At 43.9% G+C, this 72,089-nt stretch overlaps 2 protein-coding genes across 2 annotated transcripts; both read right to left on the reverse strand.

Moving 5' to 3' along the window:
- Nucleotides 1–13,921: 13,921 nt before the first annotated feature.
- LOC123132089 (heat stress transcription factor A-5) lies at nucleotides 13,922–17,534 on the reverse strand. Its single transcript, XM_044551849.1, has 2 exons — nucleotides 17,127–17,534; nucleotides 13,922–15,196 (listed from the first exon to the last, which is right to left on the reverse strand). The coding sequence occupies exons 1-2, from the start codon at nucleotides 17,361–17,363 to the stop codon at nucleotides 14,057–14,059; spliced, it is 1,377 nt and encodes a 458-aa protein (XP_044407784.1). The 5' UTR covers nucleotides 17,364–17,534; the 3' UTR covers nucleotides 13,922–14,056.
- An 8,347-nt stretch (nucleotides 17,535–25,881) lies between these two features.
- Nucleotides 25,882–36,254, reverse strand: LOC123132090 (synaptotagmin-5). Its single transcript, XM_044551850.1, has 13 exons — nucleotides 35,956–36,254; nucleotides 34,286–34,390; nucleotides 34,074–34,124; nucleotides 33,835–33,955; nucleotides 32,001–32,122; nucleotides 31,522–31,623; nucleotides 31,370–31,444; nucleotides 31,213–31,292; nucleotides 30,981–31,131; nucleotides 30,685–30,915; nucleotides 27,648–27,920; nucleotides 27,464–27,577; nucleotides 25,882–26,225 (listed from the first exon to the last, which is right to left on the reverse strand). The coding sequence occupies exons 1-13, from the start codon at nucleotides 36,058–36,060 to the stop codon at nucleotides 26,067–26,069; spliced, it is 1,689 nt and encodes a 562-aa protein (XP_044407785.1). The 5' UTR covers nucleotides 36,061–36,254; the 3' UTR covers nucleotides 25,882–26,066.
- Nucleotides 36,255–72,089: the final 35,835 nt, after the last annotated feature.

Raw genomic sequence — 72,089 nt, forward strand, 5'->3', positions numbered from 1 at the left:
TTCATAGTTCGAAGGTTCACCGTTGTCTAACAACATGATTTCCAAGACAGGGTTGCCGTACCACTCTGGTGCGGAACGTGTCCTTGTGGACCTTCGAATTTCAGTAGGAGCTTGATCAGAAGTATCTTGATCATTATCATTAACTTCCTCTCTAGTCGGTGCTGGCACCTCAGGAACATTTTCTTGAGTTGCGCCATTTTCCGGTTCAAGAGGCAATACTTCATCAAGCTCTACTTTCCTCCCACTTACTTCTTTCGAGAGAAACTCTTTCTCCAGAAAGGACCCATTCTTGGCAACAAAGATCTTGCCTTCGGATCTGAGGTAGAAGGTGTACCCAATAGTTTCTTTTGGGTACCCTATGAAGACGCATTTTTCCGATTTGGGCTCGAGCTTTTCAGGTTGAAGTTTCTTGACATAAGCATCGCATCCCCAAACTTTTAGAAACGACAGCTTAGGTTTCTTCCCAAACCATAATTCATACGGTGTCGTCTCAACGGATTTCGACGGAGCCCTATTTAAAGTGAATGCGGCAGTCTCTAAAGCATAGCCCCAAAAAGAAAGCGGTAAATCGGTAAGAGACATCATAGATCGCACCATATCTAACAGAGTGCGATTACGACGTTCGGACACACCATTACGCTGAGGTGTTCCAGGCGGCGTGAGTTGTGAAACTATTCCACATTTTCTTAAGTGTGCCCCAAACTCGTGACTCAAGTATTCTCCTCCACGATCTGATCGTAGAAACTTGATTTTCCTGTCACGTTGATTTTCAACCTCACTCTGAAATTCCTTGAACTTTTCAAAGGTTTCAGACTTGTGTTTCATTAAGTAGATATACCCATACCTACTTAAATCATCAGTGAGGGTGAGAACATAACGATAGCCACCGCGAGCCTCAACACTCATCGGACCGCACACATCAGTATGTATGATTTCCAATAAGTCGGTTGCTCGCTCCATTGTTCCTGAGAACGGAGTCTTGGTCATTTTACCCATAAGGCATGGTTCGCACATGTCAAATGATTCATAATCAAGAGACTCTAAAAGTCCATCAGCATGGAGCTTCTTCATGCGTTTAACACCTATGTGACCAAGGCGGCAGTGCCACAAGTATGTGGGACTATCATTATCAACCTTACTTCTTTTGGTACTCACATTATGAATATGTGTAGCATCACGTTCGAGATTCATAAGGAATAAACCATTCACCATAGGAGCATGACCATAAAACATATCTCTCATAAAAATGGAACAACCATTATTCTCAGATTTAAAAGAGTAGCCATCTCGAATTAAACGAGATCCCGATACAATGTTCATGCTCAAAGCTGGCACTAAATAACACTTATTAAGGTTTAAAACTAATCCCGAAGGGAGATGCAGAGGTAGCGTGCCGACGGCGATCACATTGACCTTGGAACCATTCCCGACGCGCATCGTCACCTCGTCCTTTGCCAGTTTCCGCTTATTCCGCAGCCCCTGCTTTGAGTTACAAATGTGAGCAACTGCACCGGTATCAAATACCCAGGAGCTACTACGGGCACTAGTAAGGTACACATCAATTACATGTATATCACATATACCTTTTGTTTTGCCGGCCTTCTTATCCGCTAAGTACTTAGGGCAGTTCCGCTTCCAGTGACCGCTTCCCTTGCAATAAAAGCACTCAGTCTCGGGCTTGGGTCCATTCTTTGGCTTCTTCCCAGCAGCTTGCTTGCCGGGCGCGGCAACCTCCTTGCCGTCCTTCTTGAAGTTCTTTTTACCCTTGCCTTTCTTGAACTTAGTGGTTTTATTGACCATCAACACTTGATGTTCCTTTCTGACTTCTACCTCTGCTGATTTCAGCATAGCAAATACTTCAGGAATGGTCTTTTCCATCCCCTGCATATTGAAGTTCATCACAAAGCTCTTGTAGCTTGGTGGAAGCGACTGGAGGATTCTGTCAATGACCGCATCATCCGGGAGATTAACTCCCAGCTGAGTCAAGCGGTTATGCAACCCAGACATAGTGAGTATGTGCTCACTAACAGAACTGTTTTCCTCCATCTTACAGCTAAAGAATTTGTCGGAGACTTCATATCTCTCGACCCGGGCATGAGCTTGGAAAACCATTTTCAGCTCTTCGAACATCTCATATGCTCCATGTCTCTCAAAATGCTTTTGGAGCCCTGGCTCTAGGCTGTAAAGCATGCCGCACTGAACGAGGGAGTAGTCATCGAAACGTGCCTGCCAAGCGTTCATAACATCTTGTTCTGCAGGGAGAACGGGTGCGTCACCAAGCGGTGCTTGTAGGACATAATCTTTCTTGGCAGCTATGAGGATGATCCTCAGGTTCCGGACCCAGTCCGTATAGTTGCTGCCATCGTCTTTCAGCTTAGTTTTCTCTAGGAACGCGTTGAAGTTGAGGACTACGTTGGCCATTTGATCTACAAGACATATTGCAAAGATTTTAGACTAAGTTCATGATAATTAAGTTCAACTAATCAAATTATTAGTGAACTCCCACTTAGATTAGACATCCCTCCAGTCATCTAAGTATTACATGATCCGAGTTTAACTAGACCGTGTCCGATCATCACGTGAGACGGACTAGTCAACATCGGTGAACATCTTCATGTTGATCGTATCTTCTATACGACTCATGCTCGACCTTTCGGTCTTCTGTGTTCCGAGGCCATGTCTGTACATGCTAGGCTCGTCAAGTCAACCTAAGTGTTTGCATGTGTAAATCTGTCTTACACCCGTTGTATGTGAACGTCTGAATAAAACACCCGATCATCACGTGGTGTTTTGAAACAGCGAACTGTCGCAACGGTGCACAGTTAGGGGGAACACTTCTTGAATTTATTGTGAGGGATCATCTTATTTACTACCGTCGTTCTAAGTAAACAAGATGCAAAACATGATAAACATCACATGCAATCAAATAATAAACGTGACATGATATGGCCAATATCACATAGCTCCTTTGATCTCCATCTTGGGGCTCCATGATCATCTTGTCACCGGCTTGACACCATGATCTCCATCATCATGATCTCCATCATCGTGTCTCCATGAAGTTGCTCGCCAACTATTACTTCTACTACTATGGCTAACGCGTTTAGCAATAAAGTAAAGTAATTTACATGGCGTTTCTTGATGACACGCAGGTCATATAAAAGAATAAAGACAACTCCTATGGCTCCTGCCGGTTGTCATACTCATCGACATGCAAGTCGTGAATCCTATTACAATAGCATGAACATCTCATACATCACATATAGATCATTCATCATTCATCACAACTTTGGCCATATCATATCACAAACCACTTGCTGCAAAAACAAGTTAGACGTCCTCTAATTGTTGTTGCAAGTTTTACGTGGCTGAATTAGGGTTCTAGCAAGAACGTTTTCTTACCTACGTTAAAGCCACAACGTGATTTGTCAACTTCTATTTACCCTTCATAAGGACCCTGTTCATCGATTCCGCTCCAACTAAAGTAGGAGAGACAGACACCCGCCAGCCACCTTATGCAACTAGTGCATGTTAGTCGGTGGAACCGGTCTCACGTAAGCGTACGTGTAAGGTTGGTCCGGGCCGCTTCATCCCACAATACCGCTGAAGCAAGAAAGGACTAGTAACGGCAAGAAAGTTGACAAATCTACGCCCACAACAAATTGTGTTCTACTCGCGCAAGAAGAACTACGCATAGACCTAGCTCATGATGCCACTGTTGGGGAACGTTGCAGAAAACAAAAATTTTCCTACTCGTTTCACCAAGATCATCTAGGAGTTCATCTAGCAACGAGTGATTAGATGCATCTACATACCTTTGTAGATCGCGAGCGGAAGCGTTCAAAAGAACGGTGATGATGTAGTCGTACTCGACGTGATCCAAATCACCGATGACCAGCGCCGAACGGACGGCACCTCCGCGTTCAACACACGTACGGAACAGCCACGTCTCCTCCTTCTTGATCCAGCAAGGGAGGGAGGAGAGGTTGAGGGAGATGGCACCAGCAGCAGCACGACGGCGTGGTGTTGATGGAGCTGCAGTACTCCGGCAGAGCTTCGCTAAGCACTATGGAGGTTGAGGAGGTGTTGGGGAGGGAGAAGGAGGCAACCAAAGGCCAGGGCATTCAGGTATGAAGTCCCTCCTCTCCCCCACTATATATAGGGGTGCCAAGGGGGGGGTGCGCAGCCTAGGAGATCCAATCTCCTATGGCCGGCGGCCAAGGGGAGGTTTCCCTCCCCCCCAAGGCACCTAGGAGGTGCCTTACCCTCCTAGGACTCTTGTCCCCTTAAACCCTAGGCGCATGGGCCTATGTGGGGCTGGTGCCCTTGGCCCATTAGGCCAAGGCGCACCCCCTTACAGCCCATGTGGCCCCCCGGGGCAGGTGGACCCACCCGGTGGACCCCCGGGACCCTTCCGGTGGTCCCGGTACAATACCGATAACCCCGAAACTTGTCCCGATGCCCGAAACAGGACTTCCCATATATAAATCTTTACCTCCGGACCATTCCGGAACTCCTCGTGACGTCCGGGATCTCATCCGGGACTCCGAACAACATTCGGGTTACCGCATATACATATCCCTACAACCCTAGCGTAACCGAACCTTAAGTGTGTAGACCCTACGGGTTCGGGAGACAAGCAGACATGACCGAGACGACTCTTCGGTCAATAACCAACAGCGGGATCTGGATACCCATGTTGGCTCCCACATGCTCCACGATGATCTCATCGGATGAACCACGATGTCGAGGATTCAATCAACCCCGTACGCTATTCCCTTTGTCTATCGATATGTTACTTGCCCGAGATTCGATCGTCGGTATCCCAATACCTCGTTCAATCTCGTTACCGGCAAGTCACTTTACTCGTACCGTAATGCATGATCCCGTGACCAGACACTTGGTCACTCTGAGCTCATTATGATGATGCATTACCGAGTGGGCCCAGTGATACCTCTCCGTCATACGGAGTGACAAATCCCGGTCTTGATCCATGTCACCCAACAGACACTTTCGGAGATACCCGTAGTCTACCTTTATAGTCACCCAGTTACGTTGTGACGTTTGGCATACCCAAAGCACTCCTACAGTATCCGGGAGTTACACGATCTCATGGTCTAAGGAAAAGATACTTTGACATTGCAAAACTCTAGCAAACGAACTATACGATCTTGTGCTATGTTTAGGATTGGGTCTCGTCCATCACATCATTCTCCCAATGATGTGATCTCGTTATCAATGACATCCAGTGTCCATAGTCAGGAAACCATGACTATCTGTTGATCAACGAGCTAGTCAACTAGAGGCTCACTAGGGACATGTTGGTGTCTGTTATTCACACATGCATTACGATTTCCGGATAACACAATTATAGCATGAATAAAGACAATTATCATGAACAAGGAAATATAATAATAATGCTTTTATTATTGCCTCTAGGGCATATTTCCAACAGGCATGACCCAGGAAAGTGTGTCCGGCCAAATGGGATCGAGCGTGTTGGGCTATGTGGTGCACCCCTGCAGGGAAGTTAATCTATTTGAATAGCCGTGATCTTCGGTAACAGGACGACTTGGAGTTGTACCTTGACCTTATGACAACTAGAACCGGATACTTAATAAAACACACCCTTCCAAGTTCCACAGACAACCCGGTGATCGCTTTTCTACAGGGCGACGAGGAGAGGATCGCCGGGTAGGATTATGCTATACGATGCGACTGTAGATGCGCTTGGAGATGCTACCTGGATATGCTACTTGGAGATGCTACTTGGAGGACTTCAATCTACTCTCTTCTACATGCTGCAAGACGGAGGCTGCCAGAAGCGTAGTCTTCGACAGGATTAGCTATCCCCCTCTTATTCTGGCATTCTGCAGTTCAGTCCACTGATATGGCCTCCTTACACATATACCCATGCATATGTAGTGTAGTTCCTTGCTTGCGAGTACTTTGGATGAGTACTCACGGTTGCTTTCTCCCCCCTTTTTCCCCTTTCCTTTCTTTCTGGTTGTCGCAACCAGATGCTGGAGTCCAGGAGCCAGGAGCCAGCGTCGACGACGACTACTACATTGGAGGTGCCTACTACTACGTGCAGGCTGACGACGACGACCAGGAGTAGTTAGGAGGATCCCAGGCAGGAGGCCTGCGCCTCTTTCGATCTGTATCCCAGTTTGTGCTAGCCATCTTATGGCAACTTGTTTAACTTATGTCTGTACTCAGATATTGTTGCTTCCGCTGACTCGTCTATGATCGAGCACTTGTATTCGAGCCCTCGAGGCCCCTGGCTTGTATTATGATGCTTGTATGACTTATTTTATTTGTAGAGTTGTGTTGTGATATCTTCCCGTGAGTCCCTGATCTTGATCGTACACATTTGCGTGCATGATTAGTGTACGATTGAATCGGGGGCGTCACACCCCCTTGCCTTCCTGTTCCTCTCCCGTGTTGGTGTCCTATGTGCCACCCATGATGTTCTCTCCTGCATGGACATCCCAAAGACACTCTTAGGTGGCACATGTGCTGGTCCTATTGCTGCGTGTGATGTGCCTTGCTGCTAGGCGTTGATCCAGTTTGTAAGTTTTTTAGTCCAATCCAGTTTGTAAGGCTTTTTTTTAGCCCAATCCAGTTTGTAAGTAGTGCTACGTGAGAGATGATCTCCACTACTATTAAACAATCAAACAAAAACTTTCTTACGTGCACCCCGCGAAACGTCCACGGACACATCACCACCACACGATGAAGCCCACGTGACCCAATCTAACAACCATCATTAATTTATTAGAGATCTGGTGTGCGCCTAGCAGTTCACGTAGACTGACCGTACTCCACCAGATGATTCGGCAGACTAATTGAGGGACTTCAATCAGCTTTTAATGTCACGGCTGATTTGCTTCCAAAATCCATCATTCGGTTTCCAAATGAGCCTGATTTCTTCCCGGGTCCCCCCATAAATCCCGCAATTAATCCCACATCCACCGTCCCACCTGACTCTCACCCCCATGTTGACTGCCTCCGCGAGGCCGCCACAGCTCCATTGCCGAGCTAACCACGCCCCTCGCTGATCCGGTTCTCTCCTTCAGCGATCTTCCAGTTCCACTGCGGCCGTGAGATTCACCGCGCCGGTGTGGCATCCCTCTGGTGGTTGCGCCTGCCATTATCCATGGAACAAGCTCAGAACCCCCCTTGCCTTCCTGTTCCTCTCCCGTGTTGGTGTCCTATGTGCCACCCATGATGTTCTCTCCTGCATGGACATCCCAAAGACGCTCTTAGGTGGCACATGCGCTGGTCCTATTGCTGCGTGTGATGTGCCTTGCTGCTAGGCGTTGATCCAGTTTGTAAGTTTTTTAGTCCAATCCAGTTTGTAAGGCTTTTTTTTAGCCCAATCCAGTTTGTAAGTAGTGCTACGTGAGAGATGATCAGATGAGACGGGCCTGATAATCTTGTTGCTGCTGTTGTACTACATGTCCATCGGGAGCAAGGTTAGGAGAAAAGAAGAGAAAAGAAGCGGCGAAAGTGACACAGTCCAGTACAGATCTCGCATTGAATCCTCCCCTATAAGGGTAACATTCTCTCATTTGGATTGATTAATGTTGGAAATTCTGTTTTTCTTCTAATTTTAATCCTTCATTCAGGTATGCATCTAATCAGTTGTACTGCATCTAATGTACATATGCTGTGTGGCAAAAAGATGTTTGTAAACTCAAATACGTATGCTTCGGATGTGTCTAATATATGTTACATTAGCACCAAATTAGCGCTTCTCATTAACCATGCTCCCATGATATCTAACATATGCTTCTAATACAGAGATCTAATGTGATCGCGGACATTAGAATCTTACACCCATCTCGGCAAGCATGCAGATTTCTGAAATCTAATCAGTTGCAGTGTCAAACCATTGCTTCGTATTAGCCTTGCTTCCTACTTTTTTATTTATCACAACTTTTTTGCTTCACCCACTACCGACATGTGCTTTAGTCGCTGCCAGTGTTGCTTCCTGGAGTGAATTTTTGACACAACCATTGCCTGTGTGAGCACTTCATTGTTTCCCATTGATGATTTTACTATGCAGGTTTCTCTGCCTACAACCTGATGCATTGTAAAGATGTCGAGTACGCTACCACCAAGATGTGGTGGTCTTATTGATGACGGCGAGCTCGCGTGCATGTGAGATAGTCCAGTCAGCGTGCTTGCGACGCTAACTAGACGGGTGGAAAATAATGTTGTTGTGATAGCAATTTTTATTTCTTAATAATTTTTAAAAATGAGGACATATGTAATTACCAGTTGCATATTTTGCCCAGCCCTTCATTGTCACCATGGAAGCAAATTCTCGATATAATTGAAGCAATGGTTCATTGTCGTGGAAGCATATCCCATAACGGAAGCAACATGTGCTTACAACAGAACAAAAATTTCATTATATTCCAAGGAGATAGGAGTTTGCTTCCATCTGCCTATTCACAACACAAGCAGACACAAATTATTCGACACAAATGATGGTAACAATTTATATTATTATGGAAGCAAGTTGAGTCGATGATAGTATATTATAATTGAGTCGAATGTTGAGTTGGATAAATTTTTTCTTACATCGGGCTTGCTTGATTTGTATGGAGATACAGGGTTAATGCTCTGCCGAATATGCATGCAAGGCACTGTTTTGGATTGATTGGCATTTTATGGCAACCTTCAGATGTTGATGCAAAAGACAAGTGACATGTTACTGTTTTCATATGATCTATTTAATTAGCTTTTGTCCAATGTGGTCATGGCACAAGGCACAATTTTGCCAAATGTATTGCTTGATACAGGTAGGGAACATAAACACATCTACATGAGCTATTTCATTCTTTGCTTTGCTATTTTAATGCTTTGCTTTGCTAACTATTGCTATGTTAGTAACTTCCAATAGCATATGACATGAAATATTCATTGCATTTTATTTTATTTTGCACCCTGATCCACTCACCTAAGAAGGGGCAGTTATCCATGAGTAGAATCTTGGATTAACTTGTATCAATCTTGTTTTTGCAAGGATCGCAATGAAGCAAAGTAGAATCACAAGAGGGCACAAAAGTTGTGTTTTAGTAGAACGTGTCATAGTCTCATCTTCGATAGTAATATGCAATGATTTTTTTGTAAGTTTAATATTAGTAGCACGTTCCTTGTAATTGATCTACAGTGATGGCGGCAACACTAAGCTAGAACCCAATATTGACTCATTCAGCATGGGCATGCTGCTAGATATGCATGCATGTCAATGCTTGTTTTACATGGAGCTTCGTGATGTACATTGACCATGATGATCCTTTCATTTTTATTATCCAACTACTTATATTATTTTATCAGAACTTAAGGATTCACTGAAGCTTGTGGCTTTCGATTTTCTCATCGAAAACTACAAAGCTTCACTGAAGGGATGACACGACTTAAGTTCAAGTCATTGAGGGAGTGATAATTCTTACAGATCAAAGTAAACACCTATCGTATGTGGGTTTCAAAAATACAAAAGTCTGATAATAGACAAAAACACTCATCGTTCAACTTATTTGTATATTTTTATGAACTATATTATTAGTGACGCTTTGTGGTCAAGGATATAATTTTTTTTCTGTGGATGAATTGAGTTATTAAATTTCATTCCAGGCTTGAGCATGACAATGAGTAGAGGTGCACAATGTGTGTACAAGATTGTTACACTATCATCTTAGCCCAGTTTTGCACAATGTGTGTATACCATGTTGAACGCTACTTCCAGTTCTTCTATTTTGTTATCATATTACTTTTGTTAATGTATCTTTTTCTTATTAATTTCTACACTGAATGTATGAAAAGATTGTTGTGGTTACACAGTCATGGTAGCACCAGTTGTATCTATAGATTGTGATACATGGTGATGCATCTTTGTGAGGTTAATCGTGGGTTGAGAAGTCCATTTGCAAAACTATATCTGCAAAGGCATAATTTCATAGAAATTAAGATTTGAAATAATTGTTTCCTAAGTAAGATAACTGGGGAAATTTCTTTCTATGATTATACGTGCGTTGCACGTGCACGCTTACTAGTACTAGTAACAATAATGAGGTTTTCTAAGTTGTATCATTACATCCACTCCTCATTTTCTTCCCATTCTTTTTTATTCTTACGTTATTCCATGTGGTAATATTGCTTAATCACAAAAGCTGTTGGGGTTTTAGGTCGAGGTCGATGGTGCTCCCTCGTCCCTTCTCAGCGTTAATATCACTAAGCTAGCAAAGTTTTCTAATGTTTCTTTTTTTCTGGAAACATTTTCTAGCATTTTGTAAACTGAGTTTTTTTTACTTTCTTGGCGCTTTTGTTGGATTTTCCTCTCAGTTTTGACATCCACCTATAAACACGCGACCGTGGCTGCACATGCACAATTTTTTAAACTGTATATGCAAGACAGAATATTCACATATAGTAGTTTTTTATCCTATAATGTGGAGTCACTAGTAGAAAAAGGGGCTTTGGTTCGGCCAGAAAAGAGCATTAGTACCGGTTGCATTACGAACTGGGACTAATGCACCGTACAGGCATTACTCCCGGTTCAAATGGAACCTTTAGTCCGGATGGGTGCCACGAACCGGGACTAAAGTGTGCGATGCCCATTAGTACCGGTTCGTGGCAACCTTTAGTACCGGTTCGTGCCACGAACCGGTACTAATAGGGTTGAGGCATTAGTACCGGTTCGTGGCACCTACCGGTTCGTGCCACGAACCGGTACTAATGGTGCAATTTTCAAATCCTACCCCCCCCCCCAGTGTATTGCCTTTTCAGTTTTGTAAAAAGCAAAAGAAAATAATAAAAACTTCAAAAGTTAAAATCCTTCGAGATGTAGTTATGTTACTACATCTACTAGTTAGGAAAAATTAAAAACTTAAATTTGGACATGTTTTGCAAAAAGTGTAGGGAAAATGTAAAACGGCTATAACCTTTGCATACGATGTCAGAAAAAAAACGTATAATATATTAAAATGTTCAGCACGAAAATCCGCATCCGATTTTGACAGCCTAGGGCCTGTTTGCAAATTTGTAGAATTCTCAAATTCCAAAAGGAAAAAAAGTTATGCTCAAATTTCAGTTTTTTTAAAAAAAATCGTTAGATCTGGTCAAACTATGGTCAAACTACTTATTCAAGAAGTATTAGTGTTACTAAATAATTATTCAAGAATATTAGTGTTACTAAATAATTATTTCAATTTTTTTTAATTTTGGTCAAATCTGGTCAAACTGTGGTCAAACAATGGTCAAACTACTTATTCAAGAAATATTAGTGTTACTAAATAATTATTGTTTTTTAGAACAATAGTTTTAAACTCAAACAGTGAAATGTGTGACTTCATGCTCAAGCTAAACTCCTGAGGGTTAATAGGATTGACATCTTACTATTGTCAGCAAAACAATAAGTGCAGACTTGGAGATGAGGGAGAATAGAACCCGGAAGTTAAGCGTGCTCAGGCTGAGGGAGTGGGAGGATGGGTGACCGTCCATGAGGGGTGATTAGAGATTAGAGATTAAAATAATTCAGAAATTTGAAAATCGGGAAAAAAATTAAAAAAAATAAATAAAAAATTTTAAAAAAAATCCTTTAGTACCGGTTGGTGTTACCAACCGAGACTAAAGGTGGACCTCCAGGCAGCAGCCACGTGAAGGGTCTTTAGTAACGACCCTTTAGTCCCGGTTCCAGAACCGGAACTAAAGGCCCTTATGAACCGGGACAAAGGCCATTTTTCTCTAGTGAGTTGGTTCCCACCCAAATTGGTGCTAAGGATATGCCGCGCGTACAGGTGAGAAACGAAAAATGGTTGAGAGCATAAGCAATATCATTCTTCGAAAATTGTCGGAACTCGGTTCTAAAAAAGAAAACTTTGCTCTAATGGTTTTTTTCCTTAAGACCAATCTTTACGCCTGCATGTCAGTTTTTTTTTCCAGAAAAGACAGAATTTTATGTTTCTTTTCAGGCATCTTCCTCTCATAATTTGGGTCAGTTTGGGCCTTACACATAGTCAACTCTCTTTTAGCAACTTATTTTCTTAGCACCTCACTCCACAATGGTTAGCACCAACAAAAGTCGGTTTCCTAGCATAAAGTTTCGACCAACGTTGGCAATACCCTCAACCTCTATTGTGGTTAAGTAAAAAATATTCGCTGCACGCACTTTCTTCTCGTCCTCTCGTTTCCTTCCAGTGAGCATCATGCATCTCTAGCCTACTTCCATTCATAAGATATAAATGAAAATAGAGATGCCATTTGAATCACGGAACAATTTTTTTCCATTGAGACCAAAATAATGTTTCTTTTCCTTTGAAACATGGAGAATATGAATAACCCATGTATAGTAATAGGATTCTATCATGCAAACCAAAGCGCGATAGTCGTAACAATGCGCATATGAAGTTCGGGGCCCAAAAAACATGTCTAGCAGGGTCATCACACAACCCTTGGCCTTCAAAAATTATGGAGTGCACTCTAAATAGTAGCTCGTGGAGGGGTGGGGTGCAGATATGGACCGCACTCCATATCCAACTGTTCGCGTGAGAGACAACAATTGTTTGCATCCTGTATCTTCCTCTCCCTGGCGTAGTGCTCTAGTAGCCCGTGTTGAGTATATTGATTATTAGGAAGTATAGGATAGACTAGGATTCGGTCTTGTCTTGTCTTGTATTATAAGTTGGTCATTGTACTTCTATATATATGCTCACGAGGATCAAGCAATACAACGAAATATTCCACCAAATTCCTCTCTCCCTTCTAACAGCCCGTACCAATCCCACTCCTTTCCCATTGAGTGTACCTTTTCCCTGCCTCTTTTGCCGCCGGAGCGCGGCTATATAAACCGACAGGCTCCCCACCGCCGCCACTCAACCGTCTTCCCCTCAGCCCACTATCTTCACTTGCACCCACCTTGCTAGAGCCATATCGCCTAGCGTTACTTTGAGAGGTTCAGCAGAAGCGCCGAAGCGCCTCCCTGTCGCCCACCAACCTCGTATGTGTGACGAAAGCCACCATGGCACAAGTAGAAGCCGCGGTCAAGAAAGTTGTGGCTGCCATCCGCGTCCAAGAAGCCCAATGGTACGTAGACCGAGCTAAACATCAAGTGGAAGTATTTGAAGCCGCCCCTCTTGTGAGGTCACCTCCATACGAAGAAAGCCGTCAAAATAAAAATGATGTTTCAATTTCTCAATCTAGGTCTTTCAATTTTCTGTTCTTAAGTCAATTTCAATTTCGGTTATGTGGTGTTGATAGCAAGTTTTGCTGACGGAAATTGCAAGTGTGATGCTCAACAGAATGAGAATACAATGCAATTTTCTATTCCCTCCGTCCGGAAAAACTTGTCTAGGCTAAGCTTTTCTTAGTATCTCTCTGAGCAAGAGCTAAAGTAGCTCATAAGAATAGTGTTATTGTACCTACTAAAGAAATAAAACTCATTATCAAAGGTAAAGATATGAAAAGAGGAAGAAGTCGAGCTAGAAGAAAAATTCCCACAGCAACCATAGTTGCTACGTGTATAAGAGCCAAAAGATTGTCTCTCAAATGAATGTATCTAACACTAAATTGATGCTAGATAAATTCATTTGAGGGACACGTTTTTTTTTTTTTTTGAGGAAGGGAGTATATTATAAGAATGAACATAGACGCTGAAGAATGGGCCCGCTAAAAATGGAGTTCAGACTACAACGATTTTGTGTTGCACAACTTCCAAAAGAAATGATGCGCGCTCTGAAACGATTTTGAAGGCTGCAAATATATGGCGCATCGGCTAGAGTTGCTCTAAGGGTATCCCCAATTCTCATTTACTAACGCCGTCCCATAATGTAAGACGTTTTTGCAACCTGTTTTATCTTGCAAAAACGTCTTACATCGTCTGGGACGGAAGGAGTACTACTACTAGATGCCATGATATGTTAACCTGATATAAATATGTACACACGTCCCATGCGGTCCGTAATCACACACCCGTTAATTCACGCCTATCCTGATTACACAGCAGCTTCCTGTACGTATCACGAAATTGGTAGCTCTGGAAGTAAAATCAGAGTTTCAGCTGTTCCGTGACTTCTCTGTCATCCTTCCCCCCGCCTTCCGTTTGCTCCTTGTCCATGGAAGGATCCCTCGGGCCAGAGCTCGCGTCTCCCGGCCTCTCCGTCAAGAACTGTTCCCAGAAGTTGTCATTCGCCTTGACAGGAGCTGCCGGCTCGGCGGCCACCCACGTATCCTCTCGTGGAGTCGGCGCTTCCGCTGTGCCGGCATCGACTGATGCCTTCGGGTTACCGCCCATGGCGGTTGCGGTGGCCTCCGGTGGGTTGTCGCTTCCCTCGTTGATGGTGGTGCTCCCGTCTGCATTGGAGGCTTGGCCTCTGTCGACGTCCATCGAGCACGATGCTAGAGTTAGGCTCAGATGGCACGGCGACAGCCCTTCATCGTTCACAGCCGGTGCGAAGAACGAGCTCTTGGAGGGGCAGATGGACGTCCCGGTATCGGAGAGTTCCATGATCTGTGGTACCAGAGGAAGGCATCCCGTCCCCATTCCGTCATGAACTGGAGGATGCCTGCCATGCGGGCTACCGTTGTCTTCGTGCGAGCTTTGGGTGCTCAGGGTGACGAGGTTGCTCTCCGCCGCCGCAGAGCAGAGCCCCAACTTGAGCTTATCGGAGAAGTGCTGGTTCAGAAGGTTGCCCATTTCTTGCCTGGAAGTGGCGCTGTGGTCATCGCAGAAGCTAGCGGTTTCCGTGGCCTCGACGGCGTAGTCTAGCCCGGACAACCTTCTCTTCTTGTGCAAAGCATCTGCGAACATCGAGGATGCCTCTGCCATCTTGACAAGCTTACTGACAAAGTGAGGGTTCTTGCTGGCCTGCTGCAGGAAGGCGATCATCTTGCCCTGCCGCTGCTCCATGTCGACCGCTCGTCGCTCCAGGGCCTCAATCTGGAACATGGTTCCGGATTCCTGCTGCTTGGACTTCCAGAGCTCGGCCTGTAGGTTTGCTTTCTCTCGTGCAAGCCGGTCGATCTCGTCTTCGAAGAATGAACGCTCGTTATCAGGCAGCGCACCTGGTTGATGACTGTGGCTGTGGATAGGCTTCCGCCTGTAGATGTTCTTCAGCAGGTGCTTCTGCCCCTTGACAAAGTACTCGTTACCGAATTCCCATCGCTCTGGATCTATTTTACGGAATCCCTGCAACATTGATGGTTTTTCAAAGGGTCAGATAGTTTGATGAAACTTTGGACATGATCAAACATCAACAAGCAAAACATTGCACAAATCTCAAACACTACTTGCAAGACAACAAAATCTCTCTGGTAAATGTAACCCCAAAATACAACAAGCTGCAAACAGAGAAGATGATGAGGAATCGTTTTCTGCACTTCTGTTTGTGTTAAGAAAAGACCGTCTTTTGCTACAAACATTTGTAGGCCAGTCTAATAGAGCAGGAAATGGTAGTTCAAATGGCCAGTGTTTTACAACAACCAATATAATACCACCTCCGAGATCTCAGAGGTCTTAGCAAGAGGATAACAAAGCCGCCTCTAACGAAATCAGTAATAAGTTGGAGCCTACTCCCACTGTCTCACTGTGATTATCTTTGACCGTTGCTTGGTGGCTTTATCTATAGTCGGGCGAATGCCTTTTATCTAAAAAGTCTCTGTTTCACAACATTTATCCATGGAGTGGATCAGGAGTGTAGTTAGTGCAATGTTTTCATTCTCTACCCCTACTTTTTTTCCAAAACCTCCATTAATTAAGAAGATCGTTGCCCAGTTAATTATGGAAAATTGAGCTAGAACCGATTCAACAAGGGTGAAACCCACTCCCCAACATCACAAACACATTGGGGGCAAGCCCACTCTCGCCACCGGCATGCCGAACATCACAACAAATGCCAACCACACAAACACATAACATCCGCCTTCTATTCCTCCCATTCCAAATACAACAAATAATGGAAAGGGTGGGGTAGTGTGTGCGCCACTAACCATTTTGATCGTGCTATCCCACGACGTAGCACCGTGGCTCACCTCATCGTCCACCAAAGCGAAGGCTACGGCCTACGACTCTGTATCCCGCACGTACTCAGACGTGGCCACGCATACAACTCAAGCTAACTGAAAAACGGAGAAACAGCTAGACTACATGCACAGGATTATCTAACACCAGAGCATACACCGCCCGTGAGGACGGGAGAACCCTACCTTTTAGAGCTTTGGAAGGGGTTTAAGTTGTGGGTGTTAATTTAATAGTGGCCGGCTTGTGTGGTCATCTTTCATTAACTCCTCTTTGATTCAGTTCATGTGCATGGTGGGCTGCCACAGTTATGGTGAAACAGAGGGAGTGATAGCTATTGAACAAAAACAAATGCAGATCATATCGCACTGACTGTGACCAAGCTTGCTAAACAAGCAAAAACTACAGGAACAATGAACACTCTGAACAAATATTTCCAATCGGAGGGAATAGCTATTGTTATATACCAAAGATAGATACTCCTACCCGCAAAAAAAAAACATACCTACTCCATTGCACAATACAAAAATCCTAATATTTCAGACTCGATCAATATAAACACAGCGCATAATTTCAGTAGCAGCTGAACCAAGTTCCACCACAAACATCAGCATCGATCATGAATGTAACACCACAACCCGGACCTAGCAACCATGAAAACAGAATCAGGTCAATGCAATGCAACCTGAGCCTTAAACTCGAGCTAGCCAACCAAAGCAGCGAGCGTGCATCTATTTGTTCTAAAGAAAGAATGTAGTTATTCACAAGCATCCGACCAGCCCAGCGCACAAAATTATGAACATGTCAACAAATTTGGCACCATATCAAGTCCTAATTTTTGGCATTAAACTGCAATCAAGCCCAACTAAGAAAACCAGCATCCTAAAAGATATTAAGCAGTAGCAGTTCACCACAGCAGCGCAGAGATTTGGGCACCTACGCCACCCACCCAAGATCCAAATTTGACAACAACAAAAAGAGCAGCAGCTCAGCTCCACCTAACAAATCCCCCGCAGACGCGCAAATCTGAATCCCGAAATCCGCAGGGACTTGACCGAGATCGCATCGAGATTGAGGGGGAGAGGGGGGAGGCGTTACGTACGTAGGTGTTGAGCTGGCGGATGAAGCTGGAGAAATTGCTGTGCTTGAAGTAGGCGGGCAGCAGCCGCGCGGCGAACTCGGGCGAGTTCCAGACCACGAAGCTCGTGTCCGACGCGTCGCTCCACGACACCACCGCGTCCGTCGCCGGGTCGTCCACCATCTCGTACGTCTTGAGCAGGAACGGCGCCGGCCCGCCGCCCCCGCCGCCGCGGGCGCCGACCGCGCCTGAGCCTTCCATGGGATGGGAGTGCCGCCTCGCGGGCTTGCGGTGCTGCTCGCCTACTCGGGTTGGTGGGAGGGGCAGAGATGGCCGGGAAAGGGGAGTCGTCGTGGTCGCTGCGGGTGGATCGGGGTTTGGTTTGCTTTGGTCTTTCCTCTTTCTTTTTCTTTTTCTTTTGGTGTGGCTAGATATGAACATACTCCTCCCGGTCCTAGAATGTTCTTCGAGTCATCCATCTTCTTTGGTAAGGGAAGTACAGATGAGAATAATGAGCATCTCAAGGAGATTATTGGGATCCAGTCAGAGGCTTTGAGTGAAAAATACTTGGGTTTACCAACTGTGATGGGAAGTTTTAAAGAAGAGACTTTTAAATATGTCCGGGAAAGTGCTAAGGGAAAGGTTACTGGATACAAAGGGCAGTGTATGTCCAAGAAGGCTCGTGAGGTGCTGGTCAAGTCGGTGCTTCAATCTATCCCTACGTTCATTATGAGCTGCTTCCAACGCACTAAGAAATTGTGCGGGAACCTGACATCTATTTCTTCAAACTTTTGATGGGTGAAGCAAATGGTGAAAAAAAGGTGCATTGGATAGCCTGGAAGAAAATGTGCATGAGCAAACAGGATGGCGGAATGGGCTTCCGGGACATGGAGGCTTTCAATCAAGCGTTGCTTGCAAAGCAAGCTTGGAGGATTCTGCAAGACTCGTCCTTCCTCTGTGCTAGGGTTCTCAAGTCCAAGTACTTCACAAATGGATCAATACTTAATGCAACTTGCCCGAGTAGTGGGTCATATACCATTAGTGCAGAACCGGGCAATAGCACCGGTTCGTAAGGGGCTTTAGTGCCGGTTCGGTAACCGGCACTAAATTGTAGGCACTAAAGCCCCCCCCCCCCTTAGTATCGGTTCAGCACGAACCGGTGCTAAAGGGCAAACACGTGGCACGAGCCAGCTCCGTGGGCGCGTAGGACATTAGTACCGGTTGGTAACACCAACCGGTACTAAATGTTTTGGTGTGTTTTGGTTTTATTTTTTATTTTTACTTTAATTTTATGTTTTCAATTTAATTTAGTGATTGTTTTACATTATAATGAGTTGTTAAATCATTAGGTGATTAGTTTGACTGGATGCGTGTGGATCCTAGCTAAGTCATCAAGTATATGTCATATCCATATTATATATACTTGATCACCTACTTAAGTGATCGAGGTAATATGGATATAGCATATACTTGATCACTTAGCTAGAATCCATCCAGTTGAAACTAATATGCAATTTCTTTCATAAATGATATAATAACTCATCATCATCATCATCATCATATTAATTAATATAAAAACTCTTGCATCATATATATCATCACCAACGGTTTTCATAGCAAAGATATCATCGAGTTCAACATGGTAATGATATTATAAGCGTTCATAACACCACAAAAGCAAATCATTCTTTGAGATTAAGTTCAAGACGAAGAACACGGACATGAGAGGACAAGTACTAAGAGCATGAACTAGCTAATTAATCACTCCTGCTGCTCTCTCTCAGGTAAATAGCATAGAACATGTATAGCTTTGCTGATTCATCATATTGGAGCATGTAGATGAACATGTCTCCTAATCGTGGGTTGCGCTTCTGATTGCTGCCCACTAGTACTTCTCTGTGATCGTTCACAATTTTGCTTCAGTCTTTTACTATTAAGCATTCCTCGCTATTAGAAATCCTCAATGCACTAAAGTGCATTGTAGGATATCTTGGCCGTAAGCTAACAATATTCATGGTACCTTTAGTCTCGATCCAATCAGGCACAACATTCATCGAGAGTACCTGTTGAAGAACATCGTATAGTAACATACTTAGCAATGAAGTTTAGCTTAAAAAAATAATGTATGCAAAAGATGCACTGAGGAAAAATAGTAGAAATCTTACCATCTTTCCTAAATATATGTGACCGTAGTTCAGTACGAATACTATTGGTCGCACGTTTTGAGTACTAACATTTCTAAGTGCAGGAAAGAAATTTATCTTGACAGCATCAAGATCCTCAAGCCATGAAACATAATGACTTGTCTCCTCGCAGTTTAGTTCAGCCCCGGGACAGTGGACGGTCCTGTCTACCAAGCGCCGGACATGTTTGCTTGATTGGAAGTAAGCTGTCAATATAAATTGAGATCTATTAATTATTTAACTGGTTCAAATAATCTCATATCAAAGACATAAATATGGTTGAGAAACTCACATAATGGTAGAACTGGAGGCGTCTGCACATCGACCCAGATGTCTCTATTACCTTCAATATTATCTTCCGAACGAATATCAAAAGTGATAACCATATCAGGCTCAAATGCATAAGCCTTGCATAGTGCTTGCCAAGTTTTGCATTCAAAATAGGTGTATGTGTCTGCATTGTATAATTTGACGTTGAAGGTATAACCATGCTCGGTCTTCAAGTAAACTCTTTTTACCTCCATAGTTTCGTTAGGACTGAAACATATTTTATTCAAGACAAAAATTCTTGCATGGCAGGGGATACGCTAGTAGAATAGTGAAAAATTAAAATTAAAAGGTGAAGCAAATAAAGCATAAGTCATGCTTAATTACGAAAAAAGACTTGTCGTTGTGACTTACTGTATCCACTTCGAAGTTTTCATCCAGCTTGATGCTGAAGCGTCTATCATCAACTAGAAAATTTCTGCCGCACAGGCCGCGCTGGTCTTCGCAGTATTCGCACATAATGAAATCGTGTTCGTCGTCAGACGACATTCCTATGTTCATAGGTGAAACATTAAGCACTTATTAGTTCTGTTAATTCAACTAGTTCAACTAAGCACTTACGAAGAATATACCTAATTAATTGAACTAATTCAACTAATTAATTCAACTAAACTAGTTCTGTTAATTAGATAATGAAATCTCATATAACTAAATTAAATATATATCTAACATATAATTTATATCTAATATCTAACATATATGTTCATATATAGGTGAAACATTAAACACTTACTAGTTCTATTAATTCAACTAAATAAACTAGTTCTATTAATTCAACTAAGCATTTACTAAAAATAAACTAATTCTATTAATTTCTTACTAAAATAAAGTAGGTAGTTCTATATAGTAATATTTTGATTAGATCATCAAATCTCATATACCTAAATTTTCTTACTAAAAATAAACTTGTTCTATTAATTTTCATACTAAAAATAAACTAGTTATATTAATTCAACTAGTTCAAATCTTATATATATGCCTAATTAATATCTAGCTATACTAATTCAACTAGTTCAACTTGTTCTAATTCATGTAGAATACATTTTACATTAATATTTAACATCTTTTCCATATAATTCATCTAACATTATTATCTACGTAATTTATCTAACATTAATCTAAACAACAGAAAATAGAATAAGTAAAAACAATGTGTGTGTGTGTATGTGTGTGTGTGTGTGTGTGTCTGTGTGTGTATGTGTGTGGTGTGTGTGTGTCTCTCTCTCTCTCTGTGTGTGTGTGTACGACCGGGGGGCGGCGGCGTACGGGCGGCGGCGGGCGACGACGGGGCCGGGGACGGGCGCGGCGGGCGAGAGGCGGCGGCGGCGACATACGGGCGCGGCGGGGGCGACGGGCCGGGCGGTGACGGCGACGACGGGTGGCGGGGGCGACAGCGGTGACGGCGACGACGGGTGGCGTGGGCGACGGCGGTGACGGCGACGACGGACTGCGGGGGCAGCAAGGACGGCGCGTGATGGGGCGACGGGCGCGGCGAAGAAGTTTGGATCGAGAAGAACTACTGGTGGGTAAAACTGATTTTTTCGTAGGTTCCATATATATAGGATGGGTCTTTAGTGCCGGTTGAAGCCACCAACCGGTACTAAAGGCCTATTTTCGCCAGGCCAAGGGGCGGGAAACGGCCCCTTTAGTACCGGTTCGTGCCACGAACCGGTACTAAAGACCCTCCCCCCTTTAGTACCGGTTGGAGCCACCAACCGGTACTAAAGGTTGTGCGCTGCCACCGGCGGTGCACAATGTTTAGTCCCACCTCGCCGAGCGAAGGGCAGCCGCACTGGTTTATAAACCCAGCCGCGGCTGCTCCTTTGAGATTCTCTATATAGCAGGCTTTTGGGCCTAATTAACTAGGGCGCGCTGCCCTATGAGCCTGCTGGCCCTTCTGGCCTGCATTTGCACACCCTAGGTCTGGCAGGCCCACTGGGCAGCGCGCCAACAAATTTTTTATATAGTTTTTTCTTTTCTGCATTATTTATTTTCTTTTATTTATTTTTGAGTAGTTTTTTATATAGTTTTTTTCTTTTCTGCATTATTTGTTTTCTTTTATTGATTTTTGAGTAATTTTTTTGTATAGTTTTTTATTTTCTGCATTATTTCTTTTCTTCTATTTATTGTCTTCTGGAAATTGGATGCTGCATACTGAACACAAAAGAAGTCCGGAGTTCAAATAAGTTTAAAAAACATTGAAATGACCGTGTAACAGATGAATTTTTCTTTCTGCATTATTTATTTTCTTCTATTTATTTTTGAGTAGTTTTTTATATAGTTTTTTTTCTTTTCTGCATTATTTATTTTCTTCTATTTATTTTTGAGTAATTTTTTGTATAGTTTTTTTATTTTCTGCATTATTTATTTTCTTTTATTTATTGTCTTCTGGAAATTGAATGCTGCATACTGAACACAAAAGAAGTCCGGAGTTCAAATAAGTTTAAAAAACATTGAAGTGGCCGTGTAACAGATGAGTTCTCGTCCGAAACCCTGATACTCCGAAAGAGTTTGTCCAGTTTGTACACGAAGTGCGTCCAGTTTTTGCCATGACCCTCTCTACTCTTTAGCGCATGCTATGCGGATGATATGATGATACCATGCCAAGTTTCAACATTTTCAGAATTCATTTTGTAGTGATTTTCAATTTCACGGTCATTTAGCTCTCTAAACAATTAGGTAAATGACCGAAAAACAACAAATGATGTCAGAACATGTTGGAAATTGATGATGTCGCTTTGAATGCTGCATACTGAACACAAAAGAAGTCCGGAGTTCAAATAAGTTATTAAAAATAAAAAAAAAGGTGCAATGCTGGTTAATTTGCTTCAAGCCATTCGGAATAGTGTAGACTGCACTGCACATAGCTCAGTGCAATCTATACTATTCCGCAAGGCTTGAAGCTAATCAACATGCAGGTGAGAATTGCAACTCTTCGTCATTGTCTGTGCACTCACGGCTTATAAACCGCTCATATTGCCTCTCTCTTGGCGAGGTGGGACTAAAAATCAGCTTACAAAGAAACTCTAGTACCGGTTCATGGCATGAACCGGTACTAAAGGTCTTCGTGGGGGCCCCAGCCTGACCATAGCCTGACACAGCCTCATTAGTACCGGTTTGTGGCATGAACCGGTACTAAAGGTTGCCCACGAACCGGTACTAATGATGCCCGCCCGCCTAGCCGTTCGAACCGACACTAATGGTCACATTAGTGCCGGCTCAAATTCAAACCGACACTAATGTGCTTTACATTTGACCCTTTTTCTACTAGTGTACATTCCAAAGTATTCTGCATGGTAGGGACTTGTTGCTGGAAGGACTGACTTGGAGAGTGGGCGACGGTACACGAATCCACATCCATCACGACAGCTGGATACCACGCAAAGGAAGCCTGAGGCCACTGGGCCAGGTATACGTACATGGTGTAACGCGCGTGTGTGACCTGCTAAATGATACGAGTGACACATGGGACAGGGACAAGCTTGAGGGCATGTTCACGCCGGATGATATACAGGACATTCTCCAAATTTCCGTGGATGGACATGGATCAGAAGACTTCATGGCATGGAATTTTACCAAGAGTGGACAGTTCTCGGTCAAATCTGCCTACCATCTATGCATGGAAAAGAAACATGCAAGAGCAGGACAATCGGACTCTTCATCGTCAGTGGCGACTCGTCGGGGTTGGCTTGCGCTGTGGGGAACCAATGCCCTGGTAAAGAGCTGATTCACACTTGGAGATTGATCAAAAATGATTTGGCCGTTGGTGTCGAGCTGCGCCGGCGACATATCAAGGATGGTGTCTTTTGCCCAGCGTGTGGCAGAGAAGAGACGCTGCATCATCGTTTTTGGTCCTGCTACCACTCGACTTTGTTTTGGAAGGAGATGGCTCGGTATTGGGGGCGTGGGTGGCGATCCCACCTATATCGATGAGCACCCAGAGCTCACTCGCGTCGTGGATGCTACAATGGCTGACGGAGGCGGCGGAGGATGAAAAGGTCATGCTGATTCGGGGTCTCTATGCGTTGTGGTTAGCAAGGAACGACACACGCGACGGAAAAAAGATTGAGAACCCAGAGCAGATTGCAAGAAGAGTGGCCACACTAATGGAGGAGTGAAAGACTATTCATGGTTGCCTCCCCACCAAGGGTGGATGAAGGTCAATGTCGACAGAGCTAAGGCTCGAACAGGACTGGGTGGAGGCGGGGGGGAGGGGGGGTGATATTCAAAGATGAAGCTGGGGCGTTCAGAGGGGCAACATCGGATTTCTTTCCGAATGTCTTCGAGCCGTTAGTTGCCGAGCTCCTAGCGTGTAGGAGAGCGATTCTGCTCGCACTACAACGAGATATTCACAGGCTGCACCTGAGACAGATTGCCAGGCACTAGTTGGGATGATCAAGGAGCGGGAGTGGAACCTGTCATATGTAGGACAAGTGGTGGAGGGGGTGAAGGGCCTGATCGCTATGTTGAATGAGTTCAAGATTACCTGGGTACGTAGGACAGCAAATGGGGCTGCCCATATGCTGACGCGTGTAGGGGTTAGTAGTAGAGTTTCAGTTTTTTGGGATTCAGTCCCCCCTGATTGCATCCTTAGCATTGTATCAGACGAGATTGCTATTTTAGTATAATAAAGTGAAGGTCTGGACTTAAAAAAAAAGAATGTTCTTCGAGTTAACATAGATTGAAAAACGTTCCTGTATCATACGACGGAGGGAGGATAAGAACAAAGAAAGAAAAAAATTAAAATTTTACATGGGTCTTTACATAAATCTCACAAATAAAGCATCAACTTAGATGGAGACTTGATTAAATTCGACTGAGATTTAGCAATCCCATTTATTTATTTACCTTTTATAATTATTTACAAATGTAATACATTATGATTGAGCGCGGATTTCTTGCTCCTGGGCTAACAAATTCTGAAAATCAAAATTTAAAATTTTAAAATGATCTGAAACAAAATACACACCTACATACGGATGTAATACTATGTTATTTTTCACGATGAAATACACACACGAATTTATTTTTTTCTATTGCTCGCATATGAAGGTATTAGGTCATGAAACTTTGCACACTAGTAGAAAACATACCTATGTACATGTGTGCTTTTATAAGATTTTTCTAAACTTCAAATCCAGACTTATTTTTTTTTTCAAAACCTAGGTTCCAAGCCGGTAGAACACAAAAGTAATTTTAGATATCCTCGCGGTAGCAACGGCGCACACTTAGGCATATCTTGATTAAGAAAAAACAAAGACATAGAACAATAAAAGTATTGTTTAAGTGTATTTTTGCCAATAAAAGAATACATGTAAAAATTGCTTATCAAGATAATACAACTCATGTGTACGCAATAATGAATTAGCATATAATTTGGGAATAGCTACCAATTGTGTGCATGCGAGTTTTACACGTCACATCTATATCTATTGTAGAAAATATGAGGAGAACATATGCAACGGAATAAACAACATAAAAAGAATACCACGCACTATAGTAATACACAAGTGGAGTTGGAAGAATATGAAGGGAATTAAAACTTCAAAGAGGGTGTAAATGAAAAAAATATAGGACATGAATTTTCTCTCTCCCATGTGCGGTTTTTTAAACATGTTTTTGTATATTTTTTACGTTTTCTTGTTTATTCTTTTTTCCATTTAAAAAACAAATTCCATGAACTTTCTTTCAAATTCTATGAACTTTTCCAAATTTGTGATTTTTTTAGTTTCATGTTTTTTAAAAATTCCATAAATTTTTAAAATTCACAAACTTTTTTTCCAAATTCCGTTATCACTTCTGAAGTTCATGAATACTTTTAAATTCACGAACTCTTTTCCAAATTTATAAAAAAATTGTGAACTCTTTCACAAATTGACTAACATTTTTTTAACTCCTTAACTTCTTCCAAATCTATCTTTCAATTTCCATATTTTTTTAAAAAAATCGAAAACTTTTTTCCAAATTCCGTAATCATTTCTCAAGTTCATGGATATTTTAAATTTACGAACTCTTTTTCACATTCATATTTTTTTTAATCTGTGAACTCTTTCTCAAATTTACGAACATTTCTTTAGTTCCTTATTTTTCTCCAAATCTATCAAACAAAAAACATAACGAACGAGCAGCAAGTGAACGAACAAGAAGAAATAACAACCCAAGTAACCAAGCAAACTTCCTTTTTCGGCGACCCGCGCGAGCAGCAGCTCCGCAGGCCAGAGAGTTGCACGCGAGCATCAGCACCGTTGAGTTTTTTTTCCCCTCGCTTCTGGACGAAAACGTGACTTTTTATATAGATCCGGACATATGTAGAACGATATTTATGACTAATCACAAAGTGGTCTCTATACACGGTTACAACTTACAAGACCCAAGCGGATCCGTGTATTGAAAGGCTAATATACAGGCATCGTAGAGGAAGAAGGCAGTCTTATCGTGTGAAGCTATGCAGGTTTCACTGGTCCCTGTCACGATCACGGTAGATTGGCTGTGCCGTCCACTTGAAGTGCAGGTTCAGCTTTCCAGATTTAGCACCTTGCAGCACATATGTATCTTGGAACTCGCCTTCGAGTATCGCCCTGGTAAGTGTCAAGATGCATCTCCCTATGTAATCCTGCAATTTCAACGGATAAGGAGTTGGTCTGAAAAAACAGAACCATAGATCTGATCAACAGGTTCGAGCTTATTGATAACGAGTTTAGTCTGAGAAAACAGAACCACAGATCCGATCAACAGCTTTGAGCTTATAGGGCACAAAATTAGCTCAAAACCACACATGGATTTTTAGTGCAGTACTCGGGCCAAAACTTCCCACATCTTATTGCTACTACTGGAGGGTAAAGTTTTGAGCTAGTTAGTTGGACCAAGACTTTTTTTTTTCTGAAAAACACAGTATAAACGCAGGCACTCACAAATATGAACACATGCTCCCCCACCCTACCCCTATGAGCACCTTCGAGAGACTGAGCCGGTGCATGTTTCAAAACCTTAATCATACGCCATTCTATGTGAGCTTTTCAGGGGATGAAGGAATGGAAGTACACCTTGAAAGATGAGAGATAGACCTTTTGGAAGGAGATATCACACAGAAAGCCAGATTAGATACATTGTTGCGGTGTTGCCCCTCCCCCCAAACAAGTTACGAGTAACCCCCTGATTAATTATTTCTCGCGCTTTATCCCCTCATCACTGGTAGCACAGATCATGTGCATCAAATACCAATCCGTTGTAGCACGGTATTCTCGTTACTACGGATTTTTTCGCATTTTTCTGGGATCCACAAAGATCATTTCTGAAAAGGATGCAGCTACACTCCCATGATTTGATGGTTGACGCACAAAAATCTCACCTGTTGTGGCAAACACATTGCAAAACCACACAAAAAGTTGTATGAGTAAATTAAGGAGATGCTGGTGTACAACCCCACCACCTGGCTCAAATCAAATTGTGGTGGCTTTCTTAATTCTTTCTTAATACTCCCTCCGTCCCAAAGCAAGTGTCTCAACTTCAGTATAACTTTGTACTAAAGTTAGTACAAAGTCGAGACACTTATTTTCGGATGGAGAGAGTATTTAAAAAGAAACATAGTCCCTTCATTTTATATCCGCACTTTTTTATCCAATGACCAGCATGAAAAACCCGTCATACAATCAGCGTTATGAAAACACATATATTCATATGCCCAGTCAAAAATTAAACGCATATTTTAGTATGTTACACAGACAAAACCTATCTGATATAACTATGGAAAGGCAGTAGTAACACAAGCAGGACAATCTCAAAGCCAAACGGAAACAATATAAGGAGAAAATAAGTGTACACGAGCTACACAAGATAAAGACAGAAACACACCTTTCCAAATGTATCATGGTCCCATACTTCCACAATGAGCAAATCATGCAGGGCATCTTCTACTACAAAATCAAATGTCTGATTCCATATTGGATTTAACGTCTCAGTCACAACCTGCAAATACATTGGAATCATATGTGGGAAAAAAATAAGAACAGCACTGCAGATGGAGATAAGAGAGTACCCTAGTCTTCTTTTTGGTTTCCCCCTTCTTCAGGTACAGGACGACAAACGGGTCAGCCTTCCCCATCACATCCATTGCTGGTATGTCCTCTGCAGATATAACAGTTACTGAAAGGACTCCTCTCGTAATAACATTTTTCCTCTGGTTGACATCATATCCATTAGATTCCGTCTTGAGGACCTTTTCCAAAGAAGTTAACTGGATCTGACCAGCAAAAGGATTGGAAACCCCTTCTTGTTTCTCAAAAGGGTAGTACAGGAGCTCTAGGTGGACCTGAAGAGTGAACAAATCTTTAGCCTCTCCACAAGAAACCCAACAGAGATATTTTCATGATGATATAATTACAGAAAATGAAGAGTGAACATATCTTTAGCCTCTCCACAACAAATCTTTATCACCACAGTTTAGGGGATTATGTCCCGGTATATGATACTCCCTCCGTTCACAAATATATATGTTTTGGATATTTCAATATGGACTACATACGGGCTGAAATGAATGAACAAACACACTAAGACGTGTCCATATGCATCCGATTCAGAAAGAAGTTAGACCATCTTATATTTGTGAACGGAGGGAGTACTTTGTTGTCAATATTGATTGGCCAAGAGAAGCAAAGCCAAGATGCGTGATGATTAGTACTCCTCTTTGATTGTTAACTTGGTAGGTGAGAACAACGTCTGACAATTACTAGTAAATTAGTTTCTTTATTAAAAGAATACCAATGGTATTGCCGTGAAAATGAAGCTCTGATGCCTCTACTCTAAGAATCAGTGTATTCAGAAGGAAATTATGGATAACATTGCAACTATAAATACCCATCATACTAATCAGCAGTCACCTTTCCTGCCAGTTTAGGCATTAAGGAAATAAAGTTGACAAAAATTGTAAGTGTATATCTATACTCCTATATTATATATACCAATATAATATTAAATCAATCACATGTACATAGTTTTTATCATTTATGCCACTGGTTAAGTCTCACTACTCAGTTTTGCCACTAAGAATTTCAACTGCTCAAAAATGCCATCGCTTCATTAGGTGCATGCTAAAAAAATGCCACTGGACACCTTTACTGTCAGCTCAAATCTCGTTTGCCATGTTATAATGACCAGAATACCTATAGACCAACATGTCAGCTCTCCCTCTATCTCACTACAATAAAGTATGGGTCCCACTTGATCCCAACAGCGTTCTTATTTCCCTCTAAAATTATTCGCTTACTTACTCCTGACAAGTGGGGTCCACACTTATCATTGTGAGATAGAGAGAGCTGACATGTGGGTATAGGGGAATTTTTGTCATATAACATGGTCAACGAGTTTGACCTCACAATAACGATGTCTAATGGCATTTTTGAGCAAACATCTAATGAAATGATGGCATTTTTTAGATATCTAATGGCATTTTGAGCAAGCATCTCACGTAACGATGGCACTTTTTAGCAGTTGTAATTTCTAATGGCAAAACAGAGTAGTGGGACACAACTAGTGGCATAAATGATAAAAACCCATTTTAAAAATATTTATACCGACAAATAAGCTGAAATATAATATTTTTCTTAGATACAAAATTGTGATAAATTGTTGATGTAAGTTTCTCTATCCTTCTGGTACTGCCCACAAATAGGAAAACTGCGAAATATGTATTTGTGGCGACTTGGTTCATTGACAATCTCGATAACTTGCTAGACAAATCTAATACACTCTGAATTTGTAGATTTGACTGAATTATAGTGTCAATGTCGCTGAATATCGGCGACATAATACATTTTCCTAAAATGACGATCTCAACACACACACACACACACACACACACACACACACACACATGCACATACCACACACTGCCATCGCTACACATACACATTGACGAAGTGTATACTGAACACAAACATTGTGATGCTTGAAAATTTAAGTCATTACTAACACTTCATTGATAGGCATATCAATCTAGGTTTAACATCTTCCATGTCACCGACACGTATTGTTCTTTTGACAAAAATGATGTACTCCCTCTGTCCCAAATATAAGAACGTTTTTCACACTACAGTAATGTCAAAAACGTTCTTATATTATGGGACGGAGGGAGTACTTTTCAATGATAAGCAACGTACTCACGTGTGTGTAAGTGTAATGATTTACTTGTAATCGTAAAAGAAGTAACAAACATTGACAACCCAAATATATCCTAAATAACATATTTATAGGCTTTATGAAGTCTTAACAGCTCAGTTCCACTCATAGCTAGAAGACTCTAGAAAACACTGCGTAAAGGTTAGGAAAAATATGACTTACGGACCAAGTTATCTAGAATGTAGTAGAAGTATGTGGAGGGAGACAAAATTGGATTTAATTCTGTTAACTTCCTGGCAGAGCCATGAGTTGGTCGCGAGATCTTATGGATTTCACCTCTAGCCTACCCCAACTTGTTTGGGACTAAAGGCTTTGTTGTTGTTGTTGTTGTAACTTCCTGGCAGAAAATTTGAATCGAACCAAGGACATAAGAGAAGGGAGAGATAGCAGATTAGGCTGACAGTGCCACGCTGTCGTCAGTTCAGGCAGTGGTGTCGTCAGACAAGAAGACCAAATTTACCAGGCAGCAAGGCCTGCTTGGAAAGCGGGCAGAGACAGTGGATAAGGATGACCCGACCCAGTGTTCCCAGTGTCAGGCATGATATGACCGGAGGCCATCTTCGTCGTCCAGCTAACTGGTGGGGAAGGGCAAACAGTGGATGCTTGGAGTAACATTCAGAAAATGCTAGGAAGATGGGTTCACAGGACTTGGTTATATCAACACCTCACTTAAATCGCTTTCTTAATTTTTATCAAAATAAAAAATAAATGAACAGCAAAAGTGGCAGGATATGTTCCTTACAATCTTACACTGAGAATCGTAGTACTAATCAGCCACACATTCATAATGGTAAAAAAGAAAATAACAGGAAACCATGACAGCAATGTTATGGTTTCACCACATATTATAACTCCGTATATGGAGTAGAAAAGTTATGCTGAAAAGTGTAACAACTGACCTGACCACGAGGTTTCTTATCACGCTGAATTTCCAGGTCTTTCACAAGTTCCAACCAAACATCCTTGACCTTTCCAGGCGTAACATCCGATAAGTCTACTCGAGCGCAGCCAATAATCTCTGACGGCTGGAGCCCTTCGTCGTCGTAAATTTTCACAGTCAGGTGCTGGGTAGATGAGTCCTCCACCACAAATTCATAGTGTTCATTCCAGATGGGGTTCAAATCATTGTTCTGCAGCACAATATATGTAAGGATATATCTTCTTTGATTTGACCAGATGAGCACAACTCACTTACTATTGTTTTGCTTTTCTTCGTTTTTGCACTCAGTGGACGTATGTATAGCACAGCAAAAGGGTCAGACTTCCCAACGAGGTCCTTGTTCTTCAAATCCCTAGCTTCCACAAGTTTTACTTCTAATAATCCAACAGGTTTTAGCTCCAGATCACTGAAAATAGCAGGCCTATTATCACTACTATGGAAACAGGCATGTAAGTTATACTCCCAAATTATCAAAGCAGTTAATTACCTATAATCTCCTGGCACAATGGGGACAATTATGCGATTAGGCCATGTCAGTGTGTCCTCGATGGTATCACGTATTGTTCCCTGAATTGTTTCCTGAGCTGAGATGTGCAAAACAGTATGTATAATGTAGTTTAGTTGATAATGTACGGTTACCAAACCTCAATTGCATCAGAAATTCCAGGAATTGCTGTCATTTCGCCACCAACAACTTTGAGGGTAAAATCCACCTTGCTCTACAATCAAATCAATGATATCATGCAACCTGTGATTTTTTTCCTCAAGATCACAAGATTGGATAGAACAGATATACCTTCTCTCTCAAAGAAACGCAAACAGCTCCAAAGCATGGGAGTTCGGCTACCAGAGGCTTAAAGAGTAGCCGTAGTGTGCCTGTGAATCCAATATTTTTCACCTAGAGATGAAAGGACTTAGAGAATGATAATTAGTACTCGATATAAGGTTATACCATGGTGCAATAAAAACTAATAAGAAAACAAGGTTAATGTGTAGCATTACACAAAGTAAAGCTTCAGTGATGAAACTTGTAAACTGAGACAGTGTTCTTTCTTTTCCCTCCCAAAAACTGAACCAATAGTACTACGCGCATGCACTTCTAATTGAAGGAAACTGAATCTTCAAACTGCAATTGGTAGGACTAAATACAATCGGTCCTTGCTTTTTTCTTGACAAACAATAAGGGTACTCCATAGTAAGATAAGATCATGTTTTGGTACTGCATGGTACTAAAAAAATCTGTGTTAATTTCCATTTGCAACATTTGTAAGTTACCTGTACAGGAAGTGAAATTCCCAGAGTTGTTTGAATGTCAAGTACTATATTGGGATTACCATCCCACTGCATATCAAGCTCCATAGTAATACCAGCACTGTCGCTATCCAGAATTTGAACTCCTGAAAAGTTTTGCTAGAATGATCAACAAAAACCAAGGATGTTTATTTGTAGGAGAACATCAACCATTGTATCATAATTTCGATAAGATGCAGCAAATCATCGTAAACCTAAGCTGAAGCATGAGATGTCTTCTTATTTGATTATATGAAATGATTTGAGATATGCAGAATACTTCAGGGCTTTTTTTTTTCAAATAAAGAAGTATCCACGACGTACGATGCAGTAGCAAAACAGGGCATTCTGGCCTGGGCATGTGTAAAAGCTGAGCACAGAGCTTTGGTTCATGGAGCATGAAAAGATTTATTGCTAAAACAGGAGTGCAAACAAAGATTATGATTCTCTTACCGGGTTTGTTTGGAGAAACAAAGCCATGCAACAATTATGACAAGAGTGAACATGTTAAAATTGTTTGACAGAGCTACAAAAATTATCAATCAAATCATCTCATCACTATCCAACTAAATGCCTGGTCATAACTGGTGACACAATCACTCTACATATCTAACCCCAGCAAATCATCCCCTCTTGTTTCAACTCCAGCTCCATCTTATCATTTTTTAACAAGATAATGTGCCACTCTACTTATTCCTCCCTCCTCCAACATTAGACGGGCACCAATTGTCATAAAGGCACCCCCAGTGTGATATGTACAAATTATGATGAGCTTGACACAGATATACTAAATGCATCCTCCTTTTTTTGAAATGAGGCAAAAGACTTGCCATTTTCATTAATTAAGAAGAGAGTAAGAGTTGCCCGGTTAACTCGCAGAAAACCGAGCTAAATCCGTTACAACCCAATCCATATTACAAAGAACATGGCACCACCGGCCGACCTGGCCACCAACGTGAACACCACAAAGCAACGTACTTTTTAGAGATGCCATCCTTATGACACAGTTGAGTTTTCCAACTGTCATCATAGATAGTATTTGTTATAATGCAAGCATTAGTTAAAATCACATGCGACCTAAGTCGTCATTTACCCAGCAATTGGAAGCTCTACAGAACCTGTCATATCAGTTCAAAGACTAAGTGCCTATTAAAGAGAATTATTTGAAGTATGCCCGAGTCTAGGAGCATAGATTATATAAATACAAGGAGCGAACAACTACCACCTGCAGCCGAACAAGAGCACAAGGGGTTGGGGGTGGGGGTGGCATAGGAAGCCAAATGACAATGTGTTGCTTCATCCTTCCATTGAAAATGAGAATTAAGTCCTGGCCGCTTTCTTACTAGCAGCATTGTCCAAAAAAATTAAACCAAATTGAACTACATATTTCACTTATGGCTACTGTATCAAAAGAACATAGCCAAATCAAACAAAATGTTAGCAAAACAATAAATAAAATGATTTCTGGCTGGCAATTGATGTCCTCTTCCAGCTTCTTTAAGTAGACAGTGAACCGTTCTCTGTGTAAGTCGTTTGACAACCTCTAGGCATACTTTACTCTCTTGTAAGTGTGGCACTCAAATTTACATGGTGAAAAGGGCATGCGTGTGAGAACTAATTATGTCTCTTAAGAGAAAAAATCTACTATGCATGGGGATAAATAAGGTGACGGACTTTACTCCTTAATTCTTGTGCGCAAAAGTAAAGGCTTGTCTACGCAAACTATACCATACTATACCGGTATATTATACTGTCCGATACAAAAAGAATGACCATTTATCCATCAACAAATTATCAAGATTTTATAACAATGTCCTACCTGTAAACTGAGGAGCAACAGTACCAAGTGTCAACTTTGAGAAATGGATGGAGGCCAAAATGAATGACTTGTACTGCTCGAATACAGGCTCCACAGAAGATTTTATCAGTTCCGATGCAGCCTACAATAACCAGACTTGCCATCCTAAGTAAACTTCCAATATCCAGAAGACGCAGTAGGAAAACTCAGTATCTTGTATCAGAACTATAGTAGATACTTAAATGAAGCTGGAATAGCACCTCATTGACAAATGGCCAGATTTTCACCAATTCTTGATTCAGCCATTTAAGCTGTAGAAGTTAAATAAAATAAGGTATCAGTACAACATTAGATAAGGCCAAGGTCATTCAATCATTTAAGCTATGAAAAACAGAAAACTAAGGTATCAGCACAACATTGGGAAACACCAAGGTCAAAGCTTAATAGAATGTTAAGAGAGAGAAAGGCTCAACTTCTGCTTTTGGTTGAAAGATACCCACGATGGATAGGCCTCAGTAGGAATAAGTGTCTTCAGATCTTGAACAGACAATTTTGAGAAAGATGAAACTGTAGCAGCCTGCAGACAGGTAAAATTATGGTGAGAATTGACCAGTCCACAAACAAGTGTTGCTGTAGGAAGATATTCTTGTCAGCAAATAATAGTTGCTAGGTTCTCAAGATAATTTTTTCACAGCTCACCAAAATTTAAAAGTGGGAGTGGTGGAACTAAGGGGGTGTTTGTTTCCAGGGACTTTTTTGTGTAGAGACTAGAAAAAGTCCCTTTAGAGACTTTTTTACCAAACGGGAGGGACTTTTTAGGGACTAAACTAGGCATTTGGGACTAAATGAAGAAGACTCTCAAGGAGAGTCTTTTTGGGACTTTTTGGGACTTTTCCAACAATGTCCCTCCATGCACCCATTGGCCCGCCACCCCATGGTGTTGTTTGAGTGTTATTTTTATATATACTAGGGGCAACATGGTCATTTAATAACCTCTAGCAAGGGACTAGGGACTTTTTAGTCTCTGGAAACAAACAGGGAGGGACTTTTTAGGGACTAGGGACTTTTTAGTTGGGACTAGAAAAAGTCCTAGGACTAGAGAACCAAACACCACCTAAGAGTTGCACAGGGTAGTCAGTAAACCAAAGCATTAATTACTTTTAAAAAAAGGTGTTTTCACTTTTTGGAATGCTCATCTCAATGTAAGGACGTATTCAAAGTGCACAATTCACACAGGGCACCTAGCGGCGGACAAGCAATACCGCCTTGTGCAAGCCGAGATGAAGCACCTAGCGGCTAAGGTGTGGCATGTGGACGCTGCCACCATGGGACCCCATCATCGTGTTCAGTCTTGCGCACGGCACCGCCCCGAGTTACTTGTGCATGCGCATCATGCTGCTGACGACTGCTGGCAGATGCCCTGTACCCCACCAGGCCACCACCTCTCCCAACGTGCTGCCCGGCGCGTCGGAGGGCACTGCTGCGGTCGCCGACAACGGCTACAACCTGCGCGTCGGCCATCACGGAGCTTGTGCGGCTCGCAGCGGAGCGCACAGAGGCTGACAGGGGCCAGGGAGCCGAGGCACGAAGAGGCCAGCAGACCCGGGGCGGAGCTGTACGTTTGGCCAGCAGCACAGAGGGCACAGGGCTGCTGCTCGTGTCGCCTAGTCGTCGAGCGGAGCAGCCTTACGGCCGGCCTCCGGCAAGGACCAGAGCCAACTCGCCGGAGGCTTCCATGCCCGCGCCCTCCCCCTGCTGCTAGACGCGCGCCAACTGCTCGTCAAAATGCCCAGCTGAGTTAGACTGAATGCAGCTAATGGCGAAGCCGCAGCCGTAAATATACCCGAACTGGAAACAACAAGCGTGATCAGGATCAAAGCCTAGTAGCAATTATGGCCCGTATAAATGAACCACCCATGCCTCCACAATTAATCCGCACCGCCCAACATGAATACTAGCAATTGATTTCCAATCAGCAGCGTCCTAACCCAACATTTCCTAATTTCGAGCACCTGCAGAGGCACAGATTGACGGACAAACCCAGCGGCCAACCGAATCGCGTCGGAATCGGATCACCGCAATCGCGCGCGAGGGAACGAGAAATTGGAAACGCGAGGAGGGGGCGGGGTTCGTGGCGCGTACCAGCTGGCGGCGCTGCTCGGCGCGGGAATTCTCGATGCGCGCGAACGCCATGACGACGCCGACGCCGAGCACCAGCCCCAGCAGGGCGCCGAAGAGGAACGCCATGGCCCGCCGCCCTGGCGCGCGATCGAGGTCGAGCTGCGCGCGTGTGGTGGGCGGTGGCGCACGGGCCGGATTGCTCGGTGGATGCGGAGAAGGTGCGTGCGCGGAGCAGTGCCGCTCCCTCCCCTTTCCGCCCTGAATTATGTTCCCCTTTCTAGTGGACAACACCTATTCGTTTCTGCTCTGGGATGTGCTTTGCGTAGGGCGTCGACCACGGTGCGGGGCACGTGCCACGCAGATAGATTGGCAGCGGGTAGTGTGTGGAGATTTGTGTTGCGTTTAATATTCTGGCCTGGATTTGGTTCCTTGCTTGGGGATGGGGACAGAATGGACCAGATGCCTCTCCGTGTGCTTCCTATGGCTTCCGCCGTTCCACCGGAGGCCACGTGCTCCGCCGGAGGGCCACGTGGTGGAGATCACCGGCAAGCTTCTGAGAGATTCAACGATCCCTCTGTTCATTTTTATAAAACCTTCAAGACGTTTTATACAAGGTGCAAAATAGCTCATTTTCAGTTATCTGAAACGATTTATAAAAATGAACGAAGGGAGTAGTTTATATCTGTCGTGATACATGGAATAAATAAATATTTCATTCCATGATATTATATCTTCTCTAGTGAAAATGTTATCTGGCGGCCGTTTTCCATTAAAAAAATCCCAGCGAACCCTCTCATTGTCACAGGATCAAGATATGATGATGACAGTTTTTAGACACAAAACACATTTAAATTAGGCCCGTTCCTTAAAAAACTATAATATATAGAGAGAAAATATATAAGGTTGGTATCAAAAGAAGAAACAGGCACATATATCTCTGAAATCATGTTATCAAGATGACTAGTAGAAATATAAACTGAGAAATATAATAATACAATATGGACAAATGTTTCCTATCACCAGTGGTAGTCAGCGTAACATGAGTTTGGTATGTTGTATGTAATACTCCCTCTATCCATCTATACAGAGTCTAATGCGTTTTTCGAGGCTAACTTTGACCACATATTAGAGCAATAATACATGACATGCAAGATACACGAAGCATACCGTCAAATTCATACGTGAAGGGGGCTTCCAATGATATAACTTTCACACTATACAACTCATATAGTATTAATCTTATCAATAGTTAAAAGCAATCTCGAAAAACACATTAGGCCCTATATATGTGGATGGAGGGAGTATCTATCAAAATCGAGAGTATGTACGTGTAATATGTAGTATATAAGAATAGTTGAATAGTATATATATATATATATCCTATTTTTAGGTAGTATGCACTGTTATTTTATATACTGTTTTATACATACAAATATGAAGGTATTTTCAAAATATACAAAAAAACTATGGACTTACATGCAATTTTTTCATATAGCTTACTTTGAAATATCTTAGATATGGTATATGAACATATTTAAATGATAAAATATTATATAGGACATGTGCGGTAACTATCCATGGGTGGTAGGATGTATTTTCTCAATACAATATTATTGTCTTTAGGGCATATTTCCAACAATGGGTTGGTGGAAACATTTCCTACTGCAGTCTTGACCTTGACATCGCTGATAGTGTCATGGGAATCCTCTTCTAGTGTGATGGTCTTGTCAATGAATGTCTTCACAAAGTTCTGCATCTTGAGGTTAAGTCTTGACGAAGATCTGCATACCACCACGCTGTCGCGAGGCAAAGTGGAGTATGAACTCCTTCTAGGTGTTGTAGTCAGCAAAGGTGCTGCCAACCTCAAGCTGCTTGGGAGCATATAGGTGACAACTTTTTCCATTGAGAGAGGTTTTATTCATCTTCGATCTTGATGAAGATCTGCATGCCACTTTAGAAGGGGCATGGGTGTGTGTTGTTGGTAAGTAGCCAGCGTTTCCTCGCCCAGAAGGCTGTCGTGGCCCATGCTTGATGAGTGAGGGAGTCGTGGCTTAGGGGGTCCTCAGGTGTCCGGACTACTGGATGTGGGCCGGACTGATGGGCCGTGGAGACACAAAGCAGAAGGCTTACCCCCGCGTTCGAGTAGGACTCTCCTTTGCGTGGGTAGCAAGATTGGTGTCCGGATATGTAATCTCCTTCTTCCACGAACCGACTTTGTACACCCCTAGGCCCCTCCGTGTGTATATAAACTGGAGGGTTTAGTCCGTAGAGAGGATCAGAATTCATACAGGCTAGACATCTAGGGTTTAGCCACTTCGATCTCGAGGTAGATCAACTCTTGTAACCCCTATACTCATCAAATACAATCAAGCAGGACGTAGGGTTTTACCTCCATAAAGAGGGCCCGAACATGGGTAAACATTGTGTTCCCCTTGTCCCCTATTACCTTCGATCCTCAGACACATAGTTCGGGACCCCCTACCCGAGATCGACCGATTTTGACACCGACATTGGTGCTTTCATTGAGAGTTCCTTTGTGTTGTCGATAGAAGGATCGATGGCTCGCCTTGGCATTAATGATGACATTACTTCTGGAAGGACCCTAGCTCCAGGACAGGTCCTCCAGCTCGGTAGTTTTACCATGGGCATTCACCCAACCGTTAAGCCAACAGCGGCCCCCACAATCGCCAAACATCATCTTCGTATTGACCCGGCAGAGGTCTCGTCCTTGAACGAGCTGCTAGATCGCATCACCGCCCTGGGGGTCGCAACAGACTATGATCGGATTGGGCTCAAATCCGATCAGAGGGAGATCAACCCCCTACCGATCACCCACTTGGTAGCGGTCGTGGAGGAGCGAGCCGAGAACGCTTCTTCCCCTAAATTAAGGACCAGCTATGTTCGAATTTCCGAGCCCTGCGAGCCGGATACCCATCCTCGGGAAGAGACTTCATGTCCTCCAAACATAGGACCAGACATTAAGCTCAGAAATCGTCAAGACCTTCCTGGTCCTGAACCGGTGACCTCGGAGATCCTTCAAGCTCCGGATCCAATTATGGGTCGGGATTTGGATTTTGTTCCACCCACCCACCACGATCAATATTCCCCAAGCAATTCAGGCCCTCCAGACATATGTGACCTAATGTACATATGGCAATAGCCTAAGGAAACGGTCCATCACTTCTGGGCCAGATTCCTCCTTATAAAAAACAAGATTAAAGATTGCTGCGACGGCGACGCGGTTTCAGTTTTTTGCCGCAACTGTACGGACGAGGGAACTCTCAATACCCTCAACCGCCGCCGCATTCAGCACTTTGCAGACCTGACGCACATAGTATAGAAGTACTGCGCGATGGAGAGCGCCTGGAAGGCCCAGACAGCCCGATGGGAACCTCCTGCCTTTAAGCAGCCCACCGGATGGGCAAAACGGATGCATGCTTACGAGGCATCCGATCATACGCCAAGTGACAATAAAAACAAGCCCTTCATGGGATATAAAACCGTCCTTGACAAACTGCTCGACAAGCCCTGTCAGATACATACGACGCCGAGCACCGAACCAACACATAGCCTTCGAGCATGTTGGGTACTCCGGCAAGTGGCTAAGAGCGGCGAGGCTATCCTCACCAACACTACTCCATTGAAGCATTCTTCGGAGGATGATGATGTCAATGTCTTGATGGTCTTTGAGACCTTTCCTTCAAATAATTGGCGTAAACGGGCTCTCCGCGACCTCGCCGAAGTCAATCAAGTAACTGCAATGAACCCTTGGAGCCATACGGCCATAACTTTCACCGCCGACGACGAACCAAGGGCCCGATCAGTCCAAGCACCATCCGCCTTGGTCTTAAATGCAAGTGTGGACGTCTTTCGACTCACCAAGGTGCTCATGGACGACGGAAGCGGACTTAACCTTATATACGAAGATATGCTCAACAAAATGCAAATGGACAAGAGTCGCATCGAGCAAAGCATTACCACCTTTCGAGGTATTATCCCCGGTCGAGAAGCACGATGCTCGGGGAAAATTAAACTTGACATAGTATTCGGTACGCCTAATAACTATAGGTCCGAAGAGTTGCTCTTCCACGTAGCCCCTTTCAATAGTGGATACCACACCCTTCTGGGGCGGGATTCCTTCGCACGCTTTCAAGCCATACCCCACTATGGGTACATGAAGCTCAAGATGCCAGGGCCCAACGGAGTAATCACTATCACTAGCGATCCGGATATATCACTCCGCGCCGGAAACAAAACCGCATCCTTGGCCCTCGAGGCACTATCCGAAGCCCTCACGGCCGAAGCGTTAACCATCCCGCGTTCCACAGTGGACAACGACGATGTAATCCTTGATAAAAGGTCCAAATCCACCTCCTTCAAACCAGCAGATGAAATAGTCAAATTTCAAGTGCACCCGACAGATCCTAACAAGACATCATCCATTGGAGCACAGCTGGATCCGACGGTCGACGTCACCTTACGAGCGTTCCTTCGCGAAAATTGGGACATCTTCGCCTGGCACCCTTCGGATATGCCAGGAATCCCACGCAGACTAGCCGAACATAGCCTCAACATAATAAAGGGGTTCAAACCAGTCAAGCAAACGCTACCGCGATTTTCCGAACCCAAACGACAAGCTATAGGGGAGGAGCTAGCCAAACTACTTGAAGCAGGGTTCATCAAAGAGATCAAGCACCCGGACTGGCTCGCAAACCTGGTTATGGTGCCAAAGAAGGATAAATCCTTGCGCCTTTGTGTCGATTTCAAAGACCTCAATAAGGATTGCCCTAAGGACCCCTTCCCGCTGCCCCGTATTGACCAAATCATTGACTCAACTGCCGGACACGGTTCATTATGTTTCCTTGGCGCCTACTCCGGTTACCATCAGATTAAGATGAAGGAGTCTGATCATGCCGCAACATCATTTATTGAAGGAAATATGCCCTAGAGGCAATAATAAAGTTATTATTTATTTCCTTATTTCATGATAAATGTTTATTATTCATGCTAGAATTGTATTAACCAGAAACATAATACATGTGTGAATACATAGACAAGCATAGTGTCACTAGTATGCCTCTACTTGACTAGCTCGTTAATCAAAGATGGTTAAGTTTCCTAACCATAGACATGAGTTGTCATTTGATTAACGGGATCACATCATTAGGAGAATGATGTGATTGACTTGACCCATTCCGTTAGCTTAGCACTTGATCGTTTAGTATGTTGCTATTGCTTTCTTCATGACTTATACATGTTCCTATGACTATGAGATTATGCAACTCCCGTTTACCGGAGGAACACTTTGTGTGCTATCAAACGTCACAAAATAACTGGGTGATTATAAAGGTGCTCTACAGGTGTCTCCAAAGGTACTTGTTGAGTTGGCGTATTTCGAGATTAAGATTTGTCATTTCGATCGTCGGAGAGGTATCTCTGGGCCCACTCGGTAATACACATCACTATAAGCCTTGCAAGCATTGTAACTAATGAGTTAGTTGCGGGCTGATGTATTACAGAACGAGTAAAGAGACTTGCCGGTAACGAGATTGAACTATGTATTGAGATACCGACGATCGAATCTCGGGCAAGTAACATACCGATGATAAAGGGAACAACATATGTTTGTTATGCGGTTTGACCGATAAAGATCTTCGTAGAATATGTAGGAGCGAATATGAGCATCCAGGTTCCGCTATTGGTTATTGACCGAAGGCGTGTCTCGATCATGTCTACATAGTTCTCGAACCCGTAGGGTCCGCACGCTTAACGTTCGGTGGCGATTTGTATTATGAGTTTATATGTTTTGATGTACCGAAGGTAGTTCGGAGTCCCGTATGAGATCGGGGACATGATGAGGAGTATCGAAATGGTCGAGGCGTAAAGATCGATATATTGGACGACTATATTCGGACATCGGAAAGGTTCCGAGTGATTCAGGTATTTTTCGGAGTACCAGAGAGTTACGGGAATTTGCCGGGGAGTATATGGGCCTTATTGGGCTTTAGGGGAAAGAGAGAGGAGAGGCTGCGCGCCCCCAATGTTTAGTCCGAATTGGACTAGGGAGAGGGGTGGCGCCCCGTCCTTCCTTCTCTTCTCTTTTCCTTTTCCTTCTCTCCTACTCCTACTACTTGGAAGGGCTCCTAGTTCTACTAGGAAAGGGGGAATCCTACTCCCGGTGGGAGTAGGACTCTCCTAGGGCGCGCCATAGAGAGGGCCGGCCTCCCCCTCCTCCACTCCTTTATATACGGGGAGGGGGCACCCCTTGGAGACACAACAATTGATCATTGATCTCTTAGCCGTGTGCGGTGCCCCCCTCCACCACAATCCACCTCGATCATATCGTAGCGGTGCTTAGGCGAAGCCCTGCGTCGGTAGCATCATCATCACCGTCACCACGCCGTCGTGCTGACGAAACTCTCCTGTGAAGCTTTGCTGGATCGGAGCTCACGGGACGTCATCGAGTTGAACCTGTGCAGAACTCGGAGGTGCCATGCGTTCGGTACTTGGGTCAGTCGGATGGTGAAGACGTACGACTACATCAACCGCGTTGTGCTAACACTTCCGCTTTCGGTCTACGAGGGTACGTGGACACACTCTCCCTCTCGTTGCTATGCATCACCATGATCCAGCGTGTGCGTAGGAAATTTTTGAAATTACTACATTCCCCAACAGTGGCATCTGAGCCAGGTTTATGCGTAGATGTTATATGCACGAGTAGAACACAAGTGAGTTGTGGGCGATACAAGTCATACTGCTTACCAGCATGTCATACTTTGGTTCGGCAGTATTGTTGGATGAAGCGGCCTAGACCGACATTACGCTTACGCTTACGCGAGACTGGTTCTACCGACGTGCTTTGCACACAGGTGGCTGGCGGGTGTCAGTTTCTCCAACTTTAGTTAAACTGAGTGTGGCTACGCCCGGTCCTTGTGAAGGTTAAAACAACACTAACTTGACTAACTATCGTTGTGGTTTTGATGCGTAGGTAAGAACGGTTCCTGCTCAGCCCGTAGCAGTCACGTAAAACTTGCAACAACAAAGTAGAGGACGTCTAACTTGTTTTTGCAGGGCATGTTATGATGTGATATGGTCAAGACGTGATCAAATATAAATTGTTGTATGAGATGATCATGTTTTGTTATGGTTATCGGCTACTAGCAGGAGCCTTATGGTTGTCTCTTTATTTGCATAAGATGCAAGTGCTATGTAATTGCTTTACTTTATCGCTATGCGATAGGAATAGTTGCAAAAGCAATAGCTGGTGTGACGACATGTTGATAAAAGATCAAGATGATGGAGATCATAGTGTCATGCTGATACAATGGAGATCATGACAATACTTTGGAGATGGAGATCAAAAGCACAAGATGATGATGGCCATATCATGTCACATATTATGATTGCATGTGATGTTTATCTTTTATACATCTTATTTTGCCTAGTTCGGCGGTAGCTTTATAAGATGATTCCTTACTAAATTTCAAGGTAAAAGTGTTCTCCCTGAGAATGCACCGTTGCCAAAGTTTGTCATGCCGAGACACCACGTGATGATCGGGTGTGATAAGCTCAATGTTCATCTACAACGGGTGTAAGACAGTTTTACACACGTAGAATACTCGAGTTAAACTTGATGAGCCTAGCATATGCAGATATGGCCTCGGAACACTGAGACCGAAAGGTCGAGCGTGAATCATATAGTAGATATGATCAACATAGTGATGTTCACCATTGAAAACTACTCCATCTCACGTGATGATCGGACATGGTTTAGTTGATTTGGATCACATGATCACTTAGATGATTAGAGGGATGTCTATCTAAGTGGGAGTTCTTAAGTAATATGATTAATTGAACTTTAATTTATCATGTACTTAGTCCTGGTAGTATTAGCATATATATGTTGTAGATCAATAGCTCGTGTTTAGCTCCCCTGTTTTATTTTTGATATGTTCCTAGAGAAAAATAAGTTGAAAGATGTTAGTAGCAAAGATGCGGACTAGCTCCGTGATCTGAGGATTATCCTCATTGCTCCATAGAAGTATTATGTCCTTCATGCACCGCTAGATGATAGAACTATTGCAGGAGCAGATGCAGACGTTTTGAATGTTTTGACAAAAACTCGGTATGATAACTACTTGATAGTTTAGTGCACCATGCTTTACGGCTTAGAACCGGGACTTCAAAAATGTTTTGAACGCCACGGAGCATATAAGATGTTCCAAGAGTTGAAATTGGTATTTCATACTCATGCCCGTGTCGAGAGGTATGAGACCTCTGACATTACTTTGCCTACAAGATGGAGGAGAATAGCTCAACCAGTAAGCATGTGCTTAGATTGTCTGAGTACTACAATCACTTGAATCAAGTGGGAGTTAATCTTCCAGATAAGATAGTGATTGACAGAGTTCTCTAGTCACTATCACCAAGTTGCTAGAACTTCGTGATGAACTATAATATGCAAGGGATAACGGAAATGATTCCCAAGCTCTTCGTGATGCTGAAATCGATGAAGGTATAAATCAAGAAAAGCATCAAGTGTTGATGGTTAACAAGACCACTAGTTTCAAGAAAAGGGCAAAGGGAAGAAGGGGAAGTTCAAGAAGAACGGCAAGCAAGTTGCTACTCAAGTGAAGAAGCCCAAGTTTGGACCTAAGCCTGAGACTAAGTGCTTTTACTGCAAAGGGACTAGTCACGGGAAGCGGAACTGCCCCAAGTATTTGGCGGATAAGAAGGATGGCAAAGTGAACAAAGGTATATTGGATATACATGTTATTGACGTGTACTTTACTAGTGTTTATAGCAACCCCTCGGTATTTGATACTAGTTCAGTTGCTAAGAATAGTAACTTGAAACAGGAGTTGCAGAATGAACAGAGACTAGTTAAGGGTGAAGTAACGATGTGTGTTGGAAGTAGTTCTAAGAATGATATGATCATCATCGCACACTCCCTATACTTTCAGGATTAATGTTGAACCTAAATAAGTGTTATTTGGTGTTTGCGTTGAGCATGAATATGATTTGATCATGTTTATTGCAATATGGTTATTCATTTAAGTTAGAGAATAATTGTTATTCTGTTTACATGAATAAAACCTTCTATGGTTATACACCCAATGAAAATGGTTTGTTGAATCTCGATCATAGTGATACACATATTCATAATATTGAAGCCAAAAGATGCAAAGTTAATAATGATAGTGCAACTTATTTGTGGCACTGTCGTTTAGGTCATATTGGTGTAAAGCGCATGAAGAAAATCCATGCTGATGGGCTTTTGGAATCACTTGATTATGAATCAGTTGATGCTTGCGAACCATGCCTCATGGGCAAAGATGACTAAGACTCCGTTCTCCAGAACAATGGAGTGAGCGACTGAACTATTGGATATAATACATACTAATGTATGAGGTCCGATGAGTGTTGAGGCTCACGGTGGGTATCGTTATTTTCAGACCTTCACAGATGATTTGAGCAGATATGGGTATATCTACTTGAAGAAACATAAGTCTAAAACATTTGAAAAGTTCAAAGAATTTCAGAGTGAAGTGGAAATCATCGTAACAATAAAATAAAGTTTCTACGATCTGATCGCAGAGGCGAATATTTGAGTTACGAGTTTGGTCTTCAATTAAAACAATGTGGAATAGTTTCACAAACTCATGTCACCTAGAACACCACAGCGTAATGGTGTGTCCGAATATCATAACCATACTTTATTTGATATAGTGCAATATATGATGTCTCTTACCGATTTACCACTATCATTTTGGGGTTATGCATTAGAGACAACTGCATTCACATTAAAAAGGGCACCATCTAAATCCGTTGAGACGACACCGTATGAACTGTGGTTTAGCAAGAAACCTAAGTTGTCGTTTCTTAAAGTTTGGGGTTGCAATGCTTATGTGAAAAAGTTTCATCTTGATAAGCTCAAACAGTTGGGGATATTACTACCAGTATGACCCGCCCAGGAGGGGCCGGGTCAGCCCTAATGGCGGGTTACATAAGAAGCCCAATAAACATTCAAGATGATAGTTTACTAAACGTATAGAAGGCCCAAAGGCCTGGGGCCAGCTTAAGGCCTGATATTGTAAACCGTCGTATGTAAGGAAAGACTTGTAAAGAAAGGCATGTAAAGGAAGTCACCGAGACGGACACGATTATGAGCCGGCCGGGACTCTGTAGGCCACCGGGCGTCAGCCCGTGTATATAAGGGGATGACCCGGTGGCGGTTTAGGAAAAAAAACCAAGTCGAGAACCAAGTCGGCGAGTTGAGCCCCTTGGAGATCGAAACTTCAGCAATACCAATTCCAACTAGACGTAGGCTTTTACCTTCATCGTAAGGGGCCGAACTAGTATAAAAACTCTCTCGTGTGTCCTTTGTCCCGATTAACCCCTTTAAGCTTCCTAGTGCGATGGCCCTACGACTAAGTCCTTGCTCTAGGACATCTGCCGTGTCAACTCCATGACAGTTGGAGCCCACCGTGGGGCCAGCGCATGGTGGATTTGAGTTCTTGAAGGGAAACTTCGAAGGGCTCAAGGGATACGCTGTGGGCCGGATGACCAAGAGTCGTTGCGGCAAACTCTACATCAACGACAAAGGCTGGGGCCCCGAGGCCGGCTCGATCGAGTACGGGTATCGGGTCCCCTTCGGCGGAATTCACGTCTTCATCGGTCGGATCGGCGAGTCAGGCCCTGAGCCGAACGTCCACACCAACCTCATCGAAACGGCTCAATGCGCCGGGTCCGCCCGTGTTCAATCTGTCGTGAAACATGCCTTCGTTGGCTGCATCCATGGCGGTGAATACTCTGAAGGATCGATGGAAGGCGGGGAGACGACCATCTGCTCTGATACCACATCATCAACAGGTGAGACAGACTCGTTGTACCAGCTGCAAGACGGCATGCTCGGGGGCTGTTCCGATGGCAGCAGTATTCCGGACCCCCCTTGAGCCACCGAATTGGGCCGGAGTCTTCATGGTGGGGATGCAGCCCGGGCAGAACTCCGCCGCAGCGGCAGCTGCAGCTACCGGGTCGACAGCAGCCGGGTCAGGAGACCCCGTGTGCCCCCCGGCTCAGGTTCTAATGGACCTCATGGATAGGCTAACGACTCTGTTAACCGCTGTGGTAGAACCAACGGATAAAGCCCAACATGACGCAGAAGTGGCACACGTGCGGGAGGAGATGGTGCAAGCTAAGGAAAATCTAGCCGCGGAGGAAACCCGGATGGCAGCAGAACGAGCAGCTCTGGATGCTCATGCTCAGCAACTTCAAGCAGAAACTTTCCGGCTCTCGGTAGATCTTAATGCATCAAACAAGGTCATGAGGAGGAGGCATCAGAAAACTCAGTCGCGTCTGCCTCTAACGCTGGATCCGAGGAACCTGTTCCATACACCCGGGGCTGGGGGAAGCAACCCGCCGGAGGCAAACCGGGTCACGACACCCGGTGCACCAGTTCAGCCACGCGCCATGGAGCCACCTCACATGAATACATCTCCTCCTTGTTATGTGTCAACACCTCCGGGTCATTTCTCCAACTCTATGGAAAATCTCATCGCAACCTCGGCTCGTTTGGCAGCTCTCCCAATGGAAGGCGACTCGCCAGCAGCAATTGAAACCCGGAGGCTAAGAGAACTACTTCAGACAACTTTGGCCCAGCAGGATGCATACTCCTACAGTCGAGACAGGATTCATTCAACTCCTCGCCCAAGCCGGAGCCCAAGTTACAGTAGGCACATGGAGTCCGCAGAGATGTCAAGTAATGCTCAACGCCACAACCGGCCATATAGGCATGAGCCGGTGCGAGCTGGAGCCCTTAACTTGGCGGATCAGGAGAGAATTCATCAGGAGGCGGAACGGGCGGCTCAGATAGCAGCAGAGCAGGCGGCTCACCGAACCTTTCCGGCTTATCACGCAACCTCGATTAAGGCAGGAGTGGCCACAAGAACCGGAGGTGTGCCTTGCCTGGTCCCAGCCATACGCGATGAGCGGTTGCCCAAGGACTTCAAGGGGCCTCGTAAGGTGCCTAATTACATGGCTGACCTACAGCCGGGGGCTTGGATTGAGAGTTATGAGATGGCTATGGAGCTGTTGGAGATTAGCGATGCTGCAATGGCCAAGTATTTTACCATGATGTTGGATGGAATGGCTCGGACCTGGTTGAAGGGATTGCCACCCAATTCTATCGGCTCATGGGCAGAGTTGAAAGCACGGTTCATCCAGAACTTTAAGGACATGTGTAAGCAGCCAATGTCGATTGTGGACCTGACCAATTGCAAACAAGAGGATGGTGAATCTACAACCCATTGGGTGCGCCGGGTCAAGGAGATAATACATTCGTCTGATAAGATGGACGCCGGCTCAGCAGTTTTGATGTTGGAGAAAAATTGTCGTTTTGAACCTCTGAAGCAGAAGCTGGGGCGGCTTAAACGTGACTGTTGTTGGGGAACGTAGTAATTTCAAAAAAAATCCTACGCACACGCAAGATCATGGTGATGCATAGCAACGAGAGGGGAGAGTGTTGTCTACGTACCCTCGTAGACCGACAGTGGAAGCGTTATGACAACGCGGTTGATGTAGTCGTACGTCTTCACGGCCCGTCCGATCAAGCACCAAAACTACGGCACCTCCGAGTTCTAGCACACGTTCAGATCGATGACGATCCCCGGACTTTGATCCAGCAAAGTGTCAGGGAAGAGTTCCGTCAGCACGACGGAGTGGTGATGATCTTGATGTTCCACTGTCGCAGGGCTTCGCCTAAGCACCACTACAATATTATCGAGGACTATGGTGGAAGGGGGCACCGCACACGGCTAAGAGAACGATCTTAGAGATCAACTTGTGTGTCTAGGGGTGCCTCCTGCCCCCGTATATAAAGGAGCCAAGGGGGGGTGCGGCCGGCCCTAGGAGGAGGCGCGCAGGAGGAGTCCTACTCCTACCGGGAGTAGGATTCCCCTCCCTTTCCCTAGTTGGATTAGGACTTGGGGGGAAGGAGGAGAGGGAAGAAAGGAAAGGGGGAGGGGGGCGCCGCCCCCCTCCTTGTCCAATTCAGACTTGGGGGGGGGAGGGGCACGCGGCAGCCCCTAGGCCTCCTCTCCTCTTTCTCCACTAGGCCCATTAAGGCCCATTAGGTTACCGGGGGTTCCGGTAACCTCCCGGTACTCCGGTAAAATGCCGATTTCACCCGGAACACTTCCGATGTCCAAACATAGGCTTCCAATATATCAATCTTTATGTCTCAACCATTTCGAGACTCCTCGTCATGTCCGTGATCACATCCGGGACTCCAAACTAATTTCGGTACATCAAAACTCATAAACTCATAATATAACTGTCATCGAAACCTTAAGCGTGCGGACCCTACGGCTTCGAGAACAATGTAGACATGACCGAGACACGTCTCCGGTCAATAACAAATAGCGGAACCTGGATGCTCATATTGGCTCCCACATATTCTACGAAGACCTTTATCGGTCAGACCGCATAACAACATACGTTGTTCCCTTTGTCATCGGTATGTTACTTGCCCGAGATTCGATCGTCGGTATCTCAATACCTAGTTCAATCTCGTTACCAGCAAGTCTCTTTACTCGTTTCGTAATACATCATCTTCACAACTAACTCATTAGTTGCAATGCTTGCAAGGCTTATGTGATGTGCATTACCGAGAGGGCCTAGAGATACCTCTCCAACAATCGGAGTGACAAATCCTAATCTTGAAATACGCCAACCCAACATGTACCTTTGGAGACACCTGTAGAGCTCCTTTATAATCACCCAGTTACGTTGTGAAGTTTGGTAGCACACAAAGTGTTCCTCTGGCAAACGGGAGTTGCATAATCTCATAGTCATAGGAACATGTATAAGTCATGAAGAAAGCAATAGCAACATATTAAACGATCGGGTGCTAAGCTAATGGAATGGGTCATGTCAATCACATCATTCTCCTAATAATGTGATCCCGTTAATCAAATGACAACACATGTCTATGGTTAGGAAACATAACCATCTTTGATTAACGAGCTAGTCAAGTAGAGGCATACTAGTGACGTTTAATTTTGTCTATGTATTCACACATGTATTATGTTTCCGGTTAATACAATTCTAGCATGAATAATAAACATTTATCATGAAATAAGGAAATAAATAATAACTTTATTATTGCCTCTAGGGCATATTTCCTTCAGTTTCCCACTTGCACTAGAGTCAATAATCTAGATCACATCGCCATGTGATTTAACATCAATAGTTTACATCACCATGTGATTAACACCCATAGTTCACATCGTCATGTGACCAACACTCAAAGGGTTTACTAGAGTCAGTAATCTAGTTCACATCTATATGTGATTAACACCCAAAGAGTACTAAGGTGTGATCATGTTTTGCTTGTGAGAGAAGCTTAGTCAACGAGTCTGCCAAAATTCAGATCCGTATGTATTTTGCAAATTTCTATGTCTACAATGCTCTGCACAGAGCTACTTTAGCTAATTGCTCCCACTTTCAATATGTATCCAGATGAAGACTCAGAGTCATCCGGATCAGTTGCCAAAAACTTGTATCAACGTAATCCTTTTACGACGAACCTTTTGTCAGTTCCATAATCGAGAAACACATCCTTATTCCACTAAGGATAATTTTGACCGATGTCCAGTGATCTACTCCTAGATCACTATTGTACTCCCTTGCCAAAATCAGTGTAGGGTATACAATAGATCTGGTACATAGCATGGCATACTTTATAGAACCTATGGCTGAGGCATAGGGAATGACTTTCATTCTCTTTCTATCTTCTGCCGTGGTCGGGCTTTGAGTCTTACTCAATTTCACACCTTGTAACACAGGCAAGAACTCTTTCTTTGACTGTTCCATTTTGAACTACTTCAAAATCTTGTCAAGGTATGTACTCATTGAAAAAAAACTTATCAAGCGTCTTGATCTATCTCTATAGATCTTGATGCTCAATATGTAAGCAGCTTCACCGAGGTATTTCTTTGAAAAACTCCTTTCAAACACTTCTTTATGCTTTACAGAATAATTCTGCATTATTTCCGATCAACAATATGTCATTCACATATACTTATCAGAAATGCTGTAGTGCTCCCACTCACTTTCTTGTAAATACAGGCTTCACCGCAAGTCTGTATAAAACTATATGCTTTGATCAACTCATCAAAGCGTATATTCCAACTCCGAGATGCTTGTACTAGTCCATATATGGATCGCTGGAGCTTGCACATTTTGTTAACACCTTTAGGATTGACAAAACCTTTTGGTTGCATCATATACAACTCTTCTTTAAGAAATCCATTAAGGATTGTAGTTTTGTTATCCATTTGCCAGATTTCATAAAATGCGGCAATTGCTAACATGATTCGGACAGACTTTAAGCATCGATACGAGTGAGAAAATCTCATCGTAGTCAACACCTTGAACTTTGTCAAAAACCTTTTTCGACAAGTCTAGCTTTGTAGATAGTAACACTACTATCAGCGTCCGTCTTCCTCTTGAAGATCCATTTAATCTCAATGGCTTGCCGATCATCGGGCAAGTCAACCAAAGTCCATACTTTGTTCTCATACATGGATCCCATCTCAGATTTCATGGCCTCAAGCCATTTTGCGGAATCTAGGCTCATCATCGCTTCCTCATAGTTCGTAGGTTCGTCATGGTCAAGTAACATGACCTCCAGAACAGGATTACCGTACCACTCTGGTGCGGATCTTACTCTGGTTTACCTACGAGGTTCGGTAGTAACTTGATCTGAAGTTACATGATCATCATCATTAGCTTCCTCACTAATTGGTGTAGTAGTCATAGGAACAGATTTCTGTGATGAACTACTTTCCAATAAGGGAGCAGGTACAGTTACCTCATCAAGTTCTACTTTCCTCCCACTCACTTCTTTCGAGAGAAACTCCTTCTCTAGAAAGGATCCATTCTCAGCAATGAATATCTTGCCTTCGGATCTGTGATAGAAGGTGTACCCAACATTTTTCTTTTGGGTATCCTATGAAGACGCACTTCTCCGATTTAGGTTTGAGCTTATCAAGTTGAAACTTTTTCACATAAGCATTGCAACCTCAAACTTTAAGAAACGACAGCTTAGGTTTCTTGCCAAACCATAGTTCATACGGTGTCATCTCAATGGATTTAGATGGTGCCCTATTTAACGTGAATGTAGCTGTCTCTAATGCATAACCCCAAAACGATAGTGGTAATCGGTAATAGACATCATAGATCGCACCATATCTAATAAAGCACGGTTTTGATGTTCGGACACACCATTACATTGTGGTGTTCCAGGTGGCATGAGTAGTGAAACTATTTCATATTGTTTTAACTGAAGGCCAAACTCGTAACTCAAATATTTTACTTTCGCGATCATATCGTAGAAACTTTTATTTTTGTTACGATGATTCTCCACTTCACTCTGAAATTCTTTGAACTTTTCAAATATTTCAGACTTATGTTTCATCAAGTAGATATACTCATATCTGCTCAAATCATCTGTGAAGATCAGAAAATAATGATACCTGTCGCGAGCCTCAATATTCATCGGACCACATACATCAGTATGTATGATTTCCAACAAATCTGTTGCTCGCTCCATTGTTCCGAAGAACGGAGTCTTAGTCATCTTGCCCATGAGGCATGGTTCGCAAGCATCAACTGATGCATAATCAAGTGATTCCAAAAGCCCATCAGCGTGGAGTTTCTTCATGCGCTTTACACCAATATGACCTAGGCGGCAGTGCCACAAATAAGTTGCACTATCATTATTAACTTTGCATCTTTGGTTTCAATATTATGATTATGTGTATCACTACGACCGAGATCCAACGAACTATTAAGGTTTTATTCATGTAAACAGAACAACAATTTATTCTCTTACTTAAATGAATAACCGTATTACAATAAACATGATCAAATCATATTCATGCTCAACGCAAACACCAAATAACACTTATTTAGGTTCAACACTAATCCCGAAAGTATAGGGAGTGTGCGATGATGATCATATCAATCTTGGAACCACTTCCAACACACATCGTCACTTCACCCTTAACTAGTCTCTGTTTATTCTGCAACTCCCGTTTCGAGTTACTAATCTTAGCAACTGAACTAGTATCAAATACTGAGGGGTTGCTATAAACACTAGTAAAGCACACATCAATAACATGTATATCAAATATACTTATGTTCACTTTGCCATCCTTCTTATCCGCCAATCACTTGGGGTAGTTCCGCTTCCAGTGACCAGTCCCTTTGCAGTAGAAGCACTTAGTCTCAGGCTTAGGACCAGACTTGGGCTTCTTCACTTGAGCAGCAACTTGCTTGCCGTTCTTCTTGAAGTTCCCCTTCTTCCTTTTGCCCTTTTCTTGAAACTAGTGGTCTTGTCTACCATCAACACTTGATGTTTTTCTTGATTTCTACCTTCGTCGATTTTAGCATCACGAAGAGCTTGGGAATCGTTTCCGTTATCCCTTGCATATTATAGTTCATCACGAAGTTCTACTAACTTGGTGATGGTGACTAGAGAATTCTGTCAATCACTATTTTATCTGGAAGATTAACTCCCACTTGATTCAAGCGATTGTAGTACCCAGACAATCTGAGCACATGCTCACTAGTTGAGCGATTCTCCTCCATCTTTTAGCTATAGAACTTGTTGGAGACTTCATATCTCTCAACTCGGGTATTTGCTTGAAATATTAACTTCAACTCCTGGAACATCTCATATGGTCCATGACGTTCAAAACGTCTTTGAAGTCCCGATTCTAAGCCGTTAAGCATGGTGCACTAAACTATCAAGTAGTCATCATATTGAGCTAGCCAAACGTTCATAACGTCTGCATCTGCTCCTGCAATAGGTCTGTCACCTAGCGGTGCATCAAGGACATAATTCTTCTGTGCAGCAATGAGGATAAACCTCAGATCACGGATCCAATCCGCATCATTGCTACTAACATCTTTCAACACAATTTTCTCTAGGAACATATCAAAATAAACATATGAAAGCAACAACGCGAGCTATTGATCTACAACATAATTTGCAAAATACTACCAGGACTAAGTTCATAATAAATTTAAGTTCAATTAATCATATTACTTAAGAACTCCCACTTAGATAGACATCCCTCTAATCATCTAAGTGATCACGTGATCCAAATCAACTAAACCATGTCCGATCATCACGTGAGATGGAGTAGTTTCATTGGTGAACATCACTATGTTGATCATATCTACTATATGATTCACGCTTGACCTTTCATTCTCCGTGTTCCGAGGCCATACCTGTATATGCTTGGCTCATCAAGTATAACCTGAGTATTCCGCGTGTGCAACTGTTTTGCACCCATTGTATTTGAACGTAGAGCCTATCACACCCGATCATCATGTGGTGTCTCAGCACGAAGAACTTTCGCAACGGTGCATACTCAGGGAGAACACTTCTTGATAATTAGCGAAAGATCATCTTAAAATGCTACCGTCAATCAAAGCAAGATAAGATGCATAAAAGATAAACATCACATGCAATCAATATAAGTGATATGATATGGCCATCATCATCTTGTGCTTGTGATCTCCATCTTCGAAGCACCGTCATGATCACCATCGTCACCGGCGCGGCACCTTGATCATCATCGTAGCATCATTGTTGTCTCGCCAATCTTATGCTTCCACGACTATCGCTACCGCTTAGTGATAAAGTAAAGCATTACAGCGCAATTGCATTGCATACAATAAAGCGACAACCATATGGCTCCTGCCAGTTGCCGATAACTCAGTTACAAAACATGATCATCTCATACAATAAAATTTAGCATCATGTCTTGACCATATGACATCACAACATGCCCTGTAAAAACAAGTTAGACGGCCTCTACTTTGTTGTTGCAAGTTTTACGTGGCTGCTACGGGCTTAGCAAGAACCGTTCTTACCTACGCATCAAAACCACAACGATAGTTTGTCAAGTTGGTGCTGTTTTAACCTTCGCAAGGACCGGGCGTAGCCACACTCGGCTCAACTAAAGTTGGAGAAACTGACACCCGCTAGCCACCTTTGTGCAAAGCACGTCGGGAGAACCGGTCTCGCGTAAGCGTACGCATAATGTCGGTCCGGGCCGCTTCGTCCAACAATACCGCCGAACCAAAGTATGACATGCTGGTAAGCAGTATGACTTATATCGCCCACAACTCACTTGTGTTCTACTCGTGCATAACATCAACGCATAAAACCTAGGCTCGGATGCCACTGTTGGGGAACGTAGTAATTTCAAAAAATTTCCTACGCACACGCAAGATCATGGTGATGCATAGAGAGGGGAGAGTGTTGTCTACGTACCCTCGTAGACCGACAACGGAAGCGTTATGACAACGCGGTTGATGTAGTCGTACGTCTTCACGGCCCGTCTGATCAATCACCGAAACTACGGCACCTCCGAGTTCTAGCACACGTTCAGCTCGATGACGATCCCGGACTCCAATCCAGCAAAGTGTCGGGGAAGAGTTCCGTCAGCACGACGGTGTGGTGACGATCTTGATGTTCTACTGTCGCAGGGCTTCGCCTAAGCACCACTACAATATTATCGAGGACTATGGTGGAAGGGGGCACCGCACACGGCTAAGAGAACGATCTTAGAGATCAACTTGTGTGTCTAGGGGTGCCTCCTGCCCTCGTATATAAAGGAGCCATGGGGGGGGTGCGGCCGGCCCTAGGAGGAGGCGCACAGGAGGAGTCCTACTCCTACCGGGAGTAGGACTCCCCTCCCTTTCCCTAGTTGGATTAGGACTTGGGGGGGGGGGAAGGAGGAGAGGGAAGAAAGGAAAGGGGGGGGGGGGCGCCGCCCCCTCCTTGTCCAATTCGGACTTGGGGGGGGGGGGGGGGGGGCGCGTGGCAGCCCCTAGGCCTCCTCTCCTCTTTCTCCACTAGGCCCATTAAGGCCCATTAGGTTACCGGGGGGTTCCGGTAACCTCCCGGTACTCCGGTAAAATGCCGATTTCACCCGGAACACTTCCGATGTCCAAACATAGGCTTCCAATATATCAATCTTTATGTCTCGACCATTTCGAGACTCCTCATCATGTTCGTGATCACATCCGGGACTCCGAACTAACTTCGGTACATCAAAACTCATAAACTCATAATATAACTGTCATCGAAACCTTAAGCGTGCGGACCCTATGGGTTCGAGAATAATGTAGACATGACCGAGACACGTCTTCGGTCAATAACCAATAGCGGAACCTGGATGCTCATATTGGCTCCCACATATTCTACAAAGATCTTTATCGGTCAGACCGCATAACAACATACGTTGTTCCCTTTGTCATCGGTATGTTACTTGCCCGAGATTCGATCATCGGTATCTCAATACCTAGTTCAATCTCGTTACCGGCAAGTCTCTTTACTCGTTTCGTAATACATCATCTTCACAACTAACTCATTAGTTGCAATGCTTGCAAGGCTTATGTGATGTGCATTACCGAGAGGGCCCAGAGATACCTCTCCGACAATCGGAGTGACAAATCGTAATCTCGAAATACGCCAACCCAACATGTACCTTTGGAGACACCTGTAGAGCTCCTTTATAATCACCCAGTTACGTTGTGACGTTTGGTAGCACACAAAGTGTTCCTCTGGCAAACGGGAGTTGCATAATCTCATAGTCATAGGAACATGTATAAGTCATGAAGAAAGCAATAGCAACATACTAAACGATCGGGTGCTAAGCTAATGGAATGGGTCATGTCAATCACGTCATTCTCCTAATATTGTGATCCCGTTAATTAAATGACAACACATGTCTATGGTTAGGAAACATAACCATCTTTGATTAACGAGCTTGTCAAGTAGAGGCATACTAGTGACGTTTAGTTTTGTCTATGTATTCACACATGTATTATGTTTCCGGTTAATACAATTCTAGCATGAATAATAAACATTTATCATGAAATAAGGAAATAAGGAAATAAATAATAACTTTATTATTGCCTCTAGGGCATATTTCCTTCAACTGTAATGACATGGGAACGTTGATGGCGGCTCTTGTCAAGTATGCTGACTCTGATACCACCAAGGACCCAGTGTCTGACGAAGAAAAGGCAACGAAGGGAAAGAAGAACGGCAATGGCAAGGGTCACCAGCATAACCTAGCGAATCAAGGAGGTAATAAACGTAAGGCTGATGAGTTTGTTGCTAATACTAATGCGCAGGGTGGTAATCAGCGGCGCAAGGGCAGACAACCCTCTCGATCGGGCGGGTCAAGCCCCACCCTTGAGCAGTTGTTGAATGAACCTTGTCCAAAGCACGACACCCGGAAGAAACCGGCCACCCACTTGTGGAAGGATTGCCCGATCATGAAGGCATTTAAAAATTCAAATGCATTTGATGTGGGTCACGGCCCAGGTGGCGGCTCAGGTGGAGGCGGCTTTCAGGGCCCAGGCGCCGGTTCAAGCGGAGGAGGTTTTCACGGTCAGGGTTATCTTGGTCACCAAGGAGGATATAATCAACAACACGGCCAAGGGAATCAGCAGCAGCAGCAATCCGGCTATCAGAGCAACCCGAAGCAGTTGAGTAGCAGACAGTATCATGTCTTTACTACTAGTTTATGTAAGAGGGACCAGAAACTCCACAAGAGGGCTGTTAATGCCGTTGAACCGGCAATTCCATGTTATCTACGTTGGTTGGAGCAGCCTATTGTGTGGAGCAGAGAGGATCACCCGCCTCGGGTTGATAATCCGGGTCACTTGGCTTTGGTAGTGGCACCTCAGGTTGGTGGGTACAAGTTTACTAAGGTGCTCATGGATGGAGGCAGCAGCATCAACATCCTCTACTATGAGACGTTCCGCCGGATGGGATTGACGGATAAAAATCTTAAACAATCCAACACTGTTTTTCACGGTGTGGTACCTGGTAAAAATCGGCATACCCAGTTGGTAAGATTGAATTGGAAGTAGCCTTTGGGGATGAGTATGACTCCAGAGCGGAAAAATTAACCTTTGAAGTGGTTAAGATCAAAAGCCCATATCATGCTCTGTTTGGGCGGCCGTCTTATGCCAAGTTCATGGCTCGGCCGTGTTACGTATATTTGCAGCTCAAGGTGCTGGGTCATAAGGGCACCATTACAGTACATGGGAGCCGGAAGATATCCTTGGAATGTGAAGAAGGTGATGCTGCCTATGCTGAATCTGTTTGTGCAATAGAGGAGTTAAAATTCTACAAGGATCATGTTGACCCGGCGGACATGACGTCATTAAAGAAACCAACAACAGAGCATGAGCCGGAGTTGACATTCAAATCAGCTGATGACACTAAGATGGTTGACTTTGTACCTGGCGACTCATCCAAACAGTTCATCATCAGTGCAAACTTGGATCCGAAATAGGAAAGCGCGCTCATCGAGTTCATCCGTGAGAACCGGGACATCTTTGCATGGAAACCTTCAGACATGCCGGGTGTCCCGAGGGAACTCGCTGAGCACACTCTTAAATCGATCCAAAGTTCAAACCTGTCAAACAGTTTCTTCGACGGTTCAATGAAGAAAGGTGCAAGGCCATTGGAGAGGAGGTGGCCCGGCTCTTGGCAGCCGGGTTCATTGTGGAGGTCTTTCACCCCGAATGGTTAGCTAACCCAGTGCTTGTACTAAAAAAGAATGGCACCTGGCGTATGTGTGTGGATTACACAGATTTGAACAAGGCTTGTCTGGCTGATCCTTTTTCTCTCCCCCGTATTGATCAGATCATTGATGCTACGTCGGGTTGCGCACGCTTGAGTTTCTTAGATGCTTATTCCGGTTATCATCAGATTAAGATGGCAGTCAAGGATCAAGAGAAGATAGCTTTTATAACTCCTTTTGGAGCTTTCTGCTATGTGTCTATGCCTTTTGGGCTTAAGAGCGCCCAGGCGACTTACCAGCGGTGTGTGCAGAATTGTCTTCACGATCAAATTGGGCACAATGTTGATGCTTATGTGGATGATATAGTGGTGAAATCCAGGGAAGAGGAAACCTTGATCACAGACCTGAAAGAGACTTTTGATAATCTTCGGGTTTACAAAATGATGCTTAACCCGGCCAAGTGTGTTTTTGGAGTGCCAGCCGGCAAGCTTTTGGGTTTTTTGGTGTCTAACCGAGGTATTGAAGCTAACCCGGAGAAAATCAAGGCAATTACATCCCTAGCCATACCAACCTACGTCAATGATGTTCAACGACTGGCGGGTCATGTGGCTGCTTTGAGCCAGTTCATAAGCCGGTTAGGGGAAAAGGCTATGCCTCTGTATCAGTTGATGAAGAAAACAAATGTTTTTGTTTGGAGCGATGCTGCGAATGCTGCTTTTGAGGATCTGAAGGCACAACTGGCTAAGCCACCGGTCCTGGCTGCTCCAATTGAGAAAGAGCCACTATTGTTATACGTAGCTGCCAACTCACGAGCTATTAGTGTGGCTATTATGGTAGAGTGTTGGGAGGCTGGCAAAGAGCATCCGGTTCAGCGACCAGTTTATTATGTCAGTGAAGTGCTAATTGAGTCTAAGCAACGATATCCACATTGGCAGAAGCTTGTTTATGGGGTGTTCATGGCGAGCCGGAAGCTTAAGCATTACTTTCAGGGGCATCCAATCACTGTGGTTAGCTCTGCTCCTTTGGGAGACATTATTCAAAACAGAGAAGCCACGGGGCGAGTCGCCAAGTGGGCAATTGAGCTCGGGTCTCATGGGTTGAAGTATGTTCCACGTACTGCAATTAAGTCTCAAGCCCTAGTTGACTTCATCAATGACTGGACAGAGATGCAGATGCCAGAAGAGAAGCCAGACAACACATATTGGACTATTCATTTTGATGGATCCAGGCAATTGGAAGGCTCGGGGGCTGGAGTCGTGTTAACTTCCCCACAAGGTGATAAATTTTGTTATGTGTTACAGTTGATGTTTCCATGCACTAACAACGCAACAGAGTATGAAGCCTTGCTCCATGGTCTTCGAGTGGCAAAGGAGATGAGCTTGAGCCGGGTCAGATGTCTTGGTGACTCAGATCTAGTGGCTCAACAGGTATCTGGCAAGTGGGATTCCAAAGACCCTCTCATGGCGGCTTATCACCGAGAGGTTGATGCTGTTGCAGGATATTTTAAAGGTTATCAGGTGGAACACATTGACCGTCGAAAGAACGAAGCAGTTGATGCTTTAAGCCGGCTGGGGTCTCAGCGTAAGCCGGTGCCACCCAACACCTTTTTGGATGTTTTGCATAACCCCTCTGTCAAGTTGCCCACAGAAGAAGATTTAGCTATTCCTAACCCAGAGGCGCAGTTGGTAGCGGCTCTTCATGTCATCCCAGATTGGACGGTGCCGTTTTTGGCTTACATGACCCGGGGAGAGTTGCCGGCGGATGATACCCTGGCTCGGTAGATAACCCGGCAATCTAAGTCCATGACGATTTCGGATGGAGAGTTATTTCATCGCAGTGTTTCCGGAGGGTTTCAACGGTGTGTTTCCCCCGAAGAAGGTCAAGAAATCCTTCGTGAGATCCATGAAGGCGATTGCGGTCATCACGCCGGGTCAAAATCTTTAGTGGCCAAAGCATTTTGTCATGTTTTTTACTAGTTGATGGCTCACGCTGATGCAGAAGATCTGGTCAGTAGATGTGATGGATGTCAAAAATTTGCATGACGGGCGCATGTGCTGGCTCAAGAACTCCGGATGATTCCAATTACTTGGCCGTTTGCGTTCTGGGGGCTTGACATGGTGGGACCTTTCAAAAGGTCTAAGGATAAAAAGACACATCTCTTGGTGGCAGTAGATAAGTTCACCAAATGGGTTGAGGCGGAGCCTGTAAGTAAGTGTGATGCAGCCACGGCGGTTCAGTTCATGAAAAAAGTAATCTTCCGTTTCGGTTTTCCACACAGTATTATCACAGACAATGGCACTAATCTGTCCCAAGGGGCTATGGAAGAGTTTTGTCAGCGAGAGCACATCCGGCTTGATGTTTCTTTTGTAGCTCATCCTCAATCCAATGGTCAAGTTGAGAGAGCCAATCAGGAAATTCTAAAAGGGCTAAAACCCCGGCTTATGGTTCCTTTACAGCGAACGCCGGGTTGTTGGGTAGAGGAGTTACCCTCAGTGTTATGGAGCATCAATACTACGCCCAATAGGTCTACGGGTTACACACCCTTCTTCATGGTTTATGGAGCAGAAGTAGTGTTGCCTAGTGACATCCGTCATGACTCGCCCCGTGTGGCAGCTTATGTTGAAGCTAAGAATGAAAAAGCCAGACAGGATGCGCTTGACTTGTTGTATGAAGAAAGAGACTTGGCAGCGGCGCGGTCAGCAATTTATCAACAGTACCTGCATCGTTATCACAGCTGCCGGGTTAAGTCCAGGACTTTTCAGGAAGGCGACTTGGTGCTCCGGCTCATCCAGGATCTTTCAGATGCACACAAGTTATCCCCACCTTGGGAAGGACCCTTTGTGGTTAGTAAAAATTTAAACAATGGGTCATACTACCTCATTGACGTTCGAGAGCATGCAGACTCACGTAAGTCGGAAGAGGAGACCCGCCGGCCATGGAACATTGCTCAACTTCGGCCATATTACACCTGAGCCACCGGCTCTCAACATGTACATACGTTCACGTTGTATATACTATGATAAGCAATAAAGTAAGACCATCGGTCTCTTTTCTTTTCACAAACTATTCATCTTTATTATTTCTTACTTACAAATGACTACTAAGGAACTGATCATATTTGAATCAAGTTTAACCTTTTTGGTCCAGCTTATGATCGTATCCGAATCTAGCTGCAAATCTCAAGGTCACTTGGGGGCTTCCTGTTCAAACATAGGTCGTATTTGAACCAAAGAGAACATAGCCGTCGTAACCCTCTTGATCGGCTCAAGGACAAACTCACTTGGGGGCTTCTTGATCATATCCGAATCATAGCTTAAACCCTTTTGAGTCCGACTTGGATCATATTCGAATCAGGGTCATTAAAAACCTCTCAAGGTCATTTGGGGGCTTCCTGTTCAAACATAGGTCATATTCGAACCAAAGAGAACATAGATGTCGGTACCCTCTTGATCGGCGCAACGCCAAAGCCACTAGGGGCTATATGGTCGTATTCGAACCTTAGCTTAACCCCTTTGGTCTGGTTTACTGATCGTATTCGAATCAGAAACCCCCAGCCTTTTGAATACAGAGTTAAAATTATGTTTATTATCTGTTGCTTGCCTTTTAGCTTTTGTTGTTTCAATATTACAAATAAGATATCCTGGTTTTCTTCACCGGCTCAATTATTCGACAACACAGCCGCCCGGGTTATTCAAGCCGGTGGCTCAAGGATCCAAAGTTCACCACCCGGATTATTAAAACCGGCGATCTAAGGATCAACAAGGACAAGGTATGGTTCTTACTTATACGCGCTTACCCGCTGCGTTAACTCAAGAGTTAGTATTAACCTTTATCCTTTCTTTATATTTGTCTCTACTTTTTATTGAGGTAAATATATTGGCTGTAAATTAGGTGTTTAAGCCCATTTGGTTCTAAACCGCCTTGCCAGTCTTTTCCTTGTATTCACAAGAACAGAACTCAAACATTGCAGAGACAAACATTAAACGATGCATACATTGACATCTGGAAGCAGGTTCACATAGAAGTATTTTATGCGTGATGGCATAAGAAAACATGCGGTGTTTTAGCAACTAAGTTATTACAAGGCTTTATAAGCCCACGAAGATGATCATCGTCCCTCCCTCGCCAGTTCACCACCTTCTGTTTGCTGGAAGTTGGATTTTGACCAATCAAAGCCGTTCACGGCGACAAATTCGGCTTCGTCGTCAATCAGGCCGACCGGGTCAATTTCCGGGGCAAAGGTATCTTCTCGCACTGGTGGGATCAGATCTGCTACTTTGTGTGAAGGAGTGGCCATCTTCTTATTTTCACTATCAAAACTCGGCTGGTACTTGTCAACATTGTTTCATCTCCAAGACTAGTCGCCTGAGGCCGGACTTCGCGCACGCACGCTATGAAATCATCCTGATCAAACGGACACCCGTCCTCCTTCACAGTAGGGTAACCTCTTGCTACGTCCGCCGGGTCTAGGTCTGACACCCAAGCCTTGGAGCGGCTTAGGGCAGTCAGAGCTCCGGCTCGCGCGCAGGAGCGTTTTACTTCTTGGAATCTGGCAGGCAGGATGGACAGCTTCTTCAGGACATCGCTGAGCCGGTTGGGTCCTTGATTTGCAGGAGAGATAGCGGCCAGAGCCTGTTGTGCACCAATATACAATTGTTCAACCAAGGTGTATACTGCCTTCAGTTTAATCAACGGGTCTTGGCTCAGATTTTTACTTCGCGGACCTGCATATATTTTTAACAAAGTAAGTTGGCGGGTTATATTCCGGTTTGGCAAAAATTATACGAAAGGTCAAATCAGGCAGCTTCCAAAGATAGCAGCGACCATCTGAGACACCCGGCCCTTTAAACTGTTCAGCTCTGTTGAAATTTCTTTCAGAACTGTTTCGGCTGTCTCAGCTCGTCAGGTCAGAAGTGTTTTCTCATTTTCCCAAGCCTTTTCCTTGGTAGCAAGGCTGTTCTTCAAATTTTCCGTTGCAGAAAGGCTCATTTGCAGTTTGGAAGTGGAAGATTTGATTTCGGACTCCTGACTTGCTAGCCGGGTCTTTGCGTCCGACAATTGAGAGTTCAATTCAAACAAGGAATTCTGTGAAACGTTCAGATAAGTCAAGACTTGGTTTCAAATTCAAATATCCAAATTCAAGATTCAAGTCTCAAAGTACTTTACGAGTAAACCACTTGACACTTGGGGGCTAATGTATGCCAAATCAAATTTTTACGACTCTACAAGCATATTTAAAGTCCCAAGTCCCTTACAAAGTAACAGCACTTGGCACTTGGGGGCTAATGTACGCAGTTCAGCAAGTTTATCAAGGTTAAACCGGAGTGTTAAGTACTTTGAAGACGGTTTTAATTCTAAGTACCGATTCATTGATGATCAAAATAAACCGGTCCTTGGGGACTATAGGTGAAGTTTTTGTTTCTATCAATATTAGGCAAAGATTCAGAGGTAAAAGTCTTGACCTGTACTTTAAGTCTACAGGTTATTCCGTTTCTCTCATAATCTGAAGACTTGGGGGCTGAAGGAATATTAGTAAACTGGAAATAACGTAGCTCATACTTTGACTGAAGCTGCTTGACCATCTCGATCTCAGACTCACGACTGGAGTGTACATGACTGAGATAGCCGGATAAGATATCACTGGCATTGAGACGGTCATAGTTGGCAACATCAAAGCGAACCTTATGCCTCTCCAATGCTTCTTGCTTTGCTGTGCACCGAGCCAACACTGTTGGGTTCCCCGGCTCAACAAAGCGGCTCCCAGTAATTTGAACATCTTGAGCACGTGGAGACGGCGGGTCGGTTGAGCTTGACGGTCCAGCTGTAGAAGGATTCATAGTGGCTTCGTCAAGGGACGGCTCCGAAGGATTTGCTTCATTGACAATAGGCGGGTCTTCTGGGGCATCAGTTAATGGAGAAGGCGGCCTAGCCGGGTCAGATGCTAGCACTGGCGGGTCTTCCACCGGTTTTGCTGCCTTCGCCTTCTTGGATTTAGCCTGGCCGCTAAGGAAAATATATTGCAGGATTGTCAGCATCAAGATACAATTGAGCAACCCGGAAGAAAAGAGGATTTCTGATTACCCAGGAGCAGTCCTAAAAGCCGGAAATTGTGTTTGTGATGAGTCGCCTGAGGACTGAGACATCTCCTGAAAAGGTAAAAGAAAAGAGTTAAAAGAAATACAAGGAGCAGGATTCATTAAAGCGAGTTAAGGATAGTAACAAGTAAACCTCGTTCGGGCATTTCCGAGGGGTCTGTTGAAGGACGATAGCCGGTTCATCTTCAATCCCAACTTCACGACGACTTTCATGTTGCTGCTTTTTCAAATGAAAGTTGGGATCCAAGTGAGCTAAGGGATTAGAAAACCTTACTTTACGGATCACTCGTCGAACTTTGTGTCTTGGTAAGGGCTCTGAGTCGGAGGAAATGATAGTTACCTCTGCTTCCCCAGCCCGACGGGCCCCAGTGTCATCCTCGTAAGGATCAGTGTCAATAAGATTGCTAAAAAATTGGCCAAGGGAATCAAGGGCTACCTCCGAGTCAGACGTGTCATCAAGTTTCATTAAATCTTTAACAGTGGTTTTCTTTTTCTTCTTCAATCTCCGGGTCGATTTCTCGGCGTTCATGGCGGCGAGTTTCGCCTTCTTGGTAGCTTCGTGATCATATTTCGCTTTCCAAAAGTCAGAGTTGGCCTACAAAGACAAGAGGAAGGATCAGTGAAAAAAAATACGGCTAGACAAAATACGAAGGAAAAAAGATCAGAATATCCTTACTTCTGGTGCCGGGTTAAATTTACAGAAGGGATTTAACCCAACAACACTGCAATCTTCATACTTCGCATTCACCAGAACGTTTGACATCGCGACAATGTCCTCCTCGGTTAGTTGAACCGGGGTATGACGGAGAGAGTCGTTCGGGTCTCCACCATATTCATACATCAATTTTGAATGATGACTTAATGGAATAATCCGCCATGAGATCCAATAGCGGGTTAGATCGACTCCGGTTAAATCATTCCCCAACAAACCGTTGATTCTTCTGATAGATGGAAGCAGCTTCTTGTGTTCAGCAACGGTAAGTTTATCTGGCAGGGCGAACTTGGAGTCAAGACGATCGGGCGATAACCCGGCAGTGGCTTCTCGCTGGCGGGTGAGATGTCCTGACAGTAAAACCAAGTTTGGTTCCACTCCTTTGGGTGACTTGGTAAAACTATGAGAGGGAAGACAGCACCCTGCCGGCGCTGAATTGAGATGCCTCCAAGTTCTAAGCTAAGGCCATTGGTGCAGTTGTTCTGCCAGTTCAGATAGAAGTACTCTCTAAATAATTGCACAGTCGGCTCTTGCTGAAGATATACCTCACAGAGCACTTGGAAGTTACAAATATTGGATATGGAATTGGGCCCAATATCCTGAGGATGGAGTTTGAAAAAGTGATGAACTTCTCTGAAAAACTTTGAATCGGGCGGTGAGAAGCCTCGGTTCATGTGGTCAGTAAACACGATCACTTCGCCGTCTTTTGGATTGGGTCGTTCTTCTTCCGGGTCAGGAGCACGATAAGACATGATGTTTCTTGAGGGCAGAAACCCAATGAGGAAGAACTCTTTTAAACGCTCCTCAGTTATGGTTGAGGGGACCCAATTGCAGATGGTGGGTGTCTTTGACGGCATGATGTGCAAGGGACTGAAAAAGGAAAAACAAGATGCCAGTTCAATTTACGGCAAAATTAATAGTTAAAGGTTGAAGTTGTAAAACAAGTAACGGCGGCTTAAACTAAAGGCTAATGACATATAAGGAAAAGAAAGCTGGAGTGGTAAGCCGCCATGACTACAGACTTTCTCAGAAAGCAGATTCAGCTAAGTGTTGGCATAAACAAGTTTCACCAAGCTATCATTATTATTTTGGATCAAATGGCTGTCCCAAAAAGAAAAATATTCTAGACCTAAAAGTCCAGTATAGATGAGTTTACCAGCTAGCAAAGCATCTATGCAGGAAAAAAGGGATCTACTGCTATCAAAAATGAATGCAAAACAGCTACCGCAGCAGTTCTACACTATCTGACGATCAGGGAAGGGCATCAGAGGTGAAATCTATCAAGAGTCTGTAACGGACGGCGAGAAACACCGACGAACTCAAGAAGCCGTAATGCAGATCTAAGGCAGAGAAGGAAAGGGACTTACAGATGCAGGGCTACTGCGGAGGTTCATCGCGTTTCTCTGGTCAAATCAGGTCGATGCAGCGGCCTGAGGTGGAGAAGACGAGGAGATCTGCGGCGGCGGCGGTAGAGCTCGGGCGGCAGCAAAACAGTGAGAGGAGGAAGACGACCGAAGGGGGAGAATGAAAAAGACCTAGGTCCTGCCTATTTATAAGGGAGTACACGAACAGGCGGGCGCGAAAATCAAGGAGACCTGAATAATGATTATCCAACTAGACGGACGCCTCGATTCTCGGAATGCATTAAGAAATAAAAGATCCGTTGGAAGATGACGTCATGAAAGTTTTTTGTGATTTCAGAAGATGATGTCACGACGGGTTACAGAAGTTTTCAGACAGAGGATGTATTCCATCTAAATATTGAAGATTGACAAAGAACAAAGTTCAAAGTCAACCTGGGGCCTAATGTTGGGGATATTACTACCAGTATGACCCGCCCAGGAGGGGCCGGGTCAGCCCTAATGGCGGGTTACATAAGAAGCCCAATAAATATTCAAGATGATAGTTTACTAAACGTATAGAAGGCCCAAAGGCCTGGGGCCGGCTTAAGGCCTGATATTGTAAACCGCCGTATGTAAGGAAAGACTTGTAAAGAAAGGCATGTAAAGGAAGTCACCGAGCCAGACACGATTGTGAGCCGGCCGGGACTCTGTAGGCCACCAAGCGTCAACCCCGTGTATATAAGGGGACGACCTGGTGGCGGTTTAGGGGAAAAAACAACCAAGTCGAGAACCAAGCCGGCGATTTGAGCCCCTTGGAGATCGAAACTTCAGCAATACCAATCCCAACTAGACGTAGGCTTTTACCTTCATCGTAAGGGGCCGAACTAGTATAAAAACTCTCTCGTGTGTCCTTTGTCCCGATTAACCCCTTTAAGATTCCTAGTGTGATGGCCCTACGACTAAGTCCTTGCTCTAGGACATCTGTCGTGTCAACTCCATGACACAAACCCAAGTCGGAGAAGTGCGTCTTCATAGGATACCCAAAAGTAACTGTTGGGTACACCTTCTATCACAGATCCGAAGGCAAGATATTTGTTGCTTAGAATGGATCCTTTCTAGAGAAGGAGTTTCTCTCGAAAGAAGTGAGTGGGAGGAAAGTAGAACTTGATGAGGTAACGGTTGGAAATATGCCCTAGAGGCAATAATAAAAGCATTATTATTATATTTCCTCGTTCATGATAATTGTCTTTATTCATGCTATAATTGTGTTATCCGGAAATCGTAATACATGTGTGAATAACAGACACCAACATGTCCCTAGTGAGCCTCTAGTTGACTAGCTCGTTGATCAACAGATAGTCATGGTTTCCTGACTATGGACACTGGATGTCATTGATAACGAGATCACATCATTGGGAGAATGATGTGATGGACAAGACCCAATCCTAAACATAGCACAAGATCGTATAGTTCGTTTGCTAGAGTTTTTCCAATGTCAAAGTATCTTTTCCTTAGACCATGAGATCGTGTAACTCCCGGATACCGTAGGAGTGCTTTGTGTATGCCAAACGTCACAACGTAACTGGGTGACTATAAAGGTAGACTACGGGTATCTCCGAAAGTGTCTGTTGGGTGACATGGATCAAGACTGGGATTTGTCACTCCGTATGACGGAGAGGTATCACTGGGCCCACTCGGTAATGCATCATCATAATGAGCTCAGAGTGACCAAGTGTCTGGTCACGGGATCATGCATTACGGTACGAGTAAAGTGACTTGCCGGTAACGAGATTGAACGAGGTATTGGGATACCGATGATCGAATCTCGGGCAAGTAACATATCGATAGACAAAGGGAATAGCGTACGGGATTGATTAAATCCTCGACATCGTGGTTCATCCGATGAGATCATCGTGGAGCATGTGGGAGCCAACATGGGTATCCAGATCCCGCTGTTGGTTATTGACCGGAGAGTCGTCTCGGTCATGTCTGCTTGTCTCCCGAACCCGTAGGGTCTACACACTTAAGGTTCGGTGACGCTAGGGTTATGAAGATATGTATATGCAGAAACCCGAATGTTGTTCGGAGTCCCGTATGAGATCCCGGACGTCACGAGGAGTTCCGGAATGGTCCATAGGTAAAGAATTATATATAGGAAGTGCTATTTCGGGCATCAGGACAAGTTTCGGGGTTATCGGTATTGTACCGGGACCACCGGAAGGGTCCCGGGGGTCCACCGGGTGGGGCCACCTGTCCCGGGGGGCCACATGGGCTGTAGGGGGTGCGCCTTGGCCTAGATGGGCCAAGGGCACCAGCCCCTATAGGCCCATGCGCCTAGGGTTTCCACCATGGAAGAGTCCATGTGGTGGAAGGCACCCCTAGGTGCCTTGGGGGGGAGGGAAACCTCCCCTTGGCCACCGCCCCCCCTAGTAGATGGCATCTACTAGGGCCGGCACCCCCCCCCTTGGCACCCCTATATATAGTGGAGGGGAGAGGAGGGATTTTACACCAGCCCCTGGCGCCTCCACCCCCCCCCCCCCGTTACGTCTCTCCCTCGTAGTCTCGGCGAAGCCCTGCTGCTGTGACGCCCTGCATCCACCACCACGCCGTCGTGCTGCTGGATCTTCATCAACCTCTCCTTTCCCCTTGCTGGATCAAGAAGGAGGAGACGTCTCCCGTCCCGTACGTGTGTTGAACGCGGAGGTGCCGTCCGTTCGGCGCTGGTCATCGGTGATTTGGATCACGTCGAGTACGACTACATCATCACCGTTCTTTTGAACGCTTCCGTGCGCGATCTACAAAGGTATGTAGATGCATCTAATCACTCGTTGCTATATGAACTCCTAGATGATCTTGGTGAAACAAGTAGGAAAATTTTTGTTTTCTGCAACGTTCCCCAACAGTAACTATACCTGCTCCCTTATTGGAAAGTAGTTCATCACAAAAATCTGTTTATGTGACTCCTACACCAATTAGTGAGGAAGCTAATGATGATGATCATGTAACTTCAGATTAAGTTACTACCGAACCTCGTAGGTTAACCAGAGTGATATCCACACCAGAGTAGTACGGTAATCCTGTTCTGGAGGTCATGTTAATTGACCATGACGAACCTACGAACTATGAGGAAGCGATGATGAGCCCAGATTCCGCGAAATGGCTTGAGGCCACGAAATCTGAGATGGGATCCATGTATGAGAACAAAGTGTGGACTTTGGTTGACTTGCTCAATGATCGGCAAGCCATAGAAAATAAATGGATCTTTAAGAGGAAGACGGACGCTGATAGTAGTGTTACTATCTACAAAGCTAGACTTGTCGAAAAAGGTTTTGACAAAGTTCATTGTGTTGACTACGATGAGATTTTCTCACTCGTAGCGATGCTTAAGTTTGTCCGAATCATGTTAGCAAATTGCCACATTTTATGAAATCTGGCAAATGGATGTCAAAACTACATTCCTTAATGGATTTCTTAAAAAGAGTTGTATATGATGCAACCAGAAGGTTTTGTCGATCCTAAAGGTGCTAACAAAATGTTTGCCTTTGCGATATGTTTTATTTTCTTTTATTTTCAGATCTATTAATCCAAAAACCCAAAAATACTTTGCTACACTTTATTTTATTTGCGATCTATTTATTCAATATATTATAACCTTTTTCTCGTCACACACCAATTTCTGGCACCGTTACCCGAAAGGGATTGAGGACCCCTTTAACACGTCGGGTTGCGAGGATTTGTTATCTGTGTGCAGGGGCTGTTTACGTTGTGTTGCTTGGTTCTCCTACTGGTTCGATAACCTTGGTTTCATATCTGAGGGAAATACTTGCCGCCGCTATGCTGCATCATCCCTTCCTCTTTGGGGAAATACCGACGTAGCTTCAAGTGACATCAAAAGGAATTTCTGGCGCCCTTGCCAGGGACGATCTTCAACATATACCAGGTTCCTAATCACAAATCTCATCTCCTCGCAATTTACATTATTTTCCATTTGCCTCTCATTTTCCTCTCCCCCACTTCACAAAAATTTGTCGTTTTATTCGCCTCTCTTTCCGTTTGCCGTTCTCTTGGTTTCTAATCTCGATGGCTAGCATCCCTACTCCTCCTTTGTCACCAGATTTTGAAGTCCTTTACTTCAAACAAGGACAAGGATAAATTTGAAAGATTCCTGGTATAGGCTTATGGAATCATATTGTATTTCCAATTTGAAGGGGAACGCTAAAGTTTTGCTTTGAAATTTTTACATAGGATTGGTTTTGCATCATAGACAACTTCTCGATTTTGCCGCTAAAGGAAACTTCATTGAACTTGATGCCAATGTTGCCTATGAAATCTTAGAGGGAATTTTGGGAATTCCACCTCAAAAGAAGGGGTTTCCTTTTACCCCTGAGGGAGCTCAAATGTTGGACAAACTTGGTGATTTGCATAAACATATGGTTGAAATACAAAAATACAATGAACCCCTCAAACACCTCAATGGTAGTATCAATCGCACGAATGCCCTGATTACTCTTTGTAATAAGCGATTCGATATTTTGGAACTTAAGATGGTTTCTTCCTGGAGAATTTAGGGAAGCGTAAAGAGCCTCCCGGGTTTGAGAAAACCCTTACAAAATTGCCAAAACTTCGGAAGACAAAACTTAGATCCTTGCTTTATGCCTAGCTAAGGGCGTAAAACTATAGCGCTTGTTGGGAGGCAACCCAATGAATAAATTTTATTTTTGCTTTTTGTTTCCTGTTTTTGGGTGTTAGCACAATTATGCTACTGTTATGATTGTGTTTTTTATGTTTTAATTAGTGTTTGTGCCAAGTAAATCCTTTAGGATCTTCTTGGGTGATAGTTGTTTGATCTTGCTGAAAAAACAGAAACTTTTACATTCATGAAATTAATTTTCATTTTTTACCAGAGAGAGATAAAATACCCATTCCATTTGCAGTAGATCAATATACAAATTGCTAAGGTTGTCCTAAGTTTTCAGAATTTTTGGAGTTACAAAAGTATTCGAAATAGTCAGATTGCTACAGAATGTTTTGTTTTGACAGATTCTGTTTTCTTTGTGTTGTGTGCTTATCTTATGGCTCTATGGTTTTCTTTGATGAGTTTTTGCCATAGAAAAGTTGGAATATAGTAGATATAATACAAAAACAAAATATGAATTGGTTTGATACAACACTTATAGTAGTGGTTTATTATTCTTATACTAACGGATCTCACGAAGGTTTTGTTGAGTTTTGTGTGATTGAGGTTTTCATGTTTTGGGTTATCTTACGATGGGTGAAGGAAGGATGTAAGAGCCTAAGCTTGGGGATGCCCCGACATCCCAAGCTATTATCCAAAAAATAGCAACCAACTAAGCTTGGGGATGCCCCCGAGTGGCATCCC

The sequence above is a fragment of the Triticum aestivum genome, chromosome 6A (genome assembly GCF_018294505.1).
Source record: "Triticum aestivum cultivar Chinese Spring chromosome 6A, IWGSC CS RefSeq v2.1, whole genome shotgun sequence".
Classification (NCBI taxonomy): domain Eukaryota; kingdom Viridiplantae; phylum Streptophyta; class Magnoliopsida; order Poales; family Poaceae; genus Triticum; species Triticum aestivum.

Excerpts from the sequence above, each read along its gene's own strand:
- LOC123132090 (XM_044551850.1), bottom strand. The coding sequence starts at position 36,060 with ATGGCGTTCCTCTTCGGCGCCCTGCTGGGGCTGGTGCTCGGCGTCGGC. Across the intron at positions 31,624-32,000 it reads GAATTTCACTTCCTGTACAG|GTGAAAAATATTGGATTCAC; the intron begins GTAACTTACAAA and ends TTTCATCTCTAG. Across the intron at positions 31,445-31,521 it reads GCGTTTCTTTGAGAGAGAAG|AGCAAGGTGGATTTTACCCT; the intron begins GTATATCTGTTC and ends ATTTGATTGTAG.
- LOC123132089 (XM_044551849.1), bottom strand. The coding sequence starts at position 17,363 with ATGGAAGGCTCAGGCGCGGTCGGCGCCCGCGGCGGCGGGGGCGGCGGG. Across the intron at positions 15,197-17,126 it reads TCCGCCAGCTCAACACCTAC|GGATTCCGTAAAATAGATCC; the intron begins GTACGTAACGCC and ends TCAATGTTGCAG.